Source organism: Budorcas taxicolor, chromosome 7, assembly GCF_023091745.1.
Source record: "Budorcas taxicolor isolate Tak-1 chromosome 7, Takin1.1, whole genome shotgun sequence".
In the NCBI taxonomy this organism is placed as follows: domain Eukaryota; kingdom Metazoa; phylum Chordata; class Mammalia; order Artiodactyla; family Bovidae; genus Budorcas; species Budorcas taxicolor.
The window spans coordinates 42638305-42708243 of NC_068916.1; the positions used below are offsets into that span (position 1 = coordinate 42638305).

Consider the following 69939-nt stretch of genomic DNA (forward strand, 5'->3'; position numbering starts at 1 on the left):
ACCAGTGCATGCACCACCCCCCAAGGGTGAGCTGCCTGAAGACCCTTTGGGGATGGACTCTGCTCTCACGCTGTGGTTCCTTGGGGTCTTTGTTGAGCCCGAGACCCTCCCAGAGTCAAAGCCAAGAACCATACTCTCATCTCCCTCCTCCTGCGCTTCTGCTCCTCAAGGTCATTGGGGCAATGGAGTTCTTCATCTCCAGGGAGGGCTGCTAGGCTCCATGTTTGCCTCCAAGCATTAAACTATTCTGCTCAGTCCTGCAAGGGCTTCAGAATAAGATGGGTTCTAGGTGCAGATAAAATGGAAACAGAAGCTTCAAAAGAAACCACCCATTTTGGTCAGATCTTTGATGAAGATTAAACTTCCTACTCACACTGTGACTGCACAGATGAGCTCTGTGCACTCAGAAAGTTTCAGGGACACTGGCCCATCGGTGGCCAGGCCCAGAAGCTCCAGTGTCACCTTGGACACCTTCCTGGCGCCGGGAGTCCAGCCCTCACTGTCTGCTTCACTTCCGGACTCCCACTAGGGCCCAGGCTTCCCTCTACTGCCCGTTCTCTAAATTTTTCCCAATTACGAAGTCTCCCCCACAGAGCTTTCAAACCCATTTTCCCTTTTTGAGGTGTGTTTGTGGCCACATCTGTGCTGCTTCCCTGACATTCACTGATGTGGACGGTGAGGGAGGGGTTCCCATTCCAGGGCAGAGGACGCAGGGGCTATGTACACAGGGTCCATGTAGCAGGAGGGGCGGAGTCAGCTTGACTGAGGGAGTGGGGGGACTGGGAGCTTCAGGGGCTCAGCTCCAGGTGGGCACTGCTGAGATGGGACAATTGGGGAGCAGGGGTCCCGGTCATGAAAGGGGAGCGACTCTGAGCCCTGGGTGGGAAGGGGGTGCATATATCCCTGAGCAGAAATGGGACAAGGAGCCTGCTCCAGGCCCAAACAGCACATGTCATCTTCCACATAACCCTGGCAGAATGGGGAACTGCCCCCTCACTGAACCTGGGCACAGCTCTGCACACAGTCATCTCTGGAGTGCTGGCCATGCTCCTTAGTTCAGTTCAGTCGCTCAGTCGTGTCCAACTCTTTGCAACCCCATGAATCGCAGTATGCCAGGCCTCCCTGTCCATCACCAACTCCCGGAGTTCACTCAAACTCATGTCCATCGAGTCAGTGATGCCATCCAGACATCTCATCCTCTGTCGTCCCCTTCTCCTCCTGCCCCCAATCCCTCCCAGCATCAGAGTCTTTTCCAATGAGTCAACTCTTCGCATGAGGTGGCCAAAGTATTGGAGTTTCAGCTTTAGCATCAGTCCTTCCAAAGAACACCCAGGACTAATCTCCTTTAGAATGGACTGGTTGGATCTCCTTGCAGTCCAAGGGACTTTCAAGAGTCTTCTCCAACATCATAGTTCAAAAGCATCAATTCTCCTACCCACATCCAAATCTCTGGCCTGCTCCGGGTGCCCCAGCAGACACCTCCTTACTGTGGAGACACTTCTCCGCCCAACCAGGACTCAGGCCTCTCCTAGCCTCTCAGGCCTTGGGGGCCAAACAAGAGCAGGTACCTTTTGTTCAGGGCTCCCTCCCTCTGCAGGGTGACCCCCAACCTTAGCATAGGCCTGCAGCAGACTGGACCAGTCTGGCAGTCGGCTTTCCTTCCAATTACCTCTCACCCATAAGACCAGAGTAGCAACCCAGGCATGGCTGACCCACCCAGCTATGTCCACACCTGGGCCCAGCTGAGCCCCCGACCAGCAAGCACCCCCGCTGTAGGAACAGAGTCCTCAGAACGGCCACAAGAAACAGGTACTGATAACATTCGTCAAGCAAATGCCCTATTTTACTAAAAATCCATGTATACATTACATTTTACAAAAACAGCATCCATCAGGACCTCTCAGTCCCTTCCCTAAGCCAACAAAAGATGGGGGCTCTGAGGAAGTGTTCCCCTCCAAATGCTAGGGCTGCCCCAGGCATCCTCAGACGCCTGGTCCAGTGCACAGAAGGTGGAGTTAGTGAAGTCCCTGCCAGGATCCAGCCTGGGGCCTGTGCAGGGCCCTCACCATGCTGGGTGAGGGGCCTGCCGGGACCATGGACACGCTGCCCCCACCAGAGCCCCAGCTGGACGCAGCTCCGGCCTCAGGAGGAAGACACAGGATACCCGTAGTGGTTGTGGTCAGTCTCGCCCAGGGCCAGCGTCAGAGACAGGCTGGGCTTCCGTTCCAGCTCCTCCTCCTCCGGGCAGTGCTGAGGGGGCCGAGCTTTGAAGAAGTCGGAGACGTAGCGGACCTGGCAGAGAAGAGGGAGGCAGGAGCTGCTTGGGTGGTAACAGGACAGGCCAGGCAGGCTGGGCACAGTGGGGCAAGGGAGCCCAGGAGTTGGAGGGCCTCTAGTGGGGAATCAATGAGAGAGCAGAGTTGGGGTCTGAAGGGAAGATGGGAGCACAGGGCAAGGGTCTTGGAGAGGCAGCCCAGAGAGGGCAGGGGTCCCAGAGTGGGGTCTCTGGTCAGGGCAGGGGGTCGGGGCCTGGGAGCTCACAGTGAGGCTGGCCACCAGCGCCCCCTGCAGGAGGCCGATGAGAACGTCACTCCAGTGGTGTTTGTGGTCAGACACGCGGGTGTAGCCCACGTACAGGGCGAAGGCTACCAGGAAGAACTGAACGGTGGGCCGCAGCAGCCGTGCCCACTTCCAGCAGAGCCGGGCCTGCACATAGAGCTGGGGTCCGAGAGCAGAGTCAGTTGGGCACCCGCCAGGCCCACCCTGCCCTCCGCATGGGCGGCGACCCTGGGGCCACAAGCCTAGAATCCCCAGACACGGGGCCCCCAGTTTTTATCAACATGGCAGAACCTCCACCTCCGCCCTGGCTCTCCCAAGGCCCAGGGAAGGGCTGCCCATGGCCACAACACGCCAGTCACAGACAGCAGACTCACCGCCAAGAATACCATGCAGTACATGCCAAAGGAGGAGTGTCCGGAGTAGAAGGACAGCCTGAGAGACAGAGGGTGGTGGGGGTCATGGGGTGGTGTGGAGAGGGCAGCCAAAGGATTTACTCGGTCTTCAACCTCCAGACACCCGGCCCCTACCTCGCCCCCCCAGGGTCCAGGACTTTATGTAAAAACACGGCGAGCGTTGCATGCCCTTAGTCCTTCCCCTTCCAATTTTCTGACCATGTGGTCAAGTCTCATGGGCTTTAAGGCATCACCATGAAGCTGCTTCAGGCCCTGAAGGCAGAACCCAGGGCCCACAACTGGGTCCAGACAACAGCTCCACTTTCACTGTGTTTCTTCTCAAGATTATTCTCCACCTGTGCTCACTGATATAAGGTTTGCATTTTCTTTTTATAGAATTTCAAGTTTTAACAAAGGACATCAAAGGAGTAAGTCAAGGCTGTATATTGTCTCCTTGGTTATTTAACTTATATGCAGAGTACAGCATGCGAAATGACAGGCTGGAAGAAGCTCAAGCTGGAATCAAGACTGCCAGGAGAAATATCAATAACCTCAGATAAGCAGATGACACCACCCTTATGGCAGAAAGTGAAGAGGAACTAAACAGCCTCTTGATGAAGGTGAAAGAGGAGAGTGAAAAGGCTGGCTTAAAACTCAACACTCAAAAAACAAAGATCATGGCATCTGGTCCCATCACAAATAGATGGGGGAAAAACGGAAACAGTGACAGACTTTATTTTCTTGGGCTCTAAAATCACTGAGGATGGTGACTGCAGCCATGAAATTAAGACACTTGCTCCTTGGAAGAAAAGCTATGACAAACCTACACAACGTATTAAAAAGCAGAGACATCACTATGCCAACAAATGTCTGCACAGTAAAAGCTATGGTTTTTCCAGTAGTCAAGTATGGGTGTGAGTTGGACCATAAAGAAGGCTGGGCATTGAAAAATTGATGCTTTTGAACTGTGGTGCTAGAGAAGACTCTTGACAGTCCCATGGACTGCAAGGAGATCAAACCAGTCAATCCTAAAGGAAATCAACCCTGAATATTCACTGGAAGGACTGATGCTGAAGCTGAAGCTGCAATTCTTTGGCCACCTGATGCAAAGAGTCGACTCACTAGAAAAGACCCTGATTCTGGGAAAGATTGAAGGCAGAAGAGAAGGGGATGACAGAAAATGAGATGGCTGGATGACATCGCCAACTCAGTGGACATGAGTTTGAGCAAGCTCCAGGAGATGGTGAAGAACAGGGAAGCCTGGTATGGTGCAGTCCATGGGGTCATGAGGAGTCAGACACAACTAAGCAACTGAACAAAAACAAAGGACATCAATGGACAAGAAAGAAAATGGCAGATTGAGAGACCCCACCCCATGAAAGCAACTGGAAAACTGACAATGGTCAGAACCAGACTGGTGGTGGCATGTGAACCAGAGAAAGGAGCAGACCTACCTCCCAACACCTGAGACGGTGCGGTCCTGACCAGTGCCTCCCTGGAGCACTGTCCATAAATACTGACAGCAAATGCAATAGTCACCACTGCCTGGGGCAGTAAATGCAGCAGGATAAGAAGGCTAGCCAAGAAGCCAAGAGGAAAGACCAGGGTGAGCTGCTCTGCAGAACGAGGCTGGGAATCCGGGGGCCAGGCTGGGCCCATCAGCAAAGACCTGCCAAGGTGCTCCACTCTCCACTCTGGCCAACTCGCAGACGTGTCAACTGACACGGCCCACGTGGCACATGTACCCCAACATATACACGTACCCACACAGCACACATACCCCAAAACACACATAGGGCACACATACCCCAACACAGCACACAAACCCCAACACACACGTACCCCACACGGCATACATACCCCAACACAGCAATGTACCCCAACACAGCAACTCACCCCAACACACACATACCCCACACAGCACACTTACTCTGACACACACTACCACAACTCAGCACACATAAAACAACATGGCACATGTACCCAACACGGCACAAGTACCCCCCACAGCACACCTACTCCAACACACACACACCCCAGTATACAGACTCCAACATGGCAGATGTACCTCACCATGGCACATGTACCCCAACACACACATAACCTCAGCATTCACGTACCCCACACAGCACACAAAGCCCATCTGTAAAATGAAAACTTTTCTTACGTGGTTCCAGGTATTTAAGGACATACCTGTCTACTCACTAGCCTATCACTCAGCTAACAGCACAACTTCACGGCCACTCATGACAAAGAACAAAGACTTTACAAAATTAGTTCAGAACACTTACCTAGCAAACAACCAATGCCAACAAACAGCAAAACAACAGAAGAATCTGATTTCCAGATGTATGCTACATTATAGGTATATATGCTGCATTATAACATTGAAAATGCTCAGGGAAAGGGGACACATATATACCTGTAGCCAATTCATGTTGATGTATGGCAAAAACCATCACAATATTATAATTATCCTCCAATTAAAATTAATTAATTAATTTAAAGAAAACTGCCCAGGGACTTCTCTGGTGATCCAGTGGCTAAGCCTCCCTACTCCCAGTGCAGGCAGCCCAGCTCCCTCCTTGGTCAGGGATCTAGATCCCACATGCTACAGCTAAAATAGACCTTGTGCAGCAAAATAAGTAAATAAGTAAACAGTTTATTTATGTAAAAAAAAAAAAGGCAAGTTTTCAACAACAATAAATATTTATAATAGATGCACAAAAAAATGTGGGAAATGCCCAGGGGGGAAAAAGTCTATTCCTAGAAGCAGTCGCTAAGAGACTCAGATATCAGACTTACTAGATAAAGCCTTTTTTTTTTTTTAAGTTTGGTAGATAAAGACTTTTAATCTGCCATTTAAAATATGTTCAGAGAGCTAAAGTGAGAATGATGTCTGACCAAATAGAAGAGTACCAAAAAGAAACAGAAGTTGTAAGAAGGAATCAAATAGAAATTCTGGAGTTCAAAACTACAGTATGTGGAAGATGAAATCACCAGAGGGGCTCAAAAGCAGACTGTGCAGGCAGAAGAGCATGTGAACATGGAGACAGGTTAATCAAGACTTTAGTGGTCTAAGGAACAAAAAATGAAAAGAATGGAGAAAGTTCAGTGAACTTCAGTCTTGTGGAACACCATCCAATGTACCAACATAGGTAAAACAGGAGTCCCAAAAGGAGAACAGAGAAAGGGGCAGAAAGAATATTTGAAGAGGAAATGACTAATAACTTCCCATGTTTGATGATAAACATCCATCCACACACCACAAAGGCTCAATGAACTCCAAACAGGATAAACTCTAAGATAGCACAGCACAGTCAAGCTACCAAAAGATGGTGAAGATCTCAAGAGCTGCAAGAGAAGGCATTCGTTGTGTACAAGAAATCCTCAATAAGATGAACAGTTAATTTCCCATCAGAAACCATGGAGGCCAGAAGGATTCCAAGTACTGAGAGAAAACCCTGTGAATCATGAATTCTACACGTGGCAAAATGATCCTGTAAAAATAAAAAGAAGTTAGACATTTCCAAACAAACAAGAACCAATAAAATCCATAGCTGATGTGCCTACAAGCTCTGTGAGAAATGTTAAAGGGAGCCTTCCATGGAGGAATGAAGGATACTAGTCAGTAACTCAAATCTACAAAAAAGACACGAAAGACACCAGTAAAAGTAATTACAAAACATAAACAGCAGTGTGAATGCATTCTGGTCTATAATCCTATTTTTCCCTACGTGATTTAGAAAAAAATAAAAACCAGCTACACTAAAGAAAAAAAACTAGACTAACTGGATCATTCCACAGTAGATATCACATCATTATGCTATACATCTGAAAGTAATACAATGTGGCAACTATGGGTTTCCCAGATGGCACTAGTGGTAAAGAACCTACCTGCCAATGCAGGAGACATAAGAGACATGGGTTTGATCCCTGAGTTGGGTAGATCCCCTGGAGGACAGGGTTTCCCTGGTGGCTCAGTGGGTAAAAGAATCTGCCTGCATTGCAGGAGACTGGGTTCGACCCCTTGGTCAGGAAGACCCCTTGTCCCGAGAAGGACATGGGAACCCACTGGACGGAGGAGTCTGGAGGGCTACAGTCCATTGGGTCGCAAAGAGTCAAACAGGACTGAGCAATTAAACCACCACCTGGAGGACATAGCAACGCACTCCAGTATTCTTGCCTGGAGAATCCCACGGACAGAGGAGCCTGGCGGGCTACCAGCCCATTGGGTTGCAGAGAAAGGCAACTATAGCTTAATTTTTTTAAAACCATATAAAACAGTTATTATAAATCTATGTTGATGAGTACATGATGTATAAAGATAAAATCTGTAACAATAACCTCATAAGGGGGTAGAAATATATGGCTGCAAACGTTTTGCACAATAAGTACTTATGAACAGAAAAAGCAGTAATGGGGAAAAAAGCAGTAATGGAGAAATTTTTTTAAAAGATACAGTATATAGAAAACAAATAACAAGACAAAGGATATTCACTGTGAGAAAAGGATCAATCCATCCAGAGATATAATAACAAAGATACAAGCACCTAAACTTGGAAACACTGCAGAATCCAAACCTGAAAGGACAGAGGGTGTGATTCCACTGACAGGAAATGTTCAAAACAAGCCCATCCACAGACACAGAGTGGGTTCCTGGTTGTCAGGGGCTGGGGTGGGGGTGACAGCTCCTGGGTGTGGGCTTTGTGTGTGTGTGATGAAAATATTCTAGAATATTAGAGGGAAACGGATGCACACCTGGGAATGCACTAGAAACCAACAAATTGTGCATATTAAGATGGTTAAACTGGTGGATTTCATGTTTGGGGAATTTTATTAAATTTTTAAAGAAGGAAAATAGGACATCAATCAAATGAAAAGTTCACCAGTAGAGACGGTGAGAGGACAGAGCAGAACGTGAGGGTGGGGGCCTGACATTTCAGGGAAGTGGGTCACCCCTCCTGACACCTCCTGCTCTGCCCCAGGGCCAGATACCCCAGCCCCACCTAAGCTCCCTGCTGGCATGATGCAGGCACGGGCACCTCCAGGCCTTGCTCCTGCCCGTTCTCCGCACCTTCTCAACCTGGCAGCTCACCCCACAATACCCAGCTCCTGAGGGCCCTTCTGCAACCCCCACCCTCCTCCCCACTGGGAGCACTGCCCACCTGGACTCCGTGACGTTAGCAGGGCTCCCCCTGCACACCTCCACCTGCACGTACGCCGAGCAGTTGACGCGGCTCCAGTCAGGGTCACACACAGCCAGGAAGTTGGGCCGCAGGCGGCCGGTCATGTACTTGGCCAGGTCTGTCAGGGACTGGCTCACTGCCGCCCCAAACAGGAACGTCCCCACCACCTTGTAGAGGGCGGCCAGGTAGTTGTTGAAATCAGAGCGGGAATAGAGGCGGTCCGTGTACACCAGGTAGGCTTCCCCGGCCGACACCTGCAGGCAGCAGCCGGAGGCTTCAGGGTTCCCAGCCTCTCTGAGGTCAGCGGGGAGCTGGGGACCCCAAGAGGGCTCTCTTCCGCACAAACGCCACCCCAGGCAGCCCTCCAACGCCCCAGCCACCCCCCCCGCACGCCCTCCTGCCTTACAAGGATGACAGTGGCTGTGATGATGACCCCGGCCATGAGCCCATGGGTGATGGTGTCTGGACGGTAGGGGTATCGGATGGAGTCATCTCCACAGTAGAAACCTCGCTTGTACGGAGTGTTGACGAACGTCAGGATGGCACAGGGCAGAGCGGCTGGGTGGGGTGGGGGGAGAGGAGGCCGGTAGCCATAAGGTGCTCCCTACAGCTGCTCCCCAGCTGAGCCCCACACTCAGCTGTGCCCTCGTCTGGCACCTGGACCCGGCCTCAGCCTCCCTCCAGGTCTCCCCACCTCCCTGCCCACGCGACAGTCAGGAGGAGCTTTCCTCACAGTAAGTGAGAGGTCGCCACCCTGGTTAAAACCCCTGTGATTCCCCTTCATCATCAGATCAACACTCAGGTCCTGCCCAGGCCAAGCATCCACCCTCTGCACACTGCCCACTCTCTCCCACCCCTTGCTTCCCTCCAGCCTCCTCCACTCTGCTCTTCACCCAAAGCCAGCAGGCAGCCACCCGGGCCTCTGCTCACAGCCCACTGGCTGCCCAGAACAGTTCTGACTGACTCCCGTCTGCCCCACTGACCACCCCACTCCTGGGGCCCCTCTCACAGCCTTTCTCCAGGGTCCTCATCTTGTTTAATCTGCAGTAACCCTGTGATACCTGAATGACTCCCCAGACACTGCTCCCCCACAGTGAGCACCTGGGGGGCCTGTCATCATCAACGACTAGTCTCTGGAGCATTCTCAGGTGGGGCCTGGCAGAGGTAAGTATCTTCCCAGGTGGTGCTAGTGGTAAAGAACTCACCTGCCGATGCAGGAGATATAAGAGACTTGGGTTCGATCCCTGGGTTGGGAAGATCCCCTGGAGGAGGGCATGGCAACCCACTCCAGTATTCTTGCCTGGAGAATCCCATGGACAGAGGAACCTGGCAGGCTACAGTCCATAGGGTCGCAAAGAATCGGACACTACTTAAGTGACTACTTAAGCACACATACACACAAAATGAGAACGCCCTGCTTGTTCTAGGGTTGGCCACAGACCAGGAACACCTGGTGAGACATCTGCCTCCACACGCTGTCCCTGAGCCAGCCACACAGGGACCGGACAGGCCCAGCCCAGGCCAAGGAGCTCAATTCAAAGGTACATTCAGGAGTCACAAGTCATGATCAGACCCTGCCTGGCACAGCCGCAGGCCTGGAGTCCAGAGGCCCCAGGAGCCAAGGGCGGCTGGGACACAGGGCTCCCCGCACCCCCAGGGTGGGAGCACAGTGACAAACCCAAGCAGAGTGCCCTTTGGCCCTGGCAGGGCAGGTGACATGTGAAAAACGGTGTGACCAGAGCAGGAGGAGGGCAGGGCCACACCCCCTTCCAAAGGTCAAGTTCAGAGCCTTGGGGACCACCCATGATGGCGCTGATGCTGGTAAAGGCTCAGTGAAGAACACAGAGGTCTGGCTCATGGAGCTGAGGGGCTGGGAATAAAAATAACAGGCATGGCAAGACTGGGAGGTGACCGTGGCTGTCAGTGGAGTGTTGGGCAGGACACATAAGGAAGGTGGCTTAGAAATTCAGAAGACATCTGGGGAAGAGCACCCCCAGAGGGGCAGCCAGTACAAAGGCTGGAGAGTGGAGAGCCGAGTGCTGGGGGGAGCGAGGTGGGGTGAGCATATGAGCAGGTTGGAGACAGAGAGGCTGAGGAGCAGAGGCCTGCAGGGGTGAGGAGAGGGGCTAGAAGAGGCTGAGAAACCAAGTCGAGCCCCACTTCCAAGGCCTGAGCAGAGCAGGGGCTCCCATGGGGGTTCCCATGGCAGGGGCCAGTGAGTCAACCTCCAACTCCTGTTCCCCAGGCCCAGCCCTTTCCCCTGGAGATCCTTATCTCCAGGGTCAGACCTGGGGCCGGGCTCTCCTGGGATTTAGGAGTCAGGTGTGCCCACGGCAGACACGCCAGAACCTTCCTGACCTGGTGTCGACCCCCGTGTTTCCCTCGGGGCCCTTGTCACCATCTAAAACTGAACTGCTGCTGTACTGAAGCTTCTAGACTGGGAGCTGGGTCGGCCTGGGCCCCAGTCCCTGGCACACGGGCAACCCTACCCAACCTAATCTCCCCTCAGTCACCCCTGGCCTGTGTGACCTCCAGAGGGAAGCCAAACATCCCTGGGTGGAAACTGGGGGACACGGCAGCACCCCCTCACAGGCTGACTGGAGGAAAAGGTTTAATTATCACAGGCGTCATAGTGTCTGGTATACAGTAAGCGCCACAAAAACGATTAAAGACGTGCTCAGGAAAGGATGCCCAAGGTGGCCAGACACACACAACCCCCTCTCCCAAGACTTCCAGCTGCCACCTGGCCCTTCCCTAAAGGGGTCACTTCTGGGACGTGGGGGCAGGCACTGCCTCGGCCTGCAGCCAGGGCAGACCCCTCCCGTCCCAGAGGAGGCGCAGGAACCAGACTTGCGGGAGGGCAGTTGAGGCTGGAGGGGCCCCTCCCTGCGAAGGGGTAGAATTCCGGGGCCATTGTCCGCACATCCCCGGAGCAAACACTCAGCCTTTGTTTCCGAGCGCCTGGGGGGGTGTGGGGGAGAGGGGGCTGGGGCTGCCCCTTCCCCCAACCTGGCCCGCAAACTCGCCCGACAGGTTTGATTCGCGCCACCCAGAGGCCCCCAGTTCGACAACAGCTGGGGGCCCGGTTTCTCTCCTGGCTCTCCCAGGCCGGAGACCTGAGGGCGAGTGTTCGAATCCCACCACCGCCCGGGCGCCCCCGGCCGGGGCTCCGCCCTCCCAAAACCAGCCGACCCGAGCATGGCGCGCGGCGGAGGGCCTACAGGGGCGCCCCGCGGCCGCGCCCCCCGCCCTGCCAGCCCCACCCGGCCGCCGCCCGCGTGAATCACCAGCCCGGCCTGGCCAGTCGAGGCGGGCGGTGAAGGGGGTGGGGGTGGCGAGCGGCCCCGGAGGCGACTTCCTGCTGTCGCGGAGGGGCGAGGGACACCGACGCCTCCGACTGGAGACCCGCGGGGGAAACCAAGGCCCCGGAGGGCGCGCGCAGACGTCGCGGCCGGTGGAGGGGGCGAGGAGGTGAGCCAAGGCTCCGCCCACCTCCGGAGGCCTCCGAGGGGTGGGGGCCCTGCGGCCCCCACCGGTCCTACAAAAGTTCGGGGGGATCGGGGACGGGGCCGCCCGGGAAGGGGTCTCCCCACGCCCCCAGGCCCCTGAGGCTCTTACCGACCAGCACGCACAGCACGTCGAGCAGTACGAAGACCCACCTCCGCTCCATGCTGCCCCCGCCCGGGCCGCGCCCGCGACCCCCGGCGCCCGTCCCACCGCGTCCCGTCGCGTCCCGGCTGGGCCGCAGGGTCACATGGCCTCGGAGCCCGGCCCAGCCCGGGGGTGGGGGGGAATGAGGGGGGCAGGGCCCGGGAGGGGCGGACGGGGCGGGGCCGCCGGGGGGAGGGGGCGGACTCTGCCCCCGCCCCGCCCGCGGCCCGCGGCAGGGGCGGGGGGGCACGGGGCGGGGTGTGGGTAACCGGGTCGGTACCGGCCCGCGGCTGGAGGAGGGTTGCGGGTCTAGGAGCTGGCAGGGTCGTCGGCGCCCAGCACGCCCCCCGGCCCCCACGGGAGGCTGAGGCTGAGGGACCGCCAGTCCGGGGTCACCGCGCAGCGTTCGCGTCCGGCCGCACGCCCCGGGCACCCACGGATTGGATCGTCTGAGTCTGGGATCGGGAGAAAGAAAGAACAAACGAAGGAATGTGTGAGGGGCGGCCGGAGAGGCCGGCAGGACGGGGCGTAGAGGACAGAGCTCGGGTACCCCAAGACCGTCCCTGCGGGCCCCTCGGTGCGCCTCGGTTTCCTCTTTGGGGCACTCGAGCCCCTGTGTGCGCGTCTGAATACTTCTGAACCAGGAAGTGTCTACAAATCAATGGGGCGTCGTGGCTTAACTGCAGGGTTTTTTTCTTTCCTCCTGGTGCTTAAAATCTAGATGGCCCTTATACATCCCCGGCATTTGAAAGTCATTTCCTCAACGCCCACCCTGTTTGTACCAGGCCCTGCTCCCTTGTGGCACACTTCCCACCCCCGTTTATAGGGAGCAAGTCATGCCCAGAGGCCTTGCTCACACACTGCAAAGGGTAAACTTAGGGTCTGTGCCCTACGTCCCCTCCAGGCCCCAAGGACTGAGCTGGGCCGTGCCGGGGTTCGACACACCCGCACTGGATTCTTTGGGCCGCAACCATATGAGAGGCATTGGGGGGTGTCACCACCTCCGGGAGAGCCCTGGACACGGGAGGACAGGCGAGGTTCTGCCGCTCGTTCAAAATTACACAGGGAAAATAGGCAGGGCTGGGGTTTGAACCCAAGCAGCCTGGCCCGAGCCCCACCCCCGCCAACAACATGAAAACAGGAGATGTTCTGGACTATTTTTTTTAGAGATGAAAGGAGCCAGGTCCAGAGAGGAGCATCCTCCAAGGTCAAGCAGCTGAGAGGTGGACTCAGTGCCCCCTTCCTGAGGGAGCGGGGGTCGACAGAGAGGCAAGGTGCTGGGGTGGGGGGTGAGGGTGACAGTGCCCGGTTCATCTGTGGCTCCTCCAGCCCTGGTCAGACGGTGGGGTTGACATGGTGCCTCTGGGCCGAGTCCCCCAAACCCGGGAACGACTTTCCTTAAGCAGTCCAGCAGCCTCCAGCACCACCACCACCCCGCCCCTACACACACTCAGAATAACTCGGCCCACCCCCAGGACATGAGCAGGTTCTGCATGGAAACTAGACCTGGATTTTCCGTCTGCGGTGTGGCAGACAGTGGGAGGCACGTCCCAGCAACCCCCGCTTTCAACCGCACACCCAGGAGCTGGGGAAGGTACATCCTCAAAACGCAGCTCCCTCCCTCACCCCTGACTTCCTCCCAGGCGTCCCAAGGAATCAGATTACTCACCCGCAGGGCTTCCCTCGGTCTGGGCGCGGGAGGGGCTGTTGCCAGGACCTGGTTTGGGTTGGGGCAGGGGCTCTCAAAGTCCTGGACTCAGACTGACGCGCTCCTGCCCCAGTAAGTCTCTGCCTCTGCCCATTGGCTCCTCCGGCTGCACTCACGCAGGGAGGGGCGGCCCTGTCCGTCCGTCATTCATTCATTCACTCGTCAGTTCACTCATTCAAGCGCCGGAATTACCTGACGAAATACCTGTGCCTGAGTCTCACGTCACCCGGACGATTTCCGGCACCTTTATTGGGCACTTTCCACATCAGCCTGGCTGCGATCGGGTGACTGACCACCCCTCTCCTGTGGTCTTGACACTTTCAGTCAAGGATAGGGAGGTGCAGCACAGTACTGGCATGGATGAAATGAGCACCTACTGTGTGCTGGAAGGGGCAGCCTGGGGGTGGGGCTCTGGGGTTGGGCCCAAGAGTGGAAGGAGCAGGAGGCCAGGTGGCTGGACAGAGGGCTGCCCTCCCCTGCCTGCTGACGTTGGCAGGGATGGGATCACAACACGGTTAGAGCAGCGCGGATTTGGGTCAGGGCTGGAATTAGGGCTAGCTGAGAAATCCGCCTCGGCCAGCGAGGCCGACCCTGAGGACAGAGCCCAAGCTGGGAGGCACTGATGTAACTGAGCCCCTAGAGACTGCACCTCCCCTCTTGCCTGGCAGTCAGGGCTGCTTTGCTGCACCTGAGGGACTAGGGGTTGGCTCGTGTTATGAAGATGCAGGAAGATGTGCCCTGGGGGTAAGCGGAGAGGCTGGCACAAAGCAGGCGCCCAGACCCAGTGCACCTCCAGCCCTGCCCCTCTCTGCACTTCCCTTGGGGCTTAGACATGAGAGACCCAGGTTCGATCTCTGGGTCAGGAAGATCCCCTGGAGAAGGAAACAGCAACCCACTCCAGTATTCTTGCCTGGAAAAGTCGCAAAGAGTAGGACACGACTAAAGTGACTTAGCACTGCAGCACTGTTGCTCCCAGGACTCAGCACGACCGTCCAGTCAGTAACTGGGTGACCTCCAGTTCAGCCCCAAGTCCACATCCAGGAGCTCAGGTCCCAGTGATGTCACCCCTCATGCAGGCCCCCTCCCTCCCCTGCTGTACACTCAGCCTGCTTCTGCTGATCCCCAGCCTGGAGCTTTAGGAGGCAGGACGGACCGACCAGGCGCTCCACTGCTGCTTCAGAACCCAGATGAGTCCACGAGCAACGACTTGCCCAGCAGCCAGAGCGAAAGCTCCACAGGATCACAGCCACACAACACAGGCCCAGAGACCTGTCTCTACCTTCTCAGGAAGTGAGGGAAATTGGGGCAGGTCACACCTCCAAGCACAAGAGCACGCTCCCATGGCAGCCCTCTGTCCCTGCCAGAAAACCCAGGACCCCCACTCCCCACCAAGAAGCACACAGTGCAGACCTGGAAGCACTGGAAAGCCACCACCCGATTCCTCCAGGCAGGTGGTCATTGGTGAAGGAAAGTGGCTCGGGCAGCAAGGGAGGCTGAGAACCCCCTTCCAAAGACTCCACTGCCATCCTGGGTCTCACCCCCTGGGGACAGCCCATGGGAACAGACCTAAGTTCACTTTCCAGGAGCTCACACAGGCCTGGATCCAAGCCCAACACCACAGGAGGGACTGGGGGCAGCGTGCACGGGCAGTAACCCCCCAGACATCTCCACACTCCAGCCACCACTGCCCACCCTCCCAACTTTACTGCACAGGGGTTGGGGGGGGAATAAGCCCCACCCGCTGGACCCCCAAGATGGAGGGGAGACACAGGCTCCAGAACCTCCTGGCTGGTAGTACAGGAGCAGGCTCTGCCAGATGCTGAGGCAAAGTGACAGCCTGGCACAACCTCAGGGTAATACCAGGGCATCTGCGGTACCAGGAAGCTGGGCTTCCTGTCCTCATAGCAGCCCAGGATGAGAGCTGCTGAGTCTAACAAGTGTGTGCACAGGACTCAGGTGAATGAATCCCAGGTGAACAAGTCACTTTTAATATAAGTATGTCCCAAACACTGTATGGGCTATACTTACCCTCAAAGATTTGTTTACCTGATTCAAATCTAAGTGGGAGTCCTGTACGTCATCTCAGAACCACAAACCAGGAAAATATGAGCTGTGGGGACAGCCCAGTCCCATTCCAGAGCCCAGGGTCCTGGGCCAAGGAGGACAAGGCCCTAGCCCAGAACTGTCCGTGTGCAGCCACCCCATCCGTCCCACCCCGACTCCGGGAGCTGCTTGTGGGTCCAGCCTCTAGCGTGGCCTAGCTGATGGCCGGCTCCTTCAACAGAGTGGCTGGAACCAGGGTTGCCTCCTGGCATGTGCTCTGGGAAAGGCTCCCCCAGACTGAGCACCCACCTCCCCTTGTGTGGTTGGAAGGTAGGTCACAAAAGAGCTCTCTTCCGGCTGTGAGGAGAAAACACTGGATGAACTGGAGAACAGCACCAGCAAAGGTACAGTGGCACTTCTGTCTGTGAGAAGCCCACCCTAGAGGCCAGTGGGGGCATCTCCCAGCACCAGGACAGAGCAGGAAACCTGGGTGCAGGCAGTGATTCTGCCTGCAGGTCTGGGATAGACACCAGTGGGCCTGCAGACAGGCAGGCAGGACCAGCTCAACGTCAAGATGCCTAAAGCAGGGGCTTCCCTGGTGGCTCAGTGGTAAAGAATCTGCCCGCCAATGCAGGGCACACTACTGAAGCCCACGTGCTAGAGAAAGCCCGTGCAGCAATGAAGACACAGCACAGCCAAAAACAGATTAACCAATAAGAAATATACGATGTGTGTGTCAAAGGTGGGCCAGGCAGTGGCCAGTGGCAGCAGGAGGAGGGCCAGGGAGCAAGCAGCACGAGGACAGGACAATGCGCAGTCTGAGGACAACCTGGGCTCTGCCAAGTAAGTGGGGACCCAGAACCAGAGCCCAGAAGGGGCAGCAACAATGCCTGACACGCCAGCCAGGAAGCCCCATCCCCACCCCCCACCTCCCCACCAGTGTTGAAATGCACGGACCCTCAGGTCCTAGGAGCTCTACAGAGGATAAACACCAGGCACATCACATCCAAACATAAAGAGAAAATCACAGTCGGAAACAAAAAGATGTCGTGTTTGGGAAACACAAGTGAGAATGACAAACTTCTCCTAACAAGCAAGAGAAACCAGGAATAAATGGGACACAAGGATGCCGTGAGAAGAGAAAGCCAACCTGAAATGCTACCGTTGTTCCGTCACAGAGTCGTTTCCAACTCTTATACCAAGTTAAAAAAAGTAAGTGCTTGAGAAACAAAGGAGGGGTGAGAACTCTCAGCCATCAAAAGCCAAGAGAAACCGGTGCAGTCTCCCTGCCCAGCCCATCCATCTGCAGTCTCCCAGCCCATCTGCCGCCCAGCACCCCCACCTCTCACCCACTCCCACGGGAAGGTCCATCCCCACCAGGTGCCAGCTCAGAATTGCCTCCACTTACCTGACGGCCTCCCTTGCACCATCGTTGAGACCAAGAGCTTGCTCCCCACGACCCCCAGGCCCCCAGGTCCCTGGAGCCAGACCAGTATGAGGTCCACCAAATGACTGGCACCTCCTGCCACCCACCTGCCTGATCCACCACAAGGAACCCACAGGGCTTCAAACCAAGTTTAATAAATAAAACAGCAAGGGGGTCAAGGCAGTGTCACTTCACAGTGTGGTCCTTGGTGGGGCAAGGGAAGGTCTAGTCCAGCCCTGTGGATGGATCAAGCCAAAGCCCCCCTGGTGACACGGGGTGGGAGCGCTGCCCTGCCCCCAGAGGACCCCACTCCCATTTGTAAACAGAAACATAAATAAAACAAGGCGGCTGGAGAGGAGAAGGTCCAGGACCCCAGCGGTCCCACTGGGACCTCAACAAAAACACAACCTCCTCGGTCAGGGAAATGGGCTGGAGCCGGGCCCCCGGTGCAACTCGGAAAGGGCCTCGGTGCCGAGGGGTGTGAGTCCCATGTCCTCAGACCCACACCCGAGGCAGCCAAGGACCCAGGGGGTGGGGGTGGGGTGCGTAAAGTGCAGCTTTTCCTGAAGTGGAGAGCGGGCGGACAGCAGGGCAGGGCCAGCATCGAGGTATATGGCTCTGCGCCCCACGGGGTTTGGCACCGAGTAGCAGCTGCCCCAAGCCTGGGCCGGGGCGGCCCATAGTCCAGCCGGGCGCAAGAGACGAGTGAGCAGAGTGCTGAGGGTGCCCGGCGGAGGCTGCTGGTGGTGCGGCATCCGGCCTGTCTCCCCTGTCCCTGGCGGGGTCTCTGTTGCTGGACAGGCCGGCCCTCCAGGCCCGGCCGCCTGATGAATCCCAGGGTGGGCGTGGAGCCTGGGTCACGTGGTGTGTGGCATGGGAGGGCCCTGCTCACCCTGGTCCTCGAAGAGTTCTGAGCAGAAGAGACGCCACTCACGGCCCGCAAAAAAAGGAGGGGTCGGGAAGACTGACAGGCAGGCCTCGCAGTGGCCCCAAGTCCAGTCCAGCTACATGCCCGCCTGTGGCCAGGGATCAACAGGTCATCACATTACAGCTGCAGGGGAGAGCGGGAGAGATGGGAGACATCAGTGCAGCCCCCAAGCACCAGGCCCACCCTACCTCCCGGAGACCCACCCCCACTGCCGACAGCCCCTCCCAAGGCAGCAAGGCCTGGCGCCCGGGGAGGGCTGGCGGCTCGCAGGGCCAGGAGCAGCCTGGCACTGGCCCCGTGTGTACCTTTTTGGATTTTGAACCGTACGAATGTATTACCTAGTCAGAAAGATAAATAAGCCAAATTTAAAGTAGAGAATAAAGCTAAAGAAACCAACAGCCTGCTCGGGGGCCACGCCTCCCTCGGGCCCTGGGGCAGCCCCTCCCGCCGGCCTCAGCGTGGCCTGAGGTGGGGGCACAGCAGATGGGGGCTCTGGGGGACCGCACTCACTGTGACAAGGGCTCCGAGTGCAGCCCAGGGGCCGGGCATGCAGGGTGGGAGGCCAGGAAGGGGTTCACGTCCCCGATGCCGATGAGTCCAAACTCGGCCACCGACAAGGCCACTTGCGGAGGGCCCACAGTCTCCTCAGGCTCTCCATCTGTGTCCTCGTGGCTGGAGACGAGCGGCAGCTCCTCAGGCAGGGTCAAGTCCACAGCCAGCCTTGGGCTGGCACCGGGCTCTGGAGCGGCCGTGGCGGGCGGGAAGAAGGCCGGCTCAGCCAGGGCTGGGGGCCGCCGAGGCAACGGCAGCGCTGAGGGCTCGTCCAGTGGCGGGAAAGAACGAGGCCCTGGCTCTGAGGATGGGGGTGCGTCCAGGGCCTCCCCAGGCTCGCCAAGACTCCGGGACATGCTGCTGCCCATGCTCAGGGGCTCTGAGGGGGGGAAACGCAGCTGTGGCCAGGCCCCCACGGTGCCCATGCCCAGCCCTGTCAGGTCAAGGGCAACGCAGCCATAGTCCACTGGCCCAGAGATCGTGATCACCTCAGGCGGTAACCTGTGTGGGCTCCAGCCTGCTGGGCCCAGCAAAGCCAAGGGCCCTCCTCACAGAACACTCACACAAACGTGTGAGACACATGAGGACACGAGGGGCCTGACTTGTGGGAAGGACATGACCCTGTTCCTCAGGGTGGGCCAGGACACAGCAGGTTCAGCAAAAGTGAGGGGAATGCAGACGCCTCACTGGGCACGCCAGGGACCCGACCGCACTCTGGAGCCAGGACAACGGAAACCCTGCAGACCCAGAGACCAGGGTCCTTATCCCCCGTGGTCCCTTCACAACTGCACTGACCATCTGGGCCTCGTCCTGCTCCCACACAGCCTTGGGCCTGGATTCCAGAGGGGGCACAACACCCCCCTGGGCTCCCACCCAGGGCCACAGACCACACGGGGCTCCCCCCACATGCGGAGCCAGACCCCAAGGGTGCCTCATGTGTGAGATGCCTTATGAGACCATATGAGTGAAAGGACAAGGGCCCCAGACCCCTGCTCTTCAGTGTCCACTGGCCCAGGTTGGAGACCAGGGAGGAGGGGCCCCGAGGACAGGGCCTGACCCCTACTCACCCACGTGCATCTGAGCCAAGCGGTCATGCTCAGGGCCCAGGCCGTGGGCAACAGCAGGCAAGGGCAGGGGTGGCGATGAGCGGGGGCGGCCAGGGCCATCAGGGTCACTGCCCTCCAGGTCCTGGTCAGCATCCCTGCGGGGAGAGGGGGTGAGGGCTGTGGCTGCCTCAGGCCCAGTGCCCTCCCAGCACCCGTGGGCGCCTGGCACGCACGTGTTTCCTGACGGGCCGTACTTCCGGCGGCCTAGCCGTGTCTGCTGAGAGAAGTAGTCATAGCGCTCGGACTTCTTCCACAGATAATAGTATTCCACGCACTCGCCCACTGACCGCGTGCGCACCTGCAGGGAGTGCCAGTCAACTCAGCCCGGCCCTACCTCCCCCACTGCCTGGACAGCAGGGAGGAGCAGATCCCAGAGCAGATGCCGCAAATGGTGGCCCAGCTGCTGATGGGAGAACCCACTGCTGCACCCAGAATGTGGGACCTGACACCCATGCCCAGGAGGGTGGGACAAGGGGTACAGGACACGCCTCACCCCTAGAAGCAAGACTGACTGGCTTCCTGGAAGCCAGCATGATGGCTGACTAGAGACTCGTGTGGGAAGAAGACTATGAACCCTAAGCCAAGTGCTCAGGGAGAGGAGCTAGGGGCGGGGGGCATTTGGGGGAGGTGGGGTGGGAGTGGGCCCACAGTGGGGGCTTTAGGAGCAGCAGCAGCCCCCATGGGAAGACCAGTGGGCCCGGGCATGCTGGGCCTGGTCTCGGGCCCATCCCTGCCCACAACAGCCCCACATGGGCCCCACACCTACTCCAACCCTGTGCGGGAAGACACTAAATCCCCAGCCGTGAGCATCCCATGGTGGGTGGGAGGACCAGGCCTGCCAGCCCTAGGGGAACAAGGTAACTGTCAGGGCTGACGGGCTGGAGGAGGAGTCACGTGAGAACAAGAGTGAGAGTCAGGACCCCAGACAAGCCACAGGCACCCAGCCAGGCAGATGTCTGGGCTGTGTGTGGGGAAGGCCGGGGCTGTGCCATAGGTCAGAGAGCCACAGGCAGGCAGCACCTGAGCAGGACATGGGGGGACCAGCAGTGGCCCAGGTCTGGATGAGCGGACATGGACTTGGGGAGGAGAAGGACACAGGTGTGGGGAAGGGCACGTGGACCTGGGACCTGGCAGCCACTCTGGCCACACCCCGTGGGTGCCATGGCAGGAGAACCTTGTCCTTGGGTAGAGTGAAAGTGGAAACCCTTAGTCCCCAGGCAAGGGAGTTGAGAGGAAGTGCAGGTAGGGTTGGAGTTGGGGAATCAGCAGTGAGCACGGATCCGTCCCCAGACTGGAGCCTTTCCGGGGGAGCAGGCAGGAGGAAGCTAGAGCCGCCAGGAGCTTGGGGGGGGTTCGTCCTGACCTCCTGCTGCGGGCGGAGCTCCCTGGCTGGGAGCCATAGGCAGCAGGCAGGACTCACCTTGTTAGCCTGGATCAGGTGGAAGTTCTTGCCATGCACGCGGAAGCCATGCTCGAAGTTGCGGCGCTCCTCCTCACTCCAGGCGCACAACCCGTCTGCAGGGGTGTGGGGCAGTCAGCAGCGGAGCAGGGGTTAGGGGGCCCCCAGGCAGACCAGCGCTCACCTCGGATCACCTTCACGTTGAACCGCAGCCTCCGCAGGGCCTCCTCCGCATTGAAATTGCACTTCACCAGCTCATACAGTGCCTGGGGGGGTGGGGGGGTGGCAGCCACTGAGATCTCTGCCTGCTCACCTCGGGGGGCGGGGGGGTGGTCCACACTGCCACAGGGACGGGAAGATGGATGGGGTGGGGGCGTCCACTCTACCATTTCCTGTCACTAGCAGTTTCCAAATGATTTCGTCCCAAGCACAGGACCATGTTGGCTCCCGCCCCTCTGGCCTGGCAGTCCCTCCACCCCACAGGCAGCCCACCTGCTCGCTGTCCTTCACGGCCTCTCCCTCCGGAAGCTGAGACCCGGCCATCTCGTGCCACCTCCGCTTCACTGCCCGGTACAGGAACTCCTCCACCTCCCTCTCGGGAAGGATGTTGGGGTCCCAGAGCAGCTGGTCTTCATTCTCATAGACTGTGCAGAAGGGGCAAGGTCACGTGTGGGCACGCAAGTCACCTCCACTGACCACTTCCCAGGAAGCCCAGCAGGGCAGGCCAACTTTGCCCCTCCAGAGGACAAGGGCCTGATTGGTGGCCTGGGCTAGGCCTCCACCTCTGTGCCCCTCAGGGCCGGCTCTGGGCACCAAGGCGGGAGCAGGGAGAGACCAGTGGGGACCAAGTGGCCAGAAATCAGGGCCAGCTTCCCGGAGGAGGTAGCAACTAACTAGGGGCTGGAACGGGGACTTCTGACCCTAGCCTTTGAGAAGGCAGCTGCAGAGCGAGCCCAGGGAGGGGAAAGGCGGGACCAAGGGAGGAACACTCAAGTACAGTGAGACCTGGGTGAGAGCCTCACTCAAGCCAGAGCCGCCCAGCCGCCACAGCCCTCAAGTCAGCACCACACACCAGCCAGACTTCCCCTCAGGCTGCAGTCTGCATCCAGTGGGCAGCCCCTAGCTGTGCAAAGCACACAGTGGAGAAGAGGCAGAGGGAGACCCCAGTGCCAGCACCTCTCAGCTACCCAGGGAAGAGCCACTGGGACCGAAAACTAAACAACACACACAAGCCCAACACCCAGCACAGGGGCTGAAGACGGAACCCACTCCAGGCTGGACTCTCTCCTGTGGGGGACCAGCAACTCCAGGGTTGATGCCCAGGGACCTGCAGCCACTTCTCTCCACCTCCAAAGTCAACCCAAGTCCCAGGCTGGACCGGGGTGGGTAGTCAGCCAGAGGGGAGAGCAGGCCGCTCCAGAGAAAAAGTGACACCTGCCACCATGCCTGTGTGTTGATCTGTCACAGCAGGGTGAGAGAAACCATGCAACCACACATAAGTCCACGGACAGTGAGACATCAGAGCTGACACACAGGATTTCAAAATAACCATGATCCATGAGGTAAGATGACAGCAGAAAAGAACAAAACAAATTGAAAGCTGCGAAATTTCAGCAGAGAACTGAAATCCATTCAGAAGAATCACACAAGCATCTGAGGGCTGGAAAACACAGTGTGTGAGTTATGAATCACCAGGCAGCTTCAACAGCAGCAGATGACATGATCAGTGACATCACAAAGAATTTTGTTCAAATATATCAAACTGAAGCTTTAAGAGAACACAGTTTGAGAAGCAAGAGAGATGGACAAGCACCTGAGACATGTGTAACTGAGTCACAGATAACAAGGACAAGGCCCTGGCCAGCTCTGGAGAGAGGACGGCAGGAAGCCCACGGCAACTCTGACACACAGAGCCAGGAGCTCAGGGCACGCCACAGTCTGAACCCCAAGAAACAGGAGAAGGCAGAAGGGAAGTAAACAACCTCAGTGGAAACAGACACAAAAAGATAGTGGAGTAAAGCTGGTCAAGTGTTGAAAGGATAAAGCCTAAAAACCTAGACTTCTGCACCCAGGAAAATAGTCTTCAAAAATGAAAGTGAAATTAATACTTTGCAGAATTCATCCACAGCAGAACAGCACAAGGAGCACTGAAGAGAAAGTTCTCCACCTCCCCGCCACGGAGGCTGGAGGGATGGATCGCAGCATGTAGGCGCTGTGGGCAGGGATGCTCACAGCTGCGACCTGCTGGTGCGAGCGAGGCTGGGCAAGAGGTGGGACGAGTCACAGTGTCTGAGGCCCCTGAAGTAAAGGGGAACGAGGGCACATCCATGCAGAGCAAACCAGGGTAACCACTGGAAAAGTGACACAGACATTAAGACCAGAGTCCAAAGAGGACAAAACAACAGAATAAATTACCTGATGAATCAAAGACAGGACAAAATAAACAAACAAAGAATAGACGGAAGAGGCAGAAAACACACAGCACGACGGCAGACATGACCCCCTACTTGCAGGGGCTGCAGGACGTAAGGACTGGACTCAACATGCGAACTGACAAAAATCAGATCCCAATACACTCCATTTACAGAACTACACTTTGTGCATAAGAAGGCAGAAAGGAATGTACTGTGCGAATACCAGACAGACAGACACCACAGGAACATTCACAACACCGGCCACAGAGCCCAGCCCCCTGACCCCAAAGGACGGAAAACAGAGCAGGGCCTTGGGCCTCAGAGAACTCCAGCTCAACATGAGCAACAGGAGGGGAACCAGAGAATCCGCAGCGTTCATGCTTCTAAACAACCAGAGTCAGAGAGAAGGTACCACAAGGGAAACCAGAGAACAGGACGAAGCTAAAGAGAAGGAAGGAGGTAAAGATGGAAATAAAAGTCAGCTACACAGAAATCAGATGACAGAGAGACATCAACAAACCAAAAGTTAGCTGTCCCTTGTGAAGGGCAATAAAATTAATATGAACTCCAAAAAGTCTGATCAAGAAAGAATACAAAACAAAAAATGCAAATTACCAGTATCAGAACCCAAAAAAGAGACATTACTACAGGTCCTATACACGTTAAGAAAAGAACAAGAGGATATTACGAACTTTCTGCTGAAAAGTGAACAATTTAGGTGAAAGTGGTAAACTTCTCAGAAATATAACTTATCAACTTGATACAACTTAAATAAACTGAATTAATCATTCAGACTCTTCCACAGACAAAATAATCTAAACTGAACCCCGAGGCCACAGAGCATCACCACAGAACCCTTCCAACATCTAAAGCAGCAGCAGAAACTGTCTTACACAGATTCCTCCAGGCACTAGAAAAAGGCACTTCCCAACCATTTCCCAAAGACACATGACCCTGAAACCAGAGCCCCACGAGGACAAAATGAACAGAAATGACAAGCCAGTGTCTCCATGGACACGCATGCAAAACCCTGTATAAGGAAGGGACTGATGACACGCACCAGCCTGTCTCGGGGGCAGCAGTGCTCGGTGGTGGCCAGCACAGTGTAGGGAGCACAGACCAAGGCTCCAGGGAGGACAGGTCAGGGTCCCGCAGTTGTCAGGGTCTCACACGCCTCTGGTCAAAGCACAGGCTCAGCTCATGCACACAGCTCAAGCTGTTCACATGAGCTTCTGTTTAAAGACATCTCATTTCATACATATTGCGGGCTCACTAACACCGAGTTCACAGCAAGAGCTCATACCTGGACAAAGCTCACCTCATACACATTTTCTCTGACAGGCACGCCTCAGCCCTCATGTGCTCAAGATCCCAGAGGGCAGCCAGCACCACACCTGGGGCCGCTTTAAACAGCAAAACACGAAAACCACAGGGTTCAGTGGACACGCATGAGGCTTCTGATAACAGCTGAGAGCTGAACAGAGAAGGAAGCTTCCCTAGGTCAACCTTCCCAGGAACATGTGCCCCGGACAACTCGATGTTTCTACCCTCTGCACACGTGCGTACCCAAAAATGACCCTGAAAGCACTACAGGTGTTCATTCTGGGCCCACACGTTGACTTTAGCCATGGGGTAAATGCACAAACACAGAATCCACAAATAAAAAGGATCGACTGTACACACATGTATCATTATCATAAAAGACAGTATTTCGTGACTTGGTACAGTTTACTCCAGAATCCAAGGCTGGTTTAATGTCTGAAAATCTACCAATTCACTACATCGACAGAAAAAATAATAATAATAATAATAATAACCACAGATGTAGAGGCAGAAAAAGTATCTGACAAAATCACAGCAAAAATTGCCTGCTACTAAAATCAGAAAGAAACCTAATAAATGTAATTCTATGGTTACACCAAGTGGGGAATAACAGAACACCTCCCCGAGTCTGGGAACAAGACACAGATGTCCTCAGTCACCACTTCTTTTTACTTATGTTCTGGAGTCAGTGAAGTGAGGCAAGAAAAAGAAAAGGTACAAAGATCACAAAGAAAAAAGGTTATCATACACAAATGATATGACTGGTTACATTTAAAAATGCGAAAGAATCTACAAGGCATTAAAATTAGTAAGCGAATTTAGCCTAGTCGCTGTGTACAAGTTTAAGCTAAAAGAATCCAAACTACATTTCTGCCAGCAAGAATCACAAGACTGCTACTCTTAAAACTCTGAAACTGATGAAATTAAAGAATATCTAAACAGAAAGGTCAGCCACACTCACAAACTGGAAGTGTCAATACCATTAACATGTTGCTCCTCCCCAAATTAACCTTAAGAGCCAATGCAACCCTAATCAATCCCAGCAGGCACTTCTAGGCCAAAGGACAAGCTAATCTGAAAACTTCGGACATGCACAAACAAGTTACAAAATTGGAGGTTTCGGAGCATCTCAGACTTACTTCAGAGCTGCAACAATTAAGACAGAGTGGTCAGACAAAAGTTACAATGTTGGAGGTTTCACAATATCTCAGACTTACTTCAGAGCTGCAACAATTAAAACAGAGTGGTCAGGATCCTAGGTCAGAAAAAAGAAAACAAGAGAAACCCCCAAAGCAGAGGGACCTTGCCGACACTGATCTCTGATAGGGTCACCCCTGTAATTCAGTGGAGGAACGATGGACATGTCCACGTGCAGGACTTGCAGGGGGTAGGGGGGCGCAGTCAACCCTGACCCATAACCTCCAACCCACGCATTAAAATTAAGTTAGATCACAGACGCCAAAGTAGAGGAGGTCTGCAGACTCCTTAGCACAGAAGCGAATTGTGGCTAAAATAAAGACAAGCTAGACTTCACTGAAATCAGACCCCACTGATGGGGGAACACGCCAGCAGTGCACACAGCCAGCCACAGACACACCCAGGACAGTGCAAAAGCAGGAGAGGGAGGCACTCCATTCAAAGGGGAAAGGCCTGGGCAGGCACCTGCAGGAGACACCGAGTGGGAGGAAAAGCACTTAAAGCCACAGCAGGTCCCTCTCCATACCCACCGAGACAGACCACCAGGCTGAGGAGGACGCAGAGCAACTGGAACTCCTGCACAGCTGGCAGGGCCCACGATGCCCACGGACGATGACCCAGGAATGAGCCTGAGTGTCCAACCAAGACGGCCACACCACAAACCACCAGAACACCTGGCTAGAGGAGGAGTCAACATAGGTGTGCACACAGGGAACCTGATGCCGCAGAGCCCACAGTGCACACACTGTGTGGAGGGGTCCCTGCAGGGAGAGGCCAGCTCCCAGCCTAGGGATCAAGGGCAGACCTACGCGAGAGCACAGGCTCAGCTCACGGCCTCCTCTGGGGAGATGCCATGTGCCAGCACACCCTGGGACCCAGCTCAGCTGCGGCCTCCTGTCTCCCATCCTTCACCCAAACTGCCTATAAGGAGCAAGCACACCCCACCAGCCCACATCCAAACTCGGGCCCTGGGAGGTATTCCCATCTTTACAAAGGGTCCCCGACTCCCTCGTCTATCCCATCCCCCAACCCCAGCTCCCAAATCGTCTCAAAAAAGCCTCTGAGCTCAGAGTGCCAGCCCAGGGCATGCAGGAGCCCTAGGGCAAAGAAAAACAGACCCTAGTCAACAGGCACCTGCCTTCACGTCCCGACCTCAGCACCTGCGCACAGAAGCAATGATTTCTACCTCAAAGAATGGAGGCCCAGCTCTACATTCCAGTGGGATCGACAAGACAGACATCAAGTCAGATGGCAAGTGCCCTCAGGAACAGGGCAGAGCAGTAAAACACAGGTCTCTGGTGGGTGTGCGGGAAGAGCCCCAGATGAGACGAGGGACTGACCTGTGGGCAACATGAGGAGAGCCCACACACGCAAGAGAACAAGTGCAGCAGCCCTGGGCGGGGGCTCGGGGTAACTTCAGGGCCCATGGCCAGCCAGCAGGGAGGGGCAGCTACCTCCCAGAGCACCCTGCGGGCCGGCTGCCCTAGGTGGGCACCTGAGCTGGGCCAAGACTCTCAGGCTTGCTCAGAGGACCTGGGAACCGGCTCTGGCTGGACACCAAATTCTTTCCTGGAGGACTGGGTGGCATTTCTCCTGCTCCCTAACCCCCAGCTCCCAGGCTCACTTACTCTTCTCACCATGCCGGTTCGAGTGCAGGTTGCTGAGGTCCGCTTGGAACTGAGGCCCAACCATGATTTCCTGCAAAGGTAAAGGCCCAGGAGGGTCAGGGTGGACAGTGGTGCTGATTGGGGAGCAGGCCGCTGCCCAGAGCCAGGACTGGCTGAATCTGCCTGTCTGCTCTGAGGCCAAGCCTAGGAGTGTACAGGTATGTGAGCAACAGTGTGTCCGGCATAGCCAGTCCTGTGGTGGGGTGGAGGCAGTGGGGGAGCCCCCGGACAGGACCGGGGCCACAGCACTCATGCTCGAGTCCAATCCAGTGTCAGAGCTGCTCACCTTCTTACACTTGTTGGCGGGAAGCGGGTCCTCCTCAGCGTCTGATGAGCTGGAGGAGCCAGGCTCCTTGTCCGCGTCAGCCAGGAAGCAGGCTTCGGAAAAAGAGGAGCCGTGAGGCATGTGCCCTCTGCCAACAGACCCTGGCAGACTCCGGGCCCCCACCCCGCTCTCCAGCCACCTGCCCCCCAAGTGTGCCCCTCCTGAGAGGCGGTGGACCCAGGCCCCAGCCAGGGGATGAGGCGAGAGGGCAGAGAAGCAGGGTCCACAAGGGGCTCTGCTGCGGTTGTAAACCCACTGGGGGCAGGAAACTCAACACCTCCTGCTGCAGTGCACCACCGGCCAGGTCACAGCCCGAGATCCCCTGGACTTAACAGACATTCAGCCACAAGAACCAACACGCTCCCCCCTCGCATAAACCCAGGTCGCCAACCTCCGCACAGGGATGGTGCCCAGGGGGGCTCCAGGAAGAGCACACACCCCAGGGACCCCGAGGTCTAAGTCCCCAGAAGCTCAGGGGCAGAAGCAGGGGTCACCTACATCCACTCTGACTAGGGAAAAGGTCGGAAGCCTCGTGAGAGGTCACAGATGGGGTGAGGTCATCGGCCGAGGACTGTGTTTCTTCCTCTTCTTCCCCTGAAAGCAAATCCTTCGCTATTTGGTCCTTTTAACAAGAAAGTAAAGAACATTTTTGTACTTTGTTTTTACGATCTCAAATAACACTAATGATAATAGTGTGGTGGTGCCAGTGTGGATGAGCCTCCCTGCAGGAGCACCTGGGACCTCCGAGGGACTGCTCTCCCCAATCCCCAGGGGCTGCCAGCCAGGGAGGGGATGTGCCTCTGCCTGAGACCTAGGACAGTCAGAACCCCTCCCCTATGACCCCACCAAGACCTGCTCAGTACCCGGTATCTCTCCCTCCCAGGGCCCTCCCCTTGGCCACACAGACCCTGGGTGGGCAGCCCGCACTTCCTGACCACACCCCTACGTGTCCAGGGCCCTCCTGCCCAGCCCAGAAGCCTCCCCTCACCTTGTCCAGGGTCATGTCGGGCAGGTGGGCTGCGGTATCGCTGCCCTCGCTCTCCCGCTCCGAGATGGGCTCTGAGGTCTCGTAGCCGTACAAGGCCAATAGCTCGTCAAGAGGCATGTCACTGCTCTGTGGGGGCAGGGCTATGTCAGGGGCACTGCACTGGGGGCTCTGCCCCCTGCCCTTGAGCCCATCCGCCCCACGACCAGTCCCAGTGTTTCACTCCAGCCAGACCCCAAGTCCAGCCCTCGTCTACTGACTCCTTTCAGCCCCCCAGAGGGCATCCCAGTCCTGGGCCAAGGGAGCAGCTCCTTCGAGAGAGACCACCGACCTCTTGTCGCCAGAGTAAACCTTGGCATAAACGCTTTCGAACAGAATATCCCAATTTTGGAAAACTTGGATCAGACAGCATGAAAATAATAAACCCCAATGCCCACTGTAAGGCTGGAAAGGGAATATAAAAGGCAGGCGTTTCAGCTTTTGCTTTGGATGTTATTATACATTCTTTCTTTTCCTTAATCAGTAAATGAAAATTGTATCTGAAAAAAAAGATGTTTTTGGCTGCACCATGAGCCTTGCAAATCTCACTTCCCCAATCAGGGACTGAACCCTGTGTTCCAGTGAGAACACACAGTCCTGACCACCCGACCACCAGGGAGCTCCCCTGAAGGAAATTAGATAAGGTATTCAGCTAAAGAATAGCTGACCTTTTTTTTTTCAGTTACTTTTGAGAAGTTTTGAACTCAAGTTGAACTCTTTAAAACTGTTCTCTCCTTTTTGAACAGAAGACATGTTTTGGTTTTAAGACCAAATTAGTACTAAGTGACACACGGCACCAAGCTAAATAAACGTCCAAAATAAAAATAATTTTTTTAAGTGAAAAAAAATTTAAAAAAAAAAACATAGAAAGAAAAATAAATAAATGTCCAATGACTAGTCTTTGGTCCCAGTACTTGAAAGACATTTGATGAGGTCAGTGTTGACATTTAACAAACTGAGGTCTATGTGCCCCACCTCCAAGCTGACAAGATGAAGCCCCATTATGACTGGAGAAGTCCACACACCTCAACTAGAGAGTAGCCCCCGCTTGCTGCAACTAGAGAAAGCCCGTGCACAGCAACAAAGACCCAACACAGCCAAAAATTAATTAATTAAGGCTACAGGACAGGGCCCTGACCCAGGAGGCCAGTGTTCTCACAAGAAGAGATCAGAGAGCTTGCTCTCACCCTGGAGAGGCTGCACAAGAAGCCGCATCTGCAGCTGAGCAGCACCCTGTGGACATGCCAAGCCAGCCTTGGTCTGGGGCTTCCAGGCCCCAAACAGCACAAATATAAACCTGCGGTTTAAAGCATCCCATTCTGTGGGACTGACAGAGGTGTGCTCTCTAGATTTTACACAGCGGACTCTGTGCACACGCATAGGACTTACACATCATGGAACCAGCACCCAGCCAGCATCTCATCCACACAGAAGGTGATGAGATCACACATGAGTCAGGACCACTCTGGGGTCAGGGCTGCCAGGGTCAGGGCCACCCTGGGGTCAGAACCACTCCGAGGTCAAGACCAGTGGACCCTAAAACAAGGACAGAGTTCATCGGATACGGCCACGGGGTCCAACCCATGAGGCTGCCACCTGCCGCACTCTGCTGCAGCATCAGAGAGCATCCACAACTATGTCAACAGACTGGTAAATACTCCTGCCTTTTCCATGAACAGATCTGTAAGAGGCAAGACTCACTCTCTAACCTAAGAGACAGACCACAACAGATTGACATCTGCCTAAAGACAGCATTTCACAGAGACTTACAGAAATGTAAAACTATTTTATTCTTTTCCCCCTTTTTTTTTTGGCTTGGAAAACAGTTATATTTTCTCAAAAATGTGTTATTTCTACTTACAATGGGTTTGCTGCATCACCTACATAAACAAAGCTCCTTGAGATCATCGATAATTGTTAAGAACACAAAAGGGGGATCTGGAGTCAAAAAGCTGGAGAACAGTGGGCTCACTCTCCAGGCTGGCTGGTCTGGAGCCCAGCACCCTACGAAGGCAGGACCGGCTGGTGTAGCCGGGCCTCTGCTGACAGAGCCAGGTGGGCTCGGAGACCGAGCGGACACATGGAGCAGCTGCAAGGCCACTGATGCCCTGCTGGCATTGCTGGGTACCTGGGAGACGAAGTCCTTCTCCAGCTCCTCCCCCGGCTTCTCTGGGCCTTGCGCTGCACCCTCGTGTTCCTCCCGGACGCCGTAGTTCTGCGACAGGATCTCCGCCAGGTGGAACTGATGGTCCGCAGAGCCCATGGACACCACTGTGGCAGACAGCAGCCTGGTGAGCTCTGCACCTGTCCCAAACCTCGCACTACGGCTGAGACCATGGGGCAGAGAAGCCCGGGGGCCCTGGGGCTGCATGGGTGTATGCACGTACGTGTATGTCCACACAGCCGCCCAACAAATGCCCCACCCTCTTCTGGTCCCAGCCCAGTAGCTGGGGGACTTGACCAGATCTGGAGCCTTCCCCAAAGGCCCAGGATGTGCTCAATGCTATATCTCCATGCTGCTCCTCAGTACAGTGACTTGTAAAGAAACAAGAAAGGACACAGCCAGGTCTCACTCAACCCCACCAGGGAATAGTGAAGGTCTCCATGTGGGTCCCAAGAGTAACATGAGGGGCTGGAGCCTCCGGAAGCCGGACAGGAGAGGCCGGTGGCCAGTTTGGGGAGGCACAGGGCCCCTAGACAGTACCCACCCAGCACCCTCCCTCCTGCAGCGCCCGCCCCCAGCTTGGGGGCAGACCTGGCCAAGAGGGAGGTCCTGACCACCAGCTGGCTTGCCCTTACCCCCACCGAGGCCCTGGCAACCCAGGGAGGGGTGGGGGGTAAGGTACCTGCTGTGGTCTGCAAGTTGGGCTCCCCAGGGCACAGACTGTGAGGCAGGCAGGAGGCCGCACCAGGGCTCTGCCTCTCCAGTGAGGAGGCCTGTGGAGGAGAGGAGCAGGGTTAGGGCCCGCGGGCGGCCAGATGGCCTGGCCATGATCAGAGCTGACCCCCAGGGTATATCAGGGTCACAGGAGCGACCTCCACTGGCTGGGGGTGGGGGCACAGTGGGCCAGACTTTCAGTCACGGTTGGAGTCCAAGTGCCCAGGCAGAGATGCTCAGAGGGCATAGGGCTGCCACCACAGAGTTTGGACGCTCCTCCAGGTGGGAATAGCACCTGTGGGCAGCATGAGGGGACTGGATCAGCCAGCCACCAGCAGCTGATCATGGCCAGGACACAGTGTCAGGTGAGCCAGGCCCACATACAGCCCAGCCAACACCTGCAGCCAGGTGCTGACACCACAGCCACGGAAAGGGCCCAGCCTTCGAAATGTCATGTTCACCACAGAGAAATCTGGAAATTCCTCCAAACACGAACAGTTACCAAATGACCCAGCAATCAACTCTACTCCTAGGTACACACCCCAAAGAGCCAAAAACATATGTCATACTAGAAGGTATACACATGTGCTCACAGAAGTGTGACTCACAACAGCCCAAAGGTGTAAAAACCCTAATGCCCATCAACGGTGAATGAATAAAGAAGACATGGTCCATCCTACGATGAAAAGGAGAGAAACCCTGACACTTGCTACCACGTGGACAGATCCTGAGAACAAGATGCTCAGGGAAAGAAGGAGACACAGAAGGACACACAGGATGTGATTCCACTAATGACAAACGTCCAGAACAGTCTGATCCACAGACGCAGAGTGGGTTCCTGGTGGTCAGGGGCTGGGGAAGGAATAACTGTTGATGGGGGTGGGCTTCTATTGGAGTGATGGAATGCTCCAGGTAAGGGTGAAGGTTTCAAAACTTTGTGAACATACTAAAAACCACCGAATTCAATACTTTAGTTGGGGATATTATGAAGGACATAAATTATACCTCAAATTTTTAGAACTACATTAAAAAAGTACAACAGCTACCATTATCACAATGTTCAAAAGCTTATTAAGAACAAGAAAACTAAACCAATAACTTCTATAAACAGAACCACAGTATTCCCCCAACAAAACACGAGCAAACTGAATTCAGCAACATGCAGAGACCACCACACAGTGACAAGGAGTGGCTCAGCACACGACGCAGCACACAGGTGACACCCAACACGACAACCGGCCACAGCACAGACCAGACACACACCCACGGCATCATCTCAGCAGACGCACAGACACAGCACCTGACCGAGGCCAACACCCTGTCATGAGGCAACACTGAATGCACGAGGTCTGCAGGGGAGCTTCCACCCAGCCCCAGCGACTGCTGCCTCCCCGAGACCAGGGCACTGCCTACACAATGCCGTCCTGGAGGCTCCAGAAGGCAGGAAAGCGAAATGAAAGGAGTCCAAGATGCAAAACTACGTCATGACCTGGGACACAGAAGACACGCAAAGAATCCACTGAAGAAACTGGAACCAGTAAATGAGTTCAGCAGGCTGCAGGACATAAGACAAGCCACAGAAACTTTACTCCTATGCAGTAGCAACAAACAATCTAAAAAGAAAACAAGGAAGACAGTTCCATTTACAACAGCACCAGAAAGAATAAAATACTTAGAGATAAAAGGAGCACAAGGAGTTCAAAACTAACACTCTGAAAAGTGCAAAGAATGTTGAAAGAAACCAAATATCTACATAAAATGGAAAAACACGATATTCCTCGCTCAAGACTTACAACTGCCAAGATGTCAACGTTCCTCAACTCATCTAGAGGTTCAATGATAGGCCTATGAGAACCCCAACTGGCTTCCACACAGAAACTGTCCCCAAAATCACAAGAAAACTCAGGGACCCTGAACAGCCAGAACAATCCTGAGGGGAAAGAATGTTTCCTGACCTCAAAAGTACTGCAAAGCTACAGTAATGGATACAGTGTGGTGTTGACATAAGGCGGGATATTCAGACCAAATTAACAAACTGAGGATTCAGAAGTAAACCACATACTACAGGAAAGCAAATTTTTTAAAGGGTGACAGAAAAATTCCACATGTAATAAATAGTTTTTCAACAAATTGTGCTGGGGTGCCTTGCTATCCACACACAGAATAATAAAGTTAAACTCCTCTCCCACACCACACAAAAACTCACTCAAAATGGATCAAAGACCTTGAATATAAGAGCTAACACTATCAAACTCTTAGAAAAAACCAAGGCAATGAGTCTTTCTCACCAGGCAACAGTTTCTTAGGTAAGACACAAAAAACGTAAACAACAAAAGAAAAAAACAGATAAACTGTATTTTATCAAAATTAAAACTCTCTGTGCTTCAAACAGCAGCATCGTGAAAGTGCAAAGGTGACCCACAGACCAGTAAAAGATATGTGCAAATCATGCAGCTCTAAAACTGGACTTGCATCCAGAACACGTACAGAATTCTTACAGATCATCAAGAAAAGGGAAACCGGATTTTTAAACAGGCAAAGTCTCCAAAGAGCTGCACCCACAGCTCGGTACACGGAAACAAGGCTCGATGTCAGGAGGGCAGTGAGCACACTGAGATCAGGATACATGACACCAAGAGTGGGGACTCGGCCCCTTGGGAGGGGACCTGCAGTGGACAGCACAAGGAGCACACCAAGGGTTGGGGGGACCCCCACACACCGCCCTGGCGCAGAGTGTCAAGCGTGGAAGCCAGTGGCAAAGCGCCAGGGCGGAGCACACACAGCCTACCGACCAGCCCTTCACCCCTCTACCCAGGAGGCTCCGCCTCCAAAGGTCAAGGCCTTCCCTCTGCACTGACCACACTGCTGTCCACACCCTCCAGGTGACTCCTCACAGGGTTCTCCCACGTGACACACACCACCTGCTTAACAAGCTGCTTGTTTCTCTCTTGTGAACCTGCCCTTGTCAGCCTGAACGATGGGGCCCCAGCCAGGACCCAGGGGGGCAGAGGGAAAAGTCAAGCCTCTCCTCCCTGACAACATCCAAGAGAAGCGGAAATCTTCATCCACATTGAGACCTGTTCACAAGCATTCTCAGCAGTCTGACTCACAATAGCCAAAGGAGGAAAGAACCCAAAGAGACATCAGGTGGAACATCACTCAGCCCCAAAAAGGAGAGAAGCCCTGACACTCACTACTACGTGGACGGACCCTGAGAACACGATGCTCAGGGAGAGAAGCAGACACAGGACACACAGGGTGTGACTCCACTGACGGGAAACGTCTAGAACAGGCTGATCCACAGACACAGAGAGTGGGTTCCTGGTTGTCTGGGGCTGGGGGGAGAAGAAAGACTAAGGAGTACACAGTTTCTTCTGGGCTGGTGAAAATGTTCTAAAATTGACTGGTGATGCCTGTACAACTGACTATACGAAGAACCACTGAATTGGACACATTAAAATGAGTGAACTGTAAAGTAAACGAACTACATATACCTCAGTAAAGTTGTTTACCAAAAAAAAAAAAAAAAGATTAGACTAGTTAATAAACTAAACTTCAAATTTTAGAAAAAAGTTTAGTAAGAATTTCCATACTGATTTCCTAAGTCAAGAGGTTGCATAATCATTTTCTTCATCAGAGAAATACGGGACTTAAAACTCTGAAAGGTCAAGTCATTCAGTAAGGCTCACACAGCATGTAAATGGTACAACTACAAGTGCTGCCTTGGAACTCCAGCTCTGGAACTCAGAAACGCTTAACAGAACTGCCACTTTTCTTGGGAACGTGAACAAAAGTACACAAATGGTCAGTAAAGCCAGAGAGAGCCAGGAGGCAGAGCAAGCCGGGGCCCTGGAAACACCAAGGTGAGGAGAAGTCTGAAACGTGCCAGGAGACCGGCCCAGTTCTTTGGGAGGAAGTGTAGGGGAGCCCCAAGACCTTGGCCGAGAGCACCCCAAGTTCTAAGAGGAAATGTACAGGGGGAATATCCCAAGTGCTCTTTCAGGAGCATACCAAGTTCTATGAGGAAGTATACAGGGCACCCCAAGTGTTCAGTGGGAGCACCCAAAGTTCTAAGAGAAGGAGGTGCCCAGGGGCACCCCAAGTGCTCTGCCAGGAGCACCCCGAGTTCTAAGAGGGAGTCCCCCCACACAGGCCACTTTAAGAAGGTTAGCCCCTTAACCTGGGACAGGCGGTAACTACACAGGGAGCGAGGGAGCAGCCTGGACACAGCACCGGAGTGGCACCCTCGCCCCTCTCCAGGAAGGGGCCAGCAGCCTGCAGGCCACAGGCCACCTGCAGGTGCCAGCCCAGAGATGTTCCTTCTGGGCAAGGCCCGAGCACGAGGACAGCAGCAGACAGTCGGAGAAGGGCTCAGCCCAGCACCCCCTCCACCTTGGGGTCTGCCCAGGGGTGCTGGCAGGGGAGCCAGGACAGCAGCAGGGGGAACAAGAGGAGAGGACAGGGGGAAGGCTGGGTCTGCTCAGCCTCCCCCCAGGCCTAGATCCCCAGGCTCACCTCAGGCAGCTCTGAGAGCAGCACGGTTGCCCCAACACCAACTTTCAAGCCAGGCCCATGCACAGCAGTGGGTTTCCCGCATCCTGTCCACCTTACCCTCCCCCCGCCCCATTCAGACCACTCTGGAGCCCATGGCCCCCGTTTTGCAAAGGTGGGAGAAGGAAACAGATGAGGAGCTGGCTAAGGGCATTCCGAGTTAAAAATTTTTATAAAGAAAAAAAGGGAGGAGAATCAGGGTTAGAAAAAAAGGAAAGACAGCACTGTGGGGACGAAGAACAAGCCCAGGATGGGGAGCTGCCTTGCCCGGCCTTGGCCTGGGGCCCAGATGGGAGGGAGGGGGCTCAGTCAAGAGGGAGGAGGGGCCCTGCCCTGCCTTCGGTGGAGGCTCAGACAGGGTAGGGGCTCAGATAGGACAGAGGCACAGCTGGAAGGGTCAGAGCAGTGTCTGGGTCCAGCTCACCCACAGAGACATTGGGGTCCATCCTCCACTTGGCGAACCAGGCACCCCACCCACAGGCTCTTCCTCCAAGCATGGGACACCCACATGCCTCCCTTCCAGAGGGGGGTCCTACACCCCCTCCCTGTGCAATGGCCAGGCCTGGGACTCTGGTGGGAGGGATCCTCGTGACCCTCAAGTCTAGGCTGTGAAAGGCAGTGTAACTTCCACCAGCCGCCATGCTGTGAGGAAGCACAAGCCACGAGGCCAGGCCACACTAGTGTTGCAGCCACACGCGGGCGGCTCAGCCCAGCCACCAACCAGCCGCAACCACGGGCGGGACCAGCCAGACCTCCAGGCTGGGACAGGTGGTTAAGCAGCACTGGCTGCTCTGAGAAGCTGACTGCAGAGGTGGCTCATCACACAGCAGCAGTTAACCAAAACCCCTGGCCCCTGGCAGATACGTGGTCCCACTGGGCCGCCCAGCACCTCTCTGCTGACTGACAGCCCATGCCGAACCTGCTCTGGGCTGGGGCGCAGCAATCAGCAAACAGGTTCTGCCCGCCAGTCTCAGCAAGTCACCCACCCAGCTGGGGACACTGGCCAACAGCAGATGTGCGGGGTACTGAGGGGAGAAAACAGGGTGGAGGCCCCGCGCCAGGGGTGAAGGAGGCTGCGTGGCTGTCTCCACAGCAGCCAGTAGGGCAGCAGACTCCACCGCACAGCGAGACCCCCGCGGGTGCAGATGCCACAGGGAGCCAGGAACCAGGGTGGAGAAGGTGCAAGGGATCCAGAGAACAAGGTCACTGGGCTGAGGATCACAGGGAAAAGACGCACTTTACCCTAAGGACAACAAAAAGCTGTCTCTTAAGCACAAGATACGGACAGTGGACTCAGCTTTTTAAAGATTAAGTTGGGATCCACAAGCAAAACAGTAAGAAGCACCCCACCTTTTCTCAGGGTGCTGATGGCTACCTTGGTGATGAGAAAAATCAGCACTCACTGCTTGGTCAGGAATCACTATTTGTATTGGCTCAAGACAAGAACTGCACAAGGCTCAGCCTCTCTGTGCAAGCATGGAGCCAAGATCTTATGGGATCCCAGCTCAGAGACTGGCCCAAGGCAGCCCAGTGTGAAAGGCTCCAGAGACAGGGGCAGCCTCCCAGGCAAAGGCCAGCCGTGCTCACCACCACTGACATTTGCATACCTGCGGTCCCTCACTGCCAGGCCCTCAGGGCCTCCCACCGAGTTGGCTTTCTTTTTAAGAAACCAGCTCCAATTCACCCCAAACTGGACACCTGGCAGCCCTGACAGGGCAGAGTCAACAGCCAAACCAGGCACCACTCAGGGCAGGTTGGTTGGGGAGTTTGTCCCACCCACCTGTCACACAGGGCTACCTGCCTGGCCAAGACTGCTGGCCCCTGAGGCAGACACATACATGGACAGCCACGCCCCTGCTGGGCTGTCAGGAGACCTGGCTTCTACCTCCATCCCACAAGTACAGCCACTGCCCAGGAGGCTTGTCTCCCCAGATGCCCTCTAAGGAAAGAGAACTACTCTGGAAGGGCCCTTTGAGTCCAGCCACCAGCATATAAGACAGGAATGGGCTGGGGAGGTCTGGCCTTGCACTGGTATGCCCACACCCTCTTTGGCACAAACGCAGGGCCTCCTGCTGCCCCTGCGAAAGTCACTAGTGAGAGAGAATGGCCAGTTCCACCTCCACAACACCCACCCACTCAGCGCCAAGACATACAGCCCAACGTGGCTCCCCGATCAGGCCAAGCATCCCAGGACCCGGGCGGGTGTCTGCTCCTCTCTGGGCCTGGGCAGCCTCACCCACTGCGTGAGAATCACTTGCTGAGTCCAGGGACCTGCCTAGAGTCCCCACACTGACCGTCTGCGCTAAGAGTCACGTCTGCTGAGTCCCTAGCAGATGCGTTATTCATTTCATTCTCCCTAGAGCCCTAAAAGGTGAAAGCAGGTTCGCACTGCTTTATCCAACATTCCAAAAAGCCCTCAAAGTGAAAGTTTTTCATCCCTGGTTCGACCCGCCACGAAGCTACCGGGTGTCTGGATCTCGACAATCCCAGCTGAGTTTGCTCAAGCATCACAGCCCGGAATCCCACAGATCTTCAAATCCGAAACACTCAACTCCAACATCGGTCCGGCCCCAAGGATTCGGGGTCTTGGGCCCGCTTTGCGGACAGAGAGAAGGCTCCGCGAAGCAACTTCAAGCCGCGGGAAAAAGCAGCCCTCCGGGCCGGGCTGACCCCAGGTGGGACCTCGAGTCCTGCCCGGGGTCCCGGGATCCGGCAGGAGCGCGACTCCGCGGGACCAGCGCCGGGGGGTGGGGAGTGGGTAGGGTTAGAGGGACCAAGATTCCGCGAGGTCAGCGCCGGGGGGTGGGGGCTGGGTAGGGTCAGGGGGCCGGAGGGGGCACGACTCTGCACGGCGAGAGCCGCGGAATCGGGGGTGGACAGGGTCAGGGGGCTGTGGGCCGGATGGGGCACGACTCTGCAGGGAGAGCGCCGCGGGGAGGGGCTTCAGCGCCGCTGGTGGGGTCAGCGGGCGGGGGTCCGGTGAGGCAGGGTCCGGTGGGAAAGCGCGGTCCGCGAAGTTGGCAGACGCGGTGCGGGCGCCGGGGCGGGGGGGGCGGGAGGCGGGAAACTGCGGGCGCGCGCCCCCTCCCCGCCCCCGCCACCCCCGCTCCACCCCGCGCCCCCGACCCCCGCGCCGCACATGCGCACTGCCGTCCGCGATGTGGCACCCGGGAGGGGGGGACCGGGGCCGGGGGCGACTGCCGGTGGAGCCCCGCGCCCCTCGGGCTCCGACGGGAGCCGTACTGCGGCCCGGCTCCGAGCCCCGGCCCGGGGCCTCGGCGCCCGGGGCCCCCACGCGGCCCGGCCAGGAGGCGGGGGCGCGGGCCGGGGCGGGGGCCGGCTCCCCCGGCCCGCTCACTCACCTCCGCCATGGCCGTGTGTGCGCGGGAGGCGGCGGCCGCGCCGGGATCCCCGGATGCGGGGCCACGCGCTCATTGGCTGAAGCGCCGGGGCGGGCGGGGGGCGCCTGGGCGGGGTCGGGGGCGGGGCCTGGGCGGGGTCGGGGGCGGGGCCGGGGCGGGGCGCGAGCCGCGCGTAGTAGGTGCGCGATATGGGATGCGCGGGTTTCCACGGACCTTGGCCTCGGCTTGGAATGTGGGGTCACCCTGGATGGAAGTGCCGATTCCTGATAACCAGAGCTTAAGCGCGGGTCCCCAGTCCTCCTTCCAAGCCATAGTGCCCCCCCAAGTGTTACAGCTGAGGACCCCGAGCCCCGGAGAGACGACTCCCCTCCTTAAAAGGACATAAGTCTGGGTAGCGTGGTTCTAGAACTTTCCGCACGTTTGCACCAGTGACGACGGATCTCACTGGGGGCTTGGAACCCGAGTGCCCACTGTCAGCAGGGGAGGTGGAGCCCAGCCCTTCCGCTGGCTCTGGACCTGTTGTCATAAGTTGTATCTAATCGAGGAAACATTATGGGCCTGCGCTGCCGGCGAAGTGCGTGAACAAGAGGGTCCAGACAAGGATTCCCCATACCTTGTGTCTCAGAGGCGTGCTGAGGGCATCAGGGTGGAAGGTGTAGACAGAGAAGGCAAAGCAGAGACTAGGATGGTGACTAGAGCAGAGGTGGACGGCTGGGGAATATGGGCAAAGCAGAGAGGAGGCACACACGTTTCCGGCTCACGCAAACCAGGAAGAATGGATGCGGGGGAGACCTAGGATTCAGCCCCGGTCCTTTTCAAGCTGACTTTGATAGCAGTGTCAACTGCTGCTGGATGCTTGATGTAAAAGCGCTAGCCCAGCCCGGGGGAGCCTACCAGCCAGGAGAGAACCGGTCTTAGAAGGCCTGCCCTGCTCTCTTCTCTGCATGAGTCACAAGTTGCATGAGTCATGAGCTCCCAACTCACATTGGTGTACATCATCCAGATTGAGGGTTCAGGCCCTTGGAGGGAGGGTCCTCACTGATAAGGGGTCAGCTTGGTCAATCAGTCACTCAGTGTCCCCTGCAGCCCTCAACTCGGTACTGAGCAACCACAGGTCCAGTGAAGTAGGAAGGTAAACCAACAAGACACAGTGACAGTGGGGCTCTGTATAATCACACGTGGCAGCAACAGAGGGAAAGGGCTTGAGTAAGCCTAGGGGACCAGAGGAGACTCCTTGGAGGGAGCTTTAACAAGAATCATCAAAAATGAGGGACAGGGAAAGCCTGGTGTGCTGCAGTTCTTGGGGTCGTAAAGACTCTGACATGACTTGGCAACCAAACAACAACAGCAGCAGACGAAGGAATGGAGAGAGCAATGTGTTCCAGGTCTGAAAGTTTCTTCCCCTGTAGTATAAGCTGCAGTCATCAAAGCAGCATGGTATCAGCACAAAACAGGCATGAATCAATGGAACAGAATAGAGAGCCCAGAATTACACCTCCATCTATGGTCAGTTAATCTTAGAGGAAGCAAGAAATGGAAGAAAGTCATGAAATTAAAAGACACTTACTCCTTGGAAGGAAACTTATGACCAACCTAGATAGCATATTGAAAAGCAGAGACATCACTTTGCCAACAAAGGTCCATCTAGTCAAGGCTATGGTTTTTCCAGTGGTCATGTGTGGATGTGAGAGTTGGACTGTGAAGAAAGCTGAGTGCCAAAGAATTGATGCTTTTGAACTGTGGTGTTGGAAGACTCTTGAGAGTCCCGTGGACTGCAAGGAGATCCAACCAGTCCATTCTAAAGATCAGCCCTGGGTGTTCTTTGGAAGGAATGATGCTGAAGCTGAAACTCCAGTACTTTGGCCATCTCATGCAAAGAGTTGACTCATTGGAAAAGACTCTAATGCTGGGAGGGATTGAGGGAAGGAGGAAAAGGGGATGACAGAGGATGAGATGGCTTGATGGCATCACCGACGTGAGTCTGAGTGAACTCCGGGAGTTGGTGATGGACAGGGAGGCCTGGCGTGCTGCGATTCATGGGGTCACAAAGAGTTGGACATGACTGAGCAACTGAACTGAACTGAACTGAACTGAAAGTCTCTTCAGCAAGTGGCATTGGGAAAACTGAACAACCATGTGTAATTCAATGAAGTTAGCACACTCCCATACACATGCACAAAAATAAACTCAGGTTGGCTTAAATATAAGACATGACACAAAAATACTCCTTAAAGAGATCATAGGCAAAACATTCTCTGACATAAATCTTACCAATGTTTTCTTAGGTCAGTCTCCCAAAGCAACAGAAATAAAAGCAAAAATAAAGTGAAGAAGAATGAGAGTCTCTTGATGAAGGTGAAAGAAGAGAGTGAAAAGGCTAGCTTAAATCTCAACATTCAAAAACTAAGATCATGACATTCAGTTTCATCACTTCATGGCAAATAGATAAGAAAAAAATGGAAACAGTGGCAGATTTTATTTTCTTGGGCTCAGAAATCACTGTGGATGGTGATTGCAGCCATGAAATTAAAAGACGCTTGCTCCTTGAAAAAAAATCTATGACAAACCTAGACAGTGTATTAAAAAGCAGAAGCATCATTTTGCCAACAAAGGTTTGTATAGTCAAAGCTATAAGTTTTCCAGCAATCATGTATGGATGTGAGAGCTGGACCATAACAAAGGCTGAGCACCAAAGAATTGATGCTTTCAAATTTTGGTACTGGAGAAGACTCTTGAGAGTCCCTTGGACTGCAGAGATCAAAGCAGTCAATGGTAAAGGAAACCAGCCTTAAACATTGGAAGGACTGATGCTCCAATACTTTGGCTTCCTGATTCGAAGAGCCAACTTATTGGAAAAGACCTTGATCCTGGAAAAGATTGAAGGCAGGAGAAGGGGGCGACAGAGATGAGATGGTTGAATGACATCATGGACTCGACATGAGTTTGAGCAAACTCTGAGAGATAGTGAAGGACAGGGAAGCCTGGCATGCTGCAGTCCATGGGGTCACAAAGAGTCAGACACCACCTAGGGACTGAACAACAACCAACAAATGGAAACTAACCAAATTCACAAGCTTTTCTAAAGCAAATGAAACCATCAACCTACAGACTTGGAGAAAAATATTTGCAAATGATTAAGCAAATTAAGAAAGGGCTTGATTTCCAAAATATATGAACAGCTCATACAACACAACAACCAATAACAAAAAAACAAACAACCCAATGGAAAAATGGGCAGAAGACCTAACTAGACATTTCTCCAAAGAAGACAGACAGATGGTCAATAAGCACATGAAAAGATGCTCAGCATCACTAATTAATGGAAAAATGCAAATCAAAACTACAATGAGGTACCACCTCACACCAATCATTAAAGCCATCATTAAAACATTTACAAATTACAAATGCTGGAGAGGGTGTAGAAAAAATGGAACCCTCCTACAGGGTTGGTGGGACTGTAAATTGGTGCAGCCACTATAGAAAACAGTATGGAGTTTCCTCAGAAAATGTAAAATAGAGTTTCCATATGATCCAGCAATCCCAATCCTGGGCATATGTCCAAACAAAACTATAATTCAAAAAGACACATGCATCCCAATGTTCATAGCAGCACTATACACAATAGCCAAGACACAGAAAAAACCTAAATGTCCATCAACAGATGAATGGATATAGAAGACTTGGTACACATATACAATGGAATATTATTCAGCCACAAAAAATGAAATGATGCCGATTGCAGCAACATTAGTATGAAAATCTTCAGGTCCTTGGACCTGAAGATTTTCATACTAAATATGAAAGTCAGGGAAAGAAGGAAGCCAGACAAAGACAAATAACATATGATACCACTTATACGTGGACTCTAAAATACGACACAAATGAGCATCTACAAAACAGAAACAGACTCACAAACTTAGAGAACAGACTTGTGATTGCCGGGGAGGTGCGGGGGGGGGGGGGGGGGGGTGGAGTGAGGGAGGGCTGTACCAGGAGTCCGGGGTTAGCAGATGCAAACTATTCTATATAGGATGGGTAAACAACAAGGTCCTTCTGTAGAGCACAGAGAACTACATTCAACATCCTGTGGTAAACCATAATGGAAAAGTATGAACAGAATGTATATATATGCATAACTGAATCACTTTGCTGTATAGCAGAAATTAAACACAACATTATAAATCAATAATACCTCAATCAAATAAAATTTAAAAATAAAAATGTGTAAGTCTCTTCCCACAGATTAGAGTAGAGAAATGAGGCAATCATCCCACCAGGTGAGAAACATTAACCCCACAAGTGAGGGGAGGAAGTGTGCCCTGAGAAAGACCATCACTTGTGCCCAGGAATACACAACCTGTGTCTATATTTGAGGGACTTCACACAAACTTCAAATAAGGAACATTCTATTAACAACAGTTAGAACCAGACATGGAACAACTGACTGGTTCAACATTGGGAAAGGGGTAGGACAAGGCTGTATATTATCACCCTGCTTATTTCACTTATATGCAGAGTGCGTCATGCGAAATGCCAGTCTGGATGAATCACAAGCTGGAATCAAGATTGCCAGGAGAAATATCAACAACCTCAGATATGCAGATGATACCACTTCAATATGAGCTTCCCCGATATGCCTGCAGTGCAAGAGACACAGGAGACACAAGTTGGATCCCTGGGTCCAGAAGATCCCCTGGAGGAGGAAATGGCAACCCACTCCAGTATTCTAGCCTCGGAAATCCCACGGACAGAGGAGCATGGCAGGCTATAGTCCAAAGGGTCACAAAGAATTGGACATAACTGAGTGACTAAGCACACACTTACACACCATTCCAAAGGCAGAAAGTGGAGAGGAACTAAAGAGCCTTTTGATGAGTGTGAAAGAGGAGAGTGGAAAAGCTGACTTAAAGCTCAACATTAAAAAAAAAAAAAAAAAGAAGAAGAAGATTGTGGCACCCAAGCCCATCACTTCACAGCAAATAGAAGGGGGAAAAGTGGAAGCAGTGGCAGATTTTATTTTCTTGGGTTCCAAAGTCACTGCAGACAGTGACTGCAGCCATGAAATTAAGACACTTGTTCCTGGAAAGAAAACCTATGACAAACCTAAATAACATATTAAAAAGCAGACATCACTTTGGCAACAAAGGTCCATATAGTCAAAGCTACAGTTTTTCTAGTAGTCATGTACAGATGTAGAGTTGGACCATAAAGAAGGCTAGATGCCAAAGAACTGATGCTTCTGAATTTTGGTGCTGGAGAAGACTCTTGAGAGTCCCTGCAAGAAGATCAAACCAGGCAATCCTAAAGGGAATCAATGCAATACTCTGACCACCTGATGTGAAGAGCTCACTCATTGGAACAGACTCTGATGCTGGGAAAGGTTGAAGGCAAAAGGAGAAGAAGGCAGCAGAGAATGAGATGATTAAAGGGCATCACTGATTCAATGGACATAAATTTGAGCAAACTAGGGAGATAATGAAGGACAGAGGAGCCTGGTGTGCTGCAGTCCACGGTTCACAAAGAGTCGGACACAAGTTAGCGACTGAACAACAACATAAACAAGGGGGAAAAGGACAGTTTCTTCAAAAATATCAATACCATAAAAGACCGATCTGTGGAAATGTTCCAGATGTGAGAACTAAACACATTGCCTGATGCTGGGCTGGATCCAGTAGGTTGGAGGGAAATCACTAGGTCAACTGACAAAGCTGAAACTCAGATGTAGATGGAATAACGCACCGTATCAGCATTAAGCTTCCTGGAATCAGTAGCTGCTCTGTGATTCTATAAGAGAATGTATTTCTTAGAAAATTCACATTGAAGCCTTTAGGGGCAGTTGTAGGCAAAATATCTGTGTGCCGTAAAAATTGGTATATTAAAACACAATCCCCGGTGTGCTGGTGTTAGAGGAGGTGGGCTCTTGGCATGTGATTCTATCAGAAGGGCAGAGCCACCATGAAGGGATTACTGCCCTGATGAGAGAGACCCCAGAATGCTCCCTCAGCCCTTCTGCCCTATGAGGGCACAGCCAGAAGATGGCCTTTGAACCAGGAAGCAAATACTCACCAGACCACACATCTGCTGGCACCCCAATCCTGGACTCCAGTCTGCAGATGAGAAACACAATCGCTGTTATTCATAAGCCCCCAGTCCGTGGCCTTTTTGTTAGAGTCACCCCAGAGAAAGGTGACAGGGGTCAAGGGCCTCGAATATGCAGCTCACTCTCAAGATCTTCAGAAAGATGTGTTTTCTGTCTACTAAACACAGACATGGAAGGGAGAGCAAATGACAGAGCAGGTAGGCAAACTGCATGACTGAGTCTGGGGGCAAAGTTTGCAGGGGTTTTCTTACTCTGCTTTTTCTATCATTCTGTAAACCAGAATGATTTCAAATAAAGAGGACAGGAAAGGAAACTAGGAAAATAAAAAGCAGTGTCTTTGGCAGAGACGTCAGGGAGGAAAAAGAGAGCTGCAGAGGGTGTTCCCGGCCTGTGAGCAGCACAAAGGATGCACCTTCCAGCAGGGCGATGGGCAGGGCCTCCGAGTCCCTTCTCCTGGCACTGCTGTGCCTGGCCTGACAGTTGAGCAGTGGGCTAAGGTCTGGGGCACCCCCACAGCTGAGCCCAGCAGAGGGAGAGCCGGCAGAGGGGAGGGGCGCTGGGTGCTTGCAGCTCGGGGCAGCGGTTCATCCACTAAGCTGTCTTATTCTTTAGTGTTGTTGATTCATGTTTGGCTATGCTGGGTCTTCCCTGCTGCGTGGGCTTTTCTCTAGTTGCAGCCAGCAGGGGCTACTCTCTAGTCGTGCTGTGTGGGCTTCTCTTGTTGCGGAGCACGGGCTCTAGAGCACAGGCTCAGTAGCTGTGGTGCACAGGCTTAGTTGATCCGCAGCATGTGGGATGTTCCCAGACCAGGGATTGAACTCGTGTCTCCTGCGCTGACAGGCAGATTCTTGACCACTGAGCCACCAGGGGAGCCCCCTAATCTTTCTGTTGCAAGTTCCCCCCACCCAGAAAAAGGAGCCCTGGAGGAACCACTTCCTGCAGACATCACCCTGACCTGAGCCGATCCGGGGAGGTGGGTATTGCGGGTAGGTCTGTCCCCCCCGCACACACCCCCATACCCCACCCCCCCACATCACACACACTAGCAGTTTCCCCACTGCCGGGAATGCACAGAGGCCAACGGGGACAGCATGAGGCTCCAGAGCTCCCGCCGGACCTGCGGGGACTCTGTCACCTCTTCTCAGAGTCCTACCAGTGGTGACCACGAGGGCCGACCCCCGATGCTTCTCCGTCCCAGCCTCTGTCTCATGGTCTGGTTCCTGGGCACCTATAGCCCCTGACACAGAGCTTGAGTCATATTTTGAAACATTTAAAAAAACATAAAAGAAGTAACATAAGTTGAAAGTGGTAAGGTAAAGGGGAAGAACTGAGCCTGATGCCGGTCCTGTCAGGAAACGTGAACAAGCCCATTTCTGCACTGTCCAGATGAATCACAGGGCAGGTCCTGACCCTGAGCAGACATGTTGTTGTTCAGTCACTCAGTCATGGTCAACTGTTTGCAACTCTACTGACTGCAGTGCGCCAGGCCCCTCTGTCCTTCACTATCTCCCAGAGTTTGCTCAAATTCATGTCCATTGAGTCAGTGATGCTCTCTAACCATCTCATCCTCTGCCACCCCCTTCTCCTTTGGCCCTCAAATCTTTCCCAGCATCAGGGTCTTTTCCAATGGGTCGGCTCTTCGCATCAGGTGGCCAAAGTATTGTAACTCAATGAAGCTCTGAGCTGTGCCGTGCAAGCCCACCTGAGAAGGACAGCTCAGAGTGAAGGCTTCTGACAAAACGTGACCGTCTGGAGAAGGAAATGGTAGCCCCCTCCAGTATTCCTGCCTGGAAAATCCCATGGACAGTTATGAAAAGGCAAAAAGATATGACGCCAGAAGATGAACCCATAGCACAGAAGGCGTCCAATATGATACTGGGGAAGAGTAGAGGGCAAGAACTGATGGCTCCTTTGCAGTGAGCCAGCATCAACCCTGAGAATGAAGGTCACAGAGTCTCCTCTGCCCAAACACCTTCTGGTTTACTGAGTCCTGGACACTTGAGCCTCCAGGGTCAGCGAGCAGCTGCCAGTCCAGGAGCAGAGCCTGGACTCAGAGCAGCTTCAGGCAGGGCTTAACCTTGCGGAAGCTGACTGCAGGGGTGGCTACGCTCACCTGCGTCAGTGATGGTAAAACCCAGACACATAGATTTTCCTTTCTGTTCTCAACAAAGCAGACCACAGATCACACTGGACTCACGAAGTATACATGCCTCTTTATCCGCTCACTAAATCACGATATAATGGTTGACATGTGGGCAGTTAAGGTCACATTTTATTTCTTGGGGACATGTCAGTGCGCAGTGCTTTTTTCTCAGCTTGAAGAGGAACGCTAAAACACGAGGGGTCTTTGACAAGAGAATGAGTGCGCCGTTTTGGACACTCGGCTGGTTTAAAGCCTCGTTTTGTGTTGTGGCACGAGGTCCCTAGGGTTGACCACCCCTATTGGTGGAGCTGCACGTTGCCAGCACAGCAGGTACCAAGGGTCTAAGATTTCTAACCTCCACTGGTTTCCTACTCACCACACATCAGTAGCTGAAACAACAGACCCTAATCCCCTGGGGGTCAGGTGTGTCCGCAGGGCCTCCTCCCTCCCTCCCGAGGCCCGAAGGGAGGCCGTGGGGCCTTTCAGGGCTGTGTCCCTCCCGCCTCAGGCCAGGGCGCAATGCATGGCTTTGGTGTCACCCTGTCTACTCAGCTTCTCTCTTAGGACATGCTACAGTACTGGACCCACCCAGGGAACCCACAACAACCTCCCTGGGCCCTGTCTGCAGAGCCACGTCCAGCATGCCATGTTCCCAGGCTCAGGGAATCAGCTGACCCCATAGTCCACCCTGCTGGATGCAGGCCACCCTGGTTCCAGGCGGGACTCCTGACTTACCGGGGTGTGAGTCTGCGTGGATATGCTTCTGGGCTTCATCACGACAGTGGTACCCACCAGAGCAGCAGGGAGAGAGCAGGGGTCACGTCATCATCAGACGAGCGTGCGTGGCCATCACGCTGCCCGCCCGCAAGAAACCTGCACTCAGCGGCACCCACAGGCTCAGTGAGGCATCTGTCCATCCATCCATCTGTGCTGCCGGGTCATCCAGAGAAGATGAGGGTGGCCTTCTTTTTAACCTTTTTCTTCTGAACCTCCGTCCAAGTCTGCACCTGTTAATACTGTTAATACTGTTAGTACTGGACCTGTTCATACTCAACAGCTGTCCTTTACGTCACTGAGTGAAGTAGTGTCCTCCAAGCGTCTGGGAATCACGGCTCGGGACCTGACGCGTGTGGGCTTGAGAGAAGACGTGAGGGCAGTCAGCGTGCCACCCCTTCAGGACCCAGCAGTTGGTCCCCAAGCGAATGAGCAGGAGCCAGAGGCAAGCGAGACTGTCTAGGACTGCAGATGCAGACAAGAGCTTCCCCCACTGCGCTCAGCAGAGCAGCGGCCCCAGAGACACCCCCATCCTGGCCCCTGGGCCTGAAAACATGTCATAAGGCAGATGGGACTTTGCGGTGGGATTAAGCTAAGACCCCTGAGATGGGGATTACCCTGGATTCCCCAGGGGTCCCAGTATCCTCACAGGATCCTTATGAGAAGGAGTGGGGCAGAGGCAGAGAGACAGGAGATGCTGTGCTGTTGGCCGTGAGGATGGAGGGAGGGGCCACACGCCAGGGATGCGGTGCCTCTAGAAGCTGGAGAAGTGGGGAGCCCATGCTCCCCGGGAGCCTCCAGAAGGACCAGCCCTGCCCAAGCCTGGATTCAGCCCCGTGACGCCCGAGCTAGACTCCTGACTTCAGGATTGTCAGAGAATGAATCTGGGTGGCTTCCAGCCCCCTGTTTGAGGTGACTTGTTCCAGCTGCTGTAGGAAACTCACATGGGGATGGGGACTGTGAGTTTCACCAACTCTGTGACCCTGAGTCTCCACCTCAGCACAGTGGTCCCCACATGGGGACCTCAGACACTGATGGTCTCCAACAGGTATCCCCCTGCAAAGATCAGTAATTGTGCAGCAGGCATTAGCTGGTTCATCACAGAGCTCGAGATGCTGTGGACACTATAGATCAGCAAATGGGGACAGAAGGACTCAGAGGGAAATTTCTGACATGGGGAGGGGGAGGTGTGCTGTCCGAGGGGCTGGCGATGGCAGGGGAACATGAGTGGGAAAAAAGGCTGCAGGACTGCAGGCTGGATGCAAATGTAAACATCATCATTATTATTATTGTCTCCTCTTTCAGCCACTGTCCTCCCGCCTCCAGGCCAAGGCGCTCAGAGCCACACACAGGGTCAGGTTGCACTTGGGTGTTTACTGGGAACGGGCTCAGGGGCCAGGCCTGAGGCTCATGCTTTCTTGGTGATGGTCTTGGGGGTAGCGAGCTCGTACAGGCGAGGGGACGCCTGAGCCACCAGGGCAGCAGGGGACACGTGGGAGGGGTCGTAGCCCTCATTCAGATCCTTCCGCACTCGGGGTTTTGCCAGAGACAGGATGCGGGGACTAGCCACTGCCTTCTTGGTGACCTCCAGCACCTCCCAGCGCGGGTCGCGGTCAGGAACACACTTGTCTGACTGGGCCTTGGGCACTGGAGGGGGCGGGAGAGGGGGCGCAGTGTCAGCAGCCAGAGCCCCCCTTCCCCACGGAGCACGATCTTCTGAGTCAGAGCTCCCAAGTTCAATGTCCTGTCCCTCGGCAGATGATGGATAAACACACGCGTCCCTCCACACGCGTGAGCATCACTCAGCCATGAAGAGAAGTCCCGACACTTGCTACCACATGGATGGACCCTGAGAACACGATGCTCAGTGACAGAAGCAGACACAGAAGGACACACAGGGTGTGATTCCACTGGTGGGAAACATCCAGAACAGGCTGACCCACAAAGTGAGTGGGTTCCTGGTGGTCATGGGGATGGGGAGGGGCTGAGGGGGCCAGCTGATGGAGATGGGGCGTCACTTTGGAGTGGTGGAATGTTCTGGAATTGATTGTGTGGGACATAGGGAACAGACTGGTGGGTGCCAGTGGGGGAGGTGGGAGGGAAGGGAAGGATTGGCGGCTTGGGGTGAGCAGATGCAAACTATATTATACACAGGATGGACAAACGACAAGGTCCCACTGTAGAGCACAGGGGACTATAGTCAATATCCGGTGATACTTGGAACTCTGCTGCTATGTTCTATATCTCAATGGTATGTGGCAGCCAGGATGGGAGGGAGTTTGGGAGAGAACAGATACATGTATGTGTATGCCTGAGTCTCTTCACTGTTCACCTGAAACTGTCGCAGCATTGTTAATCGGTTATATCCCAATACAAAATTAAGAGTTGAAAATTCCTGTGATAAAAGATAATGGGAAAAAATATGAAAAAGAATGTGTATAACTGAGTCACTTTGCTGTTCAGCAAAAATTAACACAATATTGTAATTCAACTACACTTCAATAAAATTTTTTAAATAAATAAAATAATATATAATTTTTTAAAATAAATAAAATAGGTTGTAGTAATGTGCCCACAGCTATCTGTGAGTGTACTGGGAAGTACTGAACTGTGCATTTTGAAGGGTGAGTCATAAAGAACAATGTCTTAAATGGTCACAGGCCCAGACAGAGACTGGAGGGCAGACATAGGTGCCCTGGTGGCGGGGGGTGAGGCAGGGGCTCCATCAGCCCCACTGCCCATGCACCTGTGGCCCCAGCTGGGTCCTCCCCATAGGGTCCACCAGCTACATGTGACCAGCACCCCATATGGACTGGGATTTTATCCTATTTAATTTTAATAAAATCCATTAATTGAATTAAATCAATAGGTTGATTGACATTCAGTCCATTTCAGTCATGGACAGACAGGTCTCAGAGTAGACCTGTGGCTCAGCCGGGCCCACCGCTCACTGGCCAGGAGCCCTGGCCCTGCTCCTGCTTGGACCCCCTACCTCTTCACCACCCCTTCCCTCACAGTGGGAGCCTCGGGGCTTGGCCCGCATGAGGGCCAGGAGAGAGTGACCACTGGTGACTACTGGTGAGCACTCCTATCTCTAGGCCCTTCAGTTTTGAGAGTTTCCTTTCCAAACCCCTCTTTGCCCCAAGACTCTGCAAATGCAAAAAGGCCGTCTCCACGCAGCAGAGGAGCTGCAGCTCTGGGGAGAGGCACTCAATGAAAAGAATGGGAGCCTGTGCTGGGGACCCCAAAGAGGGTACTGGGGGGCCTTGGGAGGACCTGCCAGAGCCCACCTTCCTGGAGTCCTCAGGGAGACTCAGGGTCTCCCCCTGTTGTAACATCTGGGCTCTGAAAATCTATTGGTCACAAGTTAACAGTGCAACCCGTCCACAGCCACACAGAACCCGTACTGCATGGACCAGTGTTGCCCAAGGACCCTGCACTGCATGTTTCCTCTCTTCGCTTTTTAAATGCTGGTCAGAACCATCAGTGGGTGGGAGTCTGCAGTTGGAAATACACGGCCCTACACCAGTCTTATCCATACACACACACAGAGGGATGTGCGTTGATAACACGCTCCTGTGAAGTCTGGATGAATACACATACATGTGTATGTACAAACATACATGTGCTTATGTTCCACATGTGTCTGTGTCCATGCGTGTGTGTGTGTGAGAGAGAGAGGCAGAAGTGCGTGTATGCTTGTGTCTCTGTTCATTTAACCAATCTTTAACAAATTCAACGAATACTTTAACAAATATTTAAGGGGCTTCCCTGGTGGCTCAGTGGTAAAGAATCTGCCTGCAATGAGGGAGACTTGAGTTCAATCCTTGGGTCAGGAAGATCCCCTGGAGGAGGAAATGGCAACCCACTCCAGTGCTCTTGCCTGGAGAATCCCATGGACAGAGGAGCCTGGCTACGGTCCACGGGGTTGCAGAGTCATGGACGCAACTGAGCAACTAAACCACCACCAAGGGAACAGATTGATGAATCAACAAACAAAAGAAACTATAAGCAAGAGGAAAATGACTGGGAAGAAGGTACTTTGCAAAGTACTCAACAAAGGGTAAGTGATCATCTTACATAGAGCTGCTGCAAATTAATTCCCTCCCCCAACCCCCCAATAAAAACAGGAAATAGGAAACTGAGAAAAAGACGCAGCAGAGTAAACGGAAATGGCCAGTCAAGCTCCCTGGTGATCCTGTACCAGGAGCCGGGGCACACTTGAGTTTCCCAAAGCCCCTGACTGCCTTTGGGTGGTGAGATCCCTTTCTTCATGCCTTGCTACATTTTTCAGATTCTTTACAATTACTGCATATTACTTCTGCTGTGGGGGAGCCAGCTCTTCCTTTGTTTTCAAGGACAGGAAGAGCCTCTGGCCAGCACCCTTAGGTCCCAGCTTGGCTCTCCAGGCACTGGCCTGCATCCCAGGTTTCCCTTCTGCACCTACATGCCATGCTGGAAGACCCACTCAGATGACGCACTTGGCTCAGGCCCACAACCCCCATCCCAGGGTGGGTGATGCCCTCTGCCAGCCCCCAGGGAATGCAAGCAGCTGCAGTATGAACTGCCCACAGGGATTCAAACAGTGGGTCTGCAGGTTAGTGGGAGTCAGGGGAACATGAATCTTGCAGAACCAGCTCCAAGTGGACTGGCTGCTCCCAACTGCATCCAGTGTGGAAGGGTGCTTCATGAGATGTCGAACACCCCCTGGGACCCACTTACTGGCCAACTGAAGTAGGCGGTTATAGTCTGACACATGTGGCTTGGGTTTTGGCATGGGGTCCCACTCTTCCAGTAGGGTGGCTGGAGCCTTGGGCTTTGCCAGTCGGATGATCCTCGAACTGGGAATGGCCATCTTGGCTGCCCTGGACACTTGGGACACCTAGAAACAAAGTTAGAGGGAAAGAGTAAAGCAGCCTGTGCTGTTTCACACACCCCTGGGTCAAAAGATCCCGTAAGCAATGCTGAAAGACAGAAGACTGGCTAGGAAGTTAGTCTGCAGTGTGTTCAGCAAAGGATTAGTAGCCATCATATATAAAGAGGTTCTCTAAGTCAATACCATGAAAAATCAGTAGGAAATAGCTAATCATGAAGGAAAGTAAACCCAAAGGATCAATAATCCTTTCTGTGCACCAGGGAAATGTAAATTAAAACAGCAAAATATCACTCCATGCCAACAAATTTGGCAAAAGTGATCAAGCCTGGCATTATCCAGCCCTGGCAGGAAGGTGGGAGGACAGAGATCCAATGCGTGGCTGGTAGGAAGGCAAATTGTACAAGCACTTTGTTTCTGTGAAACATTTAACGTTTTACAGAAGCTCTCCACTGGGTGCACTCTGCTGGGTAGGATACTGCCCAGAGGCAGAGGATTGGCTGAAATGATCCTTAGGGCCATCATTAAAATTTGTGTCTTTTTCCTCCTGAAATTGTGCTGCTTAGAAATCACATATACTACTCATACCAAAGACATCCTGGTGTTTACAATTTCATGTCCCTCTCAACCACCCATTCCATCCCCCCTCCTTTCTTCCCCTCCTTCTCTCCCCCCATCAACAGTCCGCACAGCTCCAGTCAACAGCTGAGGTGGATGAATCAGCCTGCAGCCCTACCCTCAGGGAACCGCCAGCCTGGAGGGGTGACAGGCAGGGAAAATTCATTCATCCACTCGTTCAAATAATATTGATGACCACTCCATGCCCTGTGCACGCCAGGGCCGAAGACTTGTTGAGGGACCTTCATTTAGTCCCCCGGGAGGCACAAGGGAGAGTAAGGGTGGAGAGGGCCCCATTCTGCCAGCTTTCTCAGGCACTGGGGAGCCACAGAGGGTGTTGGAGCACGAAAGGGCTTAAAGGCTGAACCGGCAGAGGCAGGGCAGGGGCTGGGAAAACAGCAGGTACACCTCCCAGGAAAAGCTGAGGCCAGACTCTCCTCTGGATCCTTGTCCAATCCAATTGACTGTGAAGCCTTCTTTGAGACAACTGGGGAAATGGAACATGGATTGGGGATTTAAACACTAAGGTATTATTGTTAAATTCTTCTAGTTGGACCATTGTTGGTATGTTTATTACTTTATTTTTATTTTTTTACCTTTTTGAGAGTTGTGAGTTAGTTTTGTTTGGGGAAAAATGAGGACTGCAGCCCGAGGGATAGCTCTGAAAAACTGCTCCCCATTGTTGGTACAGTTTCAAACCATCACAAACCATGTGATATCTGAATTCAGATGTAAAAGTCTTCAAGTCAAGAGCAGGCGGGGAGGGTTGATCTATCAAACAACCACACAAAAACACCCAGGGACAAGCTCTTCAATGCATGTTAAACCACACAGCCCAGGACTTCCCAGGTAGTCCAGGGGTTAAGACTCTCCCTTCTAATGCAGGTAGCTCAGATGGTAAAAGAATCTGCCTACAATGCAGGAGACGGGGCTTCGATCCTTGGGTCGGGAAGATCCCCTGGAAAAGGAAATGGGAACCAACTCCAGTATTCTCACCTGGAGAATTCTAAGGAAAAAGGAGCCGAGTAGGCTACAATTCATGCGGGTCACAAATGGTCGGACACAACTGAGCAACTAAGACTTTCACTTTCACTTTTCCAATGCAGGAGGCCCAGGTTCAATCCCTGGTAGGGGAACTAAGGTCCCACATGCCATGGGGAGAGATAAGGGCCAGATTCAGGATAGACTGAACTCTGGTGTCACCTCTGAACCAGTTATCATGCACTCGTTCAAGCAGATGGCTTGGGGCTCTCCTCTGCGCTCGCCTGACTGGCAGGGGAGCGTGGTCCCTGCCTGCCTTCAAGGGGTCGGAGGAAAGAAAAGCAGGAGGCGGGGTGAGGTGGCGGGGGAGTGGAGGGTGGGGAGTGGAGGGGCGGGGCTTCTTGAACCCACACTGGGACTCCGGATGGCTAAAAGAAGGAGCCACACGCCTGTCCCCTCTTATCCTTGTGTGTCCTCTGAGCCCCGGGGTGGGGGGACAGGCGGGGCCCCCGGAGGGAGCCAGGGAGCTCCAGGGACGGAAGGGCACCCACCTCGGACATATTTATGCTCCAGATGTTGTTTCGGACCTTTGGGGTGGCCAGTTCCCGTAGGCGGTTGGACGCTCGATACTCCAAGGTGGACCGCGGAATGGGCCAGATAGACGTGGTCCTAAGGAAGAACCTAAGTCTGAGACCCCAGCCAACCCGGGGGCCGTGTCCGTGTGTGTCTGAGACCCTGGCCCTGCAGGAAGATGTGTCTGTGCATGCATGTGCGACTCCTCTCTGATTCTGGGATTCAGGGGAGCCTGGTACAGAAGAGGATGTTCTAATTCCTCCGAAATGAGTCCTTAAAAGACCCCTAACAGAGCCCACCTTCCTCTCAAGGATGAAGCAATACTCTCCTGGGCCGTACCCTCCCTGCCGCCCCCACAGCCCCCGCCATCAGGATGGGTCAGGAGGTGGACCAAAGGGATGAAGTGAGCCCTGCCTGCCCCCTAAACTCATGTCTCAGCTCTGCCTCTGCCCCAGAAACAGCCTTATTTCATTGATCCGAGGCCGATTCCTCTCTTATTTTCACCTCTGTGAGCCTGGCATGCAGTTCTGCAATCTGGGGTGACCTCTGTGTGACCTGTAATCTGGGGTGAGGCTGGAATGAAGCAGATAAATGCTGTCAGCCCAACAGAAGACCCGGTGCCCTCCTCTCCGGGGCGAGCACGACAGAACTGTTTGTACGGAGGTCACTCCAGATCACAGGTCCCACAGAAGTCACCCCAGATGACTGGTCCCTCAGAGGTGCCTCCATATTATGCTCTGACCAGCATTAAGGGGAAAAGCTATTGTCACAAGACCGGCACAGAGCCAGTGGCTGGAATCAGTTAACACTGGTAAGTGGGACTCCCCTCAGTCACTTATCTTTCCATGTGTGAGTGAGAGATGAAAGCAGAGTCTGTGTGGAATAACTTCAGACCCCACGTTGGCCATCATGGAAGCCCCATGTGCTAAGACAGAGTCGCGCCAGGAGGCAGGCACCTAAAACTGTAAATCTCACAGCCACCCACTGCCTAGGGGACTTGAGCACCTGCCTTGAGACCCACCAGCATCCCATCCCATCTGGGCTACTGGGCCTCAAAGTCTTGGTGCCCGAGGCCCGGGCCGCGTGGATGGTCACCTGGCCCCCAGACCTGGGCCCTCCCCTGCTATGACACCCTGATGGAGAGAGGTCTCTGCCCGGAACCCCCTACCTGTTGTTGTTGTAATACTCCAAGTAGAACCTCTTGGGTCGGGCCAGCTCCTCCACCCGGCGGGACACCTCTGCACAAAAGGAGAAGCAGCTGCCCTGGAAAGCTGCCCTCCCCTCCCACCTAGGGCTCTCTTCCTCCTGACCTGGCTTCACACCAGGTGACAGCTCATACCAGACACCCCCACTGGGGACCACAGGACACATGAAGGGGGTTGCTCAGAGCCCTTTGCTCCTTGGCCCTGCTGTGGATTTGGGCCTGAAGTCAGGATGGGCCTGGGCTTGAGGGGGCCTCTGTGCTAACTGGGGGTGTGGGGAATTCTAAACCTGAGTGAGAACTTGCCCTGAGGCTCTGAGTGTCTCTCCAGAAACAAGCTCTGGAAAGGAAAGGGGTCTTTGTGAAGTTCATACTGACCCCACTTTGGCTGAGATGCAAACTACAATTTCCCCTGGAGAGTTTGCTCCCACTCCTCCCCCAGGACCAACCTCCAGCTAGGACAGGAGACACCCTCCCTGGAAGACTGGAGAGACCCTCCTGGAAGGCAGGGGAGTGTCCCACAGGGGCCCTGAGAGGCTTGGGCCTGGGAGGCCCCAAAGTCTCCCCTATCAGAGCAAGGCACAGGTCAGGGTGAGATAGGGGTGACTGGGCTATAGGCACCAGGCCAGCCCCTGTCCCCACTCCAGCACCCCCACAAAGAAGCACAGGCAAAGGGCAGATGTACCTACCGGGCACTGTGATGGTGAGGGTGGTGTCCTTGAGAAATCTCTCTGTCCAGTACACGGATGGCCTGGAACATAGCCAGCAGGGCTCATGAGGGGAGCCAGCTCCGGCGGGTGTACCCCACTCAGAAGCAGAGCTCAGGGCACCCCATGAACACAAACAGTGGGAGGAGTGCAACTAGAGAGGGAGAAAGGGAGAGAGCAAGTGGATGGCAGCAGAGGCAGGTCAGAGAGGAACACGACAGGGAGGCCTTAGGGGCACGGGAGAGCGTAGATTATTTAGCAAGGCTGGTATTCAGAGAAAGAGGGAGCTGGGGAAAAAAAGAGGCATAACTGAGAAGGGAGCCCAGGCGGTACTGGCACAGACCCATCTCAGGCAGGGGCTGGGGTCCAGAGCTCCAGGTGGAACTGAGAATCCTGGGGTAGGGCCCAATGCATAGCCCTCTCCCCTCCCCCACCCAGGAGAGGGGGGGCCCCCAGACTCACCAATAGATACAGAACTGCAGGCTCCGCATGCGTGGGGACACCCAGGCATGGCCCCTGCAGCAGCACCCCATCCTGTGGGAGACAGGCCTGCCAGCCTCCGCACTGGGCTCCACTGGACCAGGTCAGTCTGGGGTTGCTGCGCATCCCCTCTCAGACTGCCCCCCCCCACCACCACACCAGCCAGGCCAGCTGCCTGCCGGCCCATTGCCTCACCTGTCTTTCAAGACTTGCCAGTTGGTCTTGGGCTTCGCCAGCTCAAACAGCCGCCTCCTCTTCTTCCTCTCTGGGCTCACGGAGGTGCGAGGGATCCTCTGGGAGATGGAGAGCTGCCTGGGGGGAGGCAGATGGTGAGATCCAGCCCTTGCTCCCCCAGCAGGTGGCCCCACCCTTCTGCTCCTGCCCTATCCTCCAGAGGAGAACCCAGCACCGCCAAGACCTGGTCTGAAATCGTAGCTCTGCCACCAGCCAGTCCCTCAATTTCCTCCTGCTGGGCCCCAAAAGGGACGCTGAGCCAGGGTGAGTGCCCCCAGGAAGCCCCCGAGGGCCCCAGACATCCTGTCTCCCCTCCTGGCTCAGATGTCCTCCCCATGCCCCACCCATGCCCCCATTACCCTGCCTGACCAGCCACATCACACGCCATCTGTGTACTTGTCACACCAGCTCTGTGGGAGCCAGAAATCAATGTGCCCAGAGGGCAAAGGCCCTGTCTGTGTCCAAGGAGATGTGTGCTGACCCAGGAATAGGGGCTGAGAACTTCCAGCTAAGGAACCCAGGCATATCCCAGGGCACAGGGTCCCACAGGTAGGAGGGAGCACCCACTCATTTCCCGGTGTCCTCCTCTCACCCAAAAACATTTCTGGTGATCTGTGGTACTTGGAAGGAGTTCAGCTTTCGAGCTTATTTTTCTGTCTATGGATGGCTGCTCACAACCTCTCAACTCTGCCATCTGACCTCTGCCCACTCCAAGTCTCCTGCCATGTGGACGGAGCGGTGTGCCGACATCCTCCTCAGGGCAGCAAAGCGCTGACCCCTTCACCCTTAAGAGCGAGGGCACAGGTCCAGAGCCCGCAGGCCAGTGCAGCCACCCCCAGGGACACCCCTGCCACACCCCAACCTGGGTGCCCGCTCCCCAGCCCACCTCATCTCAGGCACGCCCTCCTCCATGTCTTTCTCCAGAACCCTCTCGAGCTCCGAGAGGGCCTCTTCTGGGTTCTGGGCATCCACAGATTCTTCCCCAGCCACCTCCTCAGGGGGAATCTCCTCTTCCTGGCCTTCCAGTTTCAGGTCCCCATCATCCAGACCCTGGAACTTGGAGTCCTTGGACCCTACATTCTCATATACCGTGCCCTGGAGGCCCAGTGAGACATCATCCTGCCCCCTCTCTGGCTGGTCCTCGGCTTCCGACGTGTGGTGGTTATAGAACGAGTTTTGCTGGTGGTCCCCCATGTGCCAGGCCCTCCCCAGCCTTGCTCCCGCAACACCCAAATGTGTCTGTGGTCACCCAGCAACCGGAGAATGGCCTGCCCACATTCTCGGCCCACATTCCACCCCCAGCACGTCTGTCTGCACGTGCCCCCCCCTACCCAGACGGCACTGAGGCTCCCGGGGCCACCCAGCCCTCCAGCCTCACCTGCTGGTCCCTTTCTGCTGCTCTGCTGTCCTGTCCCCTAAACGTGTGCCCTCTCCTCTGCCCACACTCATCCTGGGGGCGCCTCCTCGGGATCTCTCTGCATCTTGGTGTCTGGCATGACTTTTCTGCGGTGTTTGGCATGGCCTGAGATGATGTCGCTCACTTGTTCCTTTCTTCTTTAGTGTCTATGTCTGCCTCGTAGAAAGTAGCCTTCCCAGGCCAGGGGCTGAGAGCACCCCATCCACTGGGGCCTGGGGGTGCCTCTCGGGGAAGGGCTCCTGCTGGAGCACACTCAGCTCACCCTACACTTCCTCTTAGTTAGACCTATTTGTGCTCAGATGGGGGAGTTGCCGCTGGTGGTGACAGTTCACCAGGGGGTCCCACACCCTCCCTGGGACAGGCTCAGAAATGGGACCGGAGAGGGTGTCTGCAGGGGCTTTGGGGGATGGCATCCTCTGCCTTTAAAGGGGACAGGAGGAAGAGACTCTCTCTCTTCTCGGTTGTTTCTGGAACTATGTGTGATGTCTGGAGCTCAGGCAGCCATCTTGGTCCTGGTCACAAGTCCATGTGCCCGATGCACAGTGAGGCCAAACAAACCACAACATTAGAGTCTGAAGCAGAGAAACGTTTATCACAGGCCATACAAGGAGAGGGGTGGCTTCCACCCCAACACCCTGAACTCCCCAGAGGGATTCAGTAAAACCTTTTTAAGGCCAGGTAAGGGAGGGGTGTGGTTGTTGTTGCAAACTTGTTGGTACAGGAATTCTTTGTTCCTGCAGCCGTCCATGCAGGTCAGGTCACGAAGCTCCTGTAAACCTCTAACAAGACACATGTTATTCTCTGCTCCACAACTCTGCATCTTCATATGAGTGGGCTCTTGGAGGTCAGAGCCCTGAGAACAGACAGCAGGCAGCATCCTTTTTGGAGAGGTGCATAGCCAGCAGGGGTAAGCACAGGCCACAGGGAGCAGATGTAATGTGGAGTTAGGTTTGTTCTTCCCTGTCACACTGTGACCCTGAGACCAGCAGGATTTGAGCCTGAAAGTTGTTGTTGAGCCTCCGAACCTGGCAACCCTGGAGCCTTCTGTCTGGACTTCCCGTTACTTGACACAATTAATTCTCTTGGGAACTTGGGGGGACTCAATGAACAATTGAGACCAGCCCAGGGGCCAGACACACAGGAAGTAAGACTGTGATTTCAAGTGGCAACTTGGGGCTGTCTGCACCCAACAAGGCATCATTGAAGCCCACCCTCCCCGCCCAGTCCTGGGTCCTGAGGGAGTTTGCCGAAGTGGCTCAGGAAGGTCTGCGGGGTACCTACTACCCGCCACCCTGCCCCCACCACCCTGCAGGGGCCCCCTCCCTGCCCCTCATCCAACTTTTTGCGGCCCAAGGCCAAGCTCCTACTACTTGCAGTACAGCAGGAAAATCCAAAGGGTTGGGGCAAGGAGTAGCAACTGTATTTGGAAAGCCAGCAGATGGAGAAGGCAGAGGACTGTGCCCCAAGAACCATCTTACCTGAGTTAGGATTCAAGCTTCTTTTCTACTAAAGAGGAGGGAGTAACAGCAAGCATTTCCTGGTTCCCGGCAGCCTCCGGACTTCTTCCTCTTGCAGCTGTTCATAGCTGGGCCTGGTCAGGCAGTTTTCTGTGAGCTAAACGAAGGTATTTTGGCTTAATTCTCATTACCTGGGATGCTGCGCTCCCAGAGATGGACCATTGTGTGTAATTTAGGTTTAGATGCAACATCCTGTAGTGATTAGCTTGTAATAGAATATGAAGTTTCTCCCCTATTCCACCAATCTGTGCACTCACCCTTCCCTTGATTTTCATGTGAATGAGTTCCCCAATAGGCACCTTAGATATCACCTCCTCCAAGAAGCCTTCCTGATCACCCATCTGAAGTATAGCTTCCTTGTTTTCCTACCTAAATTTGTTGCTGTTGTTGAACGGCATTTATCATGACCTCACATATTGCATTTTTAACATAACTGTCATCTTGCTAACACATTAGGATGGAGGTTCTATTGGAGCCAGATGGTGCCTGGACTCCCCGCAGCAGAAATAGAGCTCACGAGCGCAGGGAAGAGGCTGCAGTGTGATGTGGTGGACACAAGATGTCGCTGCTCTCAAGGGCACGTTGGTCCCTCCACCCGGGCGTTAACATTGGACCTCACGGACTTTCCAGTAGCATCTCCTTGAAGGCCCACCAGCCACCCCCCACCACCTCCCATACACACACACGCACACAAGATACGCTTTATCATCATCATCCCCATTTCGCTTTCACCCAGGGAGAAACAGGATCAGAGAGGCAAAGTCATTACATTACCTAAGACCGCACAGGGACTTGAACCCCCAGCATTCAGAGCTAAGCTACTTCCGGTGGTGCCTCCAGCTGGGGCCGCATTTGGAAACTTCAGCAGTGATGCGGAATGCCCTTGACCAAAGATCAAAGATGCATGGGCCTTCCTGAGGCTAAATTAATCTCCCTGGAGACCAGCCACACTCTTCCTCACTCAGCAACCTGCCCTAGCTCCCACCTTCTACCAGAATGTTTCCTGAAGCAAGGACAGGGGGCTTGGTGTCTTCAAGGTACCACTGAGTGGGACACAGTCCCTCCTTCTTCAAGAGATGGGAATACTAGACCACCTTATCTGCTCCTGTGAAACCTGTATGTAGGTCCAGAAGCAACAGTTAGAACCGGACATGGAACAATGGACTGGTTCAAAACTGGGAAAGGAGTACATCAAGACTGTATATTGTCACCCTGCTTATTTAGCTTATATGCAGAGTACAGCATGCGAAATGCCGGAATGGAGGAAGCAAAAGCTAGAATCAAGATTGCCACGAGAAATATCAATGACCTCAGATATGCGGATGAAACCACACTTATGGCAGAAAGCAAAGAGGAACTAAAGAGCCTCTTGATAAAGGTGAAAGAGGAGAGTGAAAAAGCTGGCTTAAAACTCAACATTCAAAAAACTAAGATAATGGCATCAGGTCCCATCACTTCATGGCAAATAGATGGGGAAACAATGGAAATAGTGACAGACGTTATTTTCTTGGGCTCCAAAGTCACTGCAGATGGTGACTGCTGTCACCTCATCATGATGACCAAAATCGGAAGAAAGTGGCGCTGATACGCTCTTGTTCGGATTTCACAGGCTGTCCCAGTGACGTCCTTTACAGCTATTTTTTTTTTTTTTTTTGTCCTGGCCTGGTAGCCAGGCCTGGTGTGACAAGATGTTTCTGTCTCCTTGGTCTCCCCAAATTGAACAGCGCTTCACCCCGTCTTTCGTGATCTGAACTCCCCTCGGCCGCCTCCCCCTTTGAGGAGTTCTGGTCTGTTATTTTACTGCCCTGGATCTTAGTTGTAGCAACATCGTTGCAGCATGCAGCATCCTTAGTGGTAGCCTATGGTATCTAGTTCTCTGACCAGGGATTGAACCTGGGTGCCCTGCATTTGGAGCATGGAGTCTTAGCCACTGGACCATCAGGGAAGGCTGGTCAGTTATTTCAGAGGAGATCCTTCCACCTGGGCTTCTTTCCTGTCGTCTCGCGATCAGTGAGAGGTGTTATGTGTACGGTGCCCTCCTGGGAGGATGGTGTCCAGAACATCAGGCCCCTCACTGGAGGGATGACTTCATCCTCTGAGTTAGGTGATCATCCCGGGCTTCTCCACAGTCAAGTAAGTGCTTCCCCTTGAAATTAATGCCATCCTTACAGAGCCACCTCAGCAAGTTTCATCCACTAGTTTTGACACCTTCTTTTCTTCTTTTTAAAAATATCTTCTATTTCTTTATGGCAAGTGGTACTGGTTTTCCACTTATGTAGACAATACACTCCTTTTTGCACATATTTATTTAGGTAAAAGATTTGAGGACATATAACAGGCCATAGGTACACAAGTGGACATGGCCAAAATTACGACAGGAAGTGAGAATTCACAGGCAATGCATCAGGCCATGAGATACAGGTGAACGCGGCCAAAACAGGGATTCAGAATTCAAAGACTGTGCTCTCCTCCCAGGGCTCCTCCTGCTCAGTGGCACATCACTCCCAGACTGCGGGCATCCCTGGGGCAGTTCCGTACTGCAAGGGAGGCTGATGGGTCAGCACGGAACCTGGCACCTGGTGGCACTGCATGCGTCTTCTGCAGTTGCTGTAAGAAATCACCCCAAATGTAGAGGCTTCAAAACAGACATGTTCATTGTTTTTATAGGTCTGGGGTCAGAAGCCCAGCTGGGTCTCACTGAGCTAAAGATAAGGTATGGCGGCACAGCTTCCCCCAGGAGACTGCAGGGGAACCTGTTCCCACAGATCTGAGAAGCAAAATGAGGTGAGGAGACAACTCAGAGATTAGCTGCATCCAGGAGATATGACCACCAGGAGTGGTGTTGGATGGGTGGGAGCAGAGGCCACCTTGTGGGAGCTAGGACCTCGGTCAGCCACTCCCGGGAGCTGGAACCACAGGGGTGATGCAAGGAGAAAGGGAGATGGAGACCTTGAGGGAAAATCTGAGCTACAGTAAAAATCTTCAATGTTTTTGCCTGTGGCACAATTGCATTTTGCTGTAATAATTAAACTTGTCCTGCCCCACGTAGGCATAAACTTTACAAACCTTTATGCCCACGGAACATGGCCCGCACAAAGGCCCAGTGCTCACCCTCCCCTGCACCCACACTCTCTGTCATGGGACCCTGGGGCTCTCTCCCTAAAGCAGGATACAGTTCTCCTCTCTGGACTAGCTCTGACAGGGTCAGGTGGAAGGGGCGGTTTTTCCTTCCCCATCGCCATGGAAACATGTCTGGAGGATGAGACGTGGACCACGGGCAGGGAGGCAGCCGGCCAGGCCCAGGCACGTGGGCCAGCCCAGGTCAGGCCAGGCCAGTCAATGGTCACTGAGTTGCGGGTGCCTGTTCTGAAGGCAGCAGCACCCCAGGGAAGCAGATGGCTTGCCTCGTGCAGTTTAGTGACAGAAGCTGAGGGACCCACTGCTCTTCCTGCCTCTGGGGGGCTGGACTGTGCAGTGTCCATCTCCTCAGGAAAGGGGTGTCCCAGAGGATTCAGAACTGAAGTTTCAGGGTCCCAAGCCCTCCACATCAGGATTTCAAAGTGCAGTCCAGTTCCTACAGAGATGCAGGAAAGGAAACCTATGAAGAGCAATGCTCCCTGAACTCCACCCCCTACCACTGAGACTAGTTTCTCCTGAGTTAGAGGGTCAACAAGTCTGGTGAGAGTCCACCCTGGGGGTCCTGGGAAAGGCAGTCCAGTCCACCTACCTGCACTGGTGTGGGGGAGAGGATGGGGGCGGGGACCCGGTAAGGCTTGGGGTCTGTTGTTATTGTTCAGTTGCTCAGTCATGTCCGACTCTTTGTGACCCCATGGGCTGCAGCACAGCTGGCTTCCCTGTCCTTCACTATCTCCCCGAGTTTGCTCAATCTCATGTCCATTGGGTGGGTGATGCCATACAACCATCTCATCTTCTGTTGTCCCCTTCTCCTCCTGCCTTCAATCTTTCCCAGCATCAGGATCTTTTCCAATGAGTCAGCTCTTCGCACCAGGTGGCCAAAGTATTGGAGCTTCAGCTTCAGCATCAATCCTTCCAATGAATATTCAGGGTTGATTTCCTTTAGGATTGACTGGTTTGATCTCCTTGCTGCCCAAGGGACCCTCAAGAGTTTCCTCCAACACCACAGTTCAAAAGCATCAATTCATCGGCATTTAGCCTTCTTTATGGTCCAAATCTCACAACCATACACGACTACTGGAAAAACCATAGCTTTGACTATATGGACCTTTGTCAACAATGTCTCTACTTTTTAATATGCTGTCTAGGTTTTGTCATAGCTTTTCTTCCAAGGAGCAAGCATCTTTTAATTTCATGCCTGCAGTCATCATCTGCGAAGGGGGGCGCAGATGGTGACCAGTATCTGAGAAAAGCCTGAGGAGGTGGCGTGGGGCCTTGCATCTGCTGTGTGTTTCATTTGTACATAACAGGGTCTCCTGGGCACCATGGACATTGGGTCACCCTCTGTGGGGCTGACCTGGCTCTGTGGGTCTTGAACACATCCCTGGCCCCACCTCCTCCATGCCAGAAGCTCCCAGTTGTGACAACCACAAATGTCCCCAGACATGACCCTGCATCACCTGGGGCAGGACCGTCCCCAAGAGGAAATGACTGATGACAGTGAGGCCCAGTGAGGGGTGTCCACGTGGCAGGATCCTGCCTCTGCTCATGCCTCAAATAGCAAACGTCCTCCACTTGTGCTTAAGAAACTTAGTCCTTCCTGAAAAGGACTTGCTCTTGGCTTGACTTCTCAGCCCTGAGGAGGAGCATCTGACTTCTCCCCACGGTGAAAAACTCTGGTGTTGTGTGTGGCTGAGAGATCACAGCAGGCCCCCTGCACCGCTGGTGATGGGCGACATGCATGCTTCCTGCCTGACTGGGAAGGGCACTGGTGTGAGCAGAGAGAAAGTTGGGCCTCAGCAGACAGCATGTGGAGTTTAGTTCCCAGGAGCAGCCAAGACCCAGAAGGTGCTGGCTTATTAAAATAGCAGCCTGCTTCTTCCCACAGACGTCTGGGAACGAGCAGCCCATGCCCAGCTGGAGCTGTGGCTGTGCCCCGCCCCCTTGGTACTTTTCTACTTTTTAGGATTGAAGATCATCTCTCCTAAGTGTGCAGCACAAAGAACTTTCACAGCAGACCACACCCAGCTCACAGGACCCCCTCAAGCCCTCTCCATCTCCTCCCTCTTTCCTACTTCCCTCCTTGCCCTCCACACACATCTCAATATTGGAACTTAGTCACATGGCCACACCTGGCACACCAAGGTGGTCTGAAGCAATGAGGTTTGGAAGCTCTCTCCTCCAAAAAGATGCTCCTGGACTCCTCCCAGCAGGACTCCATCCTCAGAGCCTCCTGGCTCTGCTTCTTCCTTGACTCTGCCTCCTTTCACATTTAGTCATCCTCAGATGGTCATCAGGGCTGCAGCTGCTCCAGACATCTCATCATAAAGCTGCAGTGGCCACAGGCAAAAAGGGACCACTTTCCTGCCCCGCCCCCTTAGGAGCAAGGAGACGTTCTGTGGCCAGCAGAATTACAGCCTCCAAAATGTCTACGTCGGAATCCCCAGAGCCTGTGAATATGTCATATTGCTCCACCAAGGGGTGGAGATGAGGGAGGGGTGGATGGAAGGAGACTTCTAATCAGCTGCTTTGAGATGGGGAGATTATCCTGGATCATCTGCATGGTTCAGTGTGGTCACAAGGACACTTGTAAGTGGGCACAGGAAGCAGAGGAGAGAGACCCAGAAACTGCAGCTGGAAGGATCAGTCCATGTCTCAAGGTGGTGGGGGTCAAGAACAGAGGAGCCGCCCCCCACTGCCCTCACATCTCGCTGGCCAGAAGGGGGCGCACATCCACCCGCAAAACAGTCCCCCACAAGGGTAGGACGCCCACAGGGATTCATGCCAGCACCCAGGCAGGGTGGGGAGTGGGTGCCAGACAGTCGCCAGGCTCCTCCACAGGAAGAAAGGCCAGCAGGCATGTCTGCTCCGAGAGCACAAGGGCTGGCGCCAGGAGGGCAACATGGTGTGCAGGGGGCAATAGCAGGGGCTACCAGGCCAGGGGCAGCTTGGAGATGCCCAGTGTGGATGCCCACCCATAGCCTTGCCCAGCCATGCCTAACCTCTAAAACCCATGCCCCAGGAACTTAGGCCCCACTTGTGCTATCTCCCCAGAAAGACATGCTCAGGTCCTAGCACCCCCCTATAATCTGAGAAGACCAACAGGAGACTTGCTCTATAAAAGCTCAGTATTGGAACTTAGTCACGTGGCCACACCTGGCACACCAAGGTGGGCTGAAGCAATAAGGTTTGGAAGCTCTCTCCCCCCCACAAAGCTCTATAAACTCTCTCCCAGGACCAGCACCATCTCCAGGCTTGGGGAGGGGTGCTTTCCCTTCCTCCCATCAAGGCTGGCTCCTCAGAGCTGCTGCCTGGTGACCTGGCTGCCAGTATCCACTGCCATAGCAACCTGCTCGGGTACCAAGCCCCCCTTCCCTGTGGGGCATCATTGGAGCAGCTGGTGACATTTTGAATATGGACATGGGCTGGATATAAGTACTGTATCAATGTGAGATTTCCCCATCTTGAGAACTGCACCAGATTATAAAGGAGAATCCTGGTTTTTAGAAAATACAGAGTGATGTGGTTATGGGTGAAGGCGCACCACAGTTCTAACACAGTCGTAAACAGTTCTGGAAATGTATATAAATATCTGTATATACATACAGAGCACAGATGTAGCCACAGGTACAGGTAGTAATGGACACAGAATGTGGCAAAGATAACTGGGCAAAATGCAACCACTTGGTGAATCTGGGCAGACTCTATAGGAGTTTCTGGCACTAATCTTGAAATTTTCTCTAAGCTTGAAATTATACCAGAATTAAATGTTATGAAAACAGTATCCACAGTGCAGCATTCTAGACCCCCAGACACGTGACTCTGCAGGTCGAGGTGGCCTCAGAATCCAACTTCACCAGCAACCAAGGACCAGGAGAGTTCATGGGTGAATTGTGTCCCCAAACAGACAGGTTCGAGTCCTAGCTCCCAGTTCCTGTGAATGGGACCTTATTTGAGAATAAGGAGTTTGACCATAAACAGAACAAAAAGACAACCTATGAACTGGGAAAAATATTTGCAAATGATATGACCAACAAGAGCTTAATTTCTAAAACATACAAACAGTCCATACAATTCAATAACAACAACAACAAAAAAACAGCCTAATCAAAAATTGGGCAGAAGACCTAAATGAATACTTCTCCAAAAAAGACAGACAGATGCTCAACATCACTAATTACTGGAGAGAGGCAAATCAAAACTACAATGAGGTATCACCTCATGCCCATCAGAATGGCCATCATGAGAAACTCTAAAATAATAAATCCTGGAGAAGATGTGGAGAAAACTTTCCTACACTGTAGGTGGGAACACAAACTGGTGCAGCTACTATGGAAAACAGTATGGATGTTCCTTAAAAACTCAAAATAGGGACTTCCCTGTGGTCTAGTAGTTAAGAAGCCACCTTGCAATGAAGGGGTCACGAGTTTGAGCTCTGGTCTGGGAACTAAGATCCCGTATGCGTGGGGCAACCGAGCCCAGGCACTGCAACTACTGAGCAGGCGTGCTCCTGAGCCTGCACACAACAGGAGAGTCCGTGTGCCAAAACGAAAGGTCCTGCATGCTGCAACTAAGGCCCAGTGCCCCACAATAAATTAACTTTTAAAAACTAAAAATAGAATTGCCATATGATCCAGCAATCCCATTCGTGGGCATATATTCCGACAAAACCATAATTCAAAAAGATACATGCATCCCAATGTTCATAGTAGCACTGCTCACAACAGCCAAGACATGGAAACAGCCTGAATGTCCATTAACAGATGAAAGGATAAAGAAGAGTGGTGCATACACACAATGGAACAATACTCAGCATAAAAAGAACGAAATAAAGTCATCCTAGCAACATAGATGTAACTAGATATTATCATACTACGTGAAGTAAGTCAGACAAAAACGAATACCATATGATATCACTTATACGTGGAATCTAAAATATGACACAAGTGAACATATCTATGAAACAGAAACAGAATCAGGGACATGGAGAATAGGACGATGGATGCCATGCAGGAGGGGCTGGGAGAGGGTTGGATTGGGAGTTTGGAATCAGCAGAGACAAACAATTGTACAGAGACAGATAAACAACAAAGTCCTACTGTAGAGCCCAGGGAATTACATTAAATATCCTGTGATAAATCACACTGGAAAAGAATATGAAAATATGTGCTTGGTTGCTCAGTCATGTCCGACTGTTTGTGATCCCATGGACTGTAGCCCACCGGGCTCCTCTGTCCATGGGAATTCTCTAGGCAAGAATACTGGAGTTGGTTGCCACGCCGTTCTCCAGGGGATCTTCCCAACCCGGGGATGCAACCCAGGTCTCCCGCATTGCAGGCGAATTCTTTACCATCTGAGCCACCAGGGAAACCCATATATGTGTAAAACTGTCACTTTGCCGTACAGCAGCAATGAACACAGGGCTTTATACTTCATTAAAAAATAAATTTTAGAAAGAGGTTTGGTACGCATATACAATGGAATATTACCCG

General features: G+C 53.9%; 3 protein-coding genes across 5 annotated transcripts; all 3 read right to left on the minus strand.

Moving 5' to 3' along the window:
• Positions 1-1864: 1864 nt before the first annotated feature.
• Positions 1865-11869, minus strand: PLPP2 (phospholipid phosphatase 2). The gene is made up of 6 exons (XM_052643863.1): positions 11759-11869; positions 8547-8698; positions 8120-8394; positions 2934-2991; positions 2542-2718; positions 1865-2292 (listed from the first exon to the last, which is right to left on the minus strand). The coding sequence occupies exons 1-6, from the start codon at positions 11808-11810 to the stop codon at positions 2143-2145; spliced, it is 864 nt and encodes a 287-aa protein (XP_052499823.1). The 5' UTR covers positions 11811-11869; the 3' UTR covers positions 1865-2142.
• Positions 11870-17109: 5240 nt separating this feature from the next.
• On the minus strand, positions 17110-39723 carry MIER2 (MIER family member 2). Of its 3 annotated transcripts, none has more exons than XM_052643134.1 (14): positions 39695-39723; positions 31750-31840; positions 31032-31174; positions 28868-28993; positions 28378-28501; positions 27841-27932; positions 27516-27585; positions 21446-21597; positions 21138-21219; positions 20975-21069; positions 19728-19852; positions 19516-19649; positions 18407-18635; positions 17110-18019 (listed from the first exon to the last, which is right to left on the minus strand). In XM_052643134.1, the coding sequence occupies exons 1-14, from the start codon at positions 39701-39703 to the stop codon at positions 17998-18000; spliced, it is 1494 nt and encodes a 497-aa protein (XP_052499094.1). In that variant the 5' UTR covers positions 39704-39723; the 3' UTR covers positions 17110-17997. The 3 variants fall into 3 exon arrangements, with proteins under 3 accessions (XP_052499094.1, XP_052499093.1, XP_052499095.1); XM_052643133.1 differs by having other exon boundaries at positions 18407-18827; XM_052643135.1 differs by lacking the exons at positions 31750-31840; positions 39695-39723 and adding an exon at positions 30293-30439 and having other exon boundaries at positions 18407-18827; positions 31032-31146.
• A 7998-nt stretch (positions 39724-47721) lies between these two features.
• THEG (theg spermatid protein) lies at positions 47722-59572 on the minus strand. The gene is made up of 10 exons (XM_052643515.1): positions 59265-59572; positions 58340-58456; positions 58127-58198; positions 57647-57708; positions 56925-56994; positions 55735-55852; positions 53434-53593; positions 50214-50358; positions 50089-50179; positions 47722-47838 (listed from the first exon to the last, which is right to left on the minus strand). Exons 1-10 carry the CDS (start codon positions 59570-59572, stop codon positions 47722-47724), a joined length of 1260 nt encoding a protein of 419 aa, XP_052499475.1.
• Positions 59573-69939: the final 10367 nt, after the last annotated feature.

Coding starts and splice junctions, on each gene's coding strand:
- MIER2 (XM_052643133.1), bottom strand. Junction 28,502..28,867: donor CCGACATGACCCTGGACAAG/GTGAGGGGAGGC, acceptor TCTTGTTAAAAG/GACCAAATAGCGAAGGATTT. Junction 27,933..28,377: donor TTTCCCTAGTCAGAGTGGAT/GTAGGTGACCCC, acceptor CTTTTTCCGAAG/CCTGCTTCCTGGCTGACGCG.
- PLPP2 (XM_052643863.1), bottom strand. CDS start 11,810: ATGGAGCGGAGGTGGGTCTTCGTACTGCTCGACGTGCTGTGCGTGCTG. Junction 2,719..2,933: donor ACTGCATGGTATTCTTGGCG/GTGAGTCTGCTG, acceptor CTCGGACCCCAG/CTCTATGTGCAGGCCCGGCT. Junction 2,293..2,541: donor CGCTGGTGGCCAGCCTCACT/GTGAGCTCCCAG, acceptor CTTCTCTGCCAG/GTCCGCTACGTCTCCGACTT.
- THEG (XM_052643515.1), bottom strand. CDS start 59,572: ATGGGGGACCACCAGCAAAACTCGTTCTATAACCACCACACGTCGGAA. Junction 58,199..58,339: donor TGGCAAGTCTTGAAAGACAG/GTGAGGCAATGG, acceptor TGTCTCCCACAG/GATGGGGTGCTGCTGCAGGG. Junction 57,709..58,126: donor CTGCAGTTCTGTATCTATTG/GTGAGTCTGGGG, acceptor GCTATGTTCCAG/GCCATCCGTGTACTGGACAG.